The sequence below is a fragment of the Brienomyrus brachyistius genome, unplaced genomic scaffold, assembly GCF_023856365.1.
Source record: "Brienomyrus brachyistius isolate T26 unplaced genomic scaffold, BBRACH_0.4 scaffold35, whole genome shotgun sequence".
NCBI classification, from domain to species: Eukaryota; Metazoa; Chordata; class Actinopteri; order Osteoglossiformes; family Mormyridae; genus Brienomyrus; species Brienomyrus brachyistius.
The window spans coordinates 414763-484571 of record NW_026042310.1 but is presented as its reverse complement, the minus strand read 5'-3'; the positions used below and the strand labels follow the sequence as shown (position 1 = coordinate 484571).

General features: G+C 45.5%; 6 protein-coding genes and 1 pseudogene across 12 annotated transcripts; 1 reads left to right on the top strand and 6 right to left on the bottom strand.

Moving 5' to 3' along the window:
• LOC125721668 (pyruvate carboxylase, mitochondrial-like) overlaps positions 1-6720 on the bottom strand; it is a 52427-nt pseudogene extending 45707 nt beyond the window's left edge.
• A 1462-nt stretch (positions 6721-8182) lies between these two features.
• calm3b (calmodulin 3b (phosphorylase kinase, delta)) lies at positions 8183-12780 on the bottom strand. Its single transcript, XM_048997811.1, has 6 exons — positions 12624-12780; positions 11349-11379; positions 10838-10981; positions 10613-10719; positions 10250-10385; positions 8183-10036 (listed from the first exon to the last, which is right to left on the bottom strand). Exons 1-6 carry the CDS (start codon positions 12624-12626, stop codon positions 10008-10010), a joined length of 450 nt encoding a protein of 149 aa, XP_048853768.1. The 5' UTR covers positions 12627-12780; the 3' UTR covers positions 8183-10007.
• Positions 12781-14920: 2140 nt separating this feature from the next.
• On the bottom strand, positions 14921-20216 carry slc3a2b (solute carrier family 3 member 2b). Its single transcript, XM_048998019.1, has 9 exons — positions 20068-20216; positions 19073-19328; positions 18784-18974; positions 17956-18129; positions 17129-17223; positions 16687-16817; positions 16127-16463; positions 15949-16005; positions 14921-15668 (listed from the first exon to the last, which is right to left on the bottom strand). The coding sequence occupies exons 2-9, from the start codon at positions 19291-19293 to the stop codon at positions 15348-15350; spliced, it is 1527 nt and encodes a 508-aa protein (XP_048853976.1). The 5' UTR covers positions 19294-19328; positions 20068-20216; the 3' UTR covers positions 14921-15347.
• Positions 20217-28863: 8647 nt separating this feature from the next.
• On the top strand, positions 28864-35640 carry tmem179bb (transmembrane protein 179Bb). Of its 3 annotated transcripts, none has more exons than XM_048998103.1 (6): positions 28864-29030; positions 30671-30867; positions 31350-31487; positions 31812-31890; positions 32071-32229; positions 35506-35640. In XM_048998103.1, the coding sequence occupies exons 1-5, from the start codon at positions 28926-28928 to the stop codon at positions 32218-32220; spliced, it is 669 nt and encodes a 222-aa protein (XP_048854060.1). In that variant the 5' UTR covers positions 28864-28925; the 3' UTR covers positions 32221-32229; positions 35506-35640. The 3 variants fall into 3 exon arrangements, with proteins under 3 accessions (XP_048854060.1, XP_048854061.1, XP_048854059.1); XM_048998104.1 differs by having other exon boundaries at positions 35511-35578; XM_048998102.1 differs by lacking the exon at positions 35506-35640 and having other exon boundaries at positions 32071-33221.
• Positions 34391-52212, bottom strand: LOC125721895 (transmembrane protein 151B). Its single transcript, XM_048998101.1, has 3 exons — positions 51660-52212; positions 40394-43001; positions 34391-34672 (listed from the first exon to the last, which is right to left on the bottom strand). Exons 1-2 carry the CDS (start codon positions 51717-51719, stop codon positions 41394-41396), a joined length of 1668 nt encoding a protein of 555 aa, XP_048854058.1. The 5' UTR covers positions 51720-52212; the 3' UTR covers positions 34391-34672; positions 40394-41393.
• A 794-nt stretch (positions 52213-53006) lies between these two features.
• ovol1b (ovo-like zinc finger 1b) lies at positions 53007-61238 on the bottom strand. 5 transcript variants are annotated; one of them, XM_048998120.1, is made up of 5 exons: positions 61215-61238; positions 58087-58258; positions 55782-55987; positions 55313-55553; positions 53007-54791 (listed from the first exon to the last, which is right to left on the bottom strand). In XM_048998120.1, the coding sequence occupies exons 2-5, from the start codon at positions 58184-58186 to the stop codon at positions 54481-54483; spliced, it is 858 nt and encodes a 285-aa protein (XP_048854077.1). In that variant the 5' UTR covers positions 58187-58258; positions 61215-61238; the 3' UTR covers positions 53007-54480. The 5 variants fall into 5 exon arrangements, with proteins under 5 accessions (XP_048854077.1, XP_048854076.1, XP_048854075.1 ...); XM_048998119.1 differs by lacking the exon at positions 61215-61238 and adding an exon at positions 59261-59298; XM_048998118.1 differs by lacking the exon at positions 61215-61238 and adding an exon at positions 58552-59036.
• Positions 61239-63258: 2020 nt separating this feature from the next.
• LOC125721864 (cofilin-2-like) lies at positions 63259-69598 on the bottom strand. The gene is made up of 4 exons (XM_048998011.1): positions 69451-69598; positions 64738-65048; positions 64555-64631; positions 63259-64193 (listed from the first exon to the last, which is right to left on the bottom strand). Exons 1-4 carry the CDS (start codon positions 69451-69453, stop codon positions 64081-64083), a joined length of 504 nt encoding a protein of 167 aa, XP_048853968.1. The 5' UTR covers positions 69454-69598; the 3' UTR covers positions 63259-64080.
• Between the last annotated feature and the right edge of the window lie 211 nt (positions 69599-69809).

The window sequence follows — 69809 nt, the reverse complement described above, 5'->3', positions numbered from 1 at the left end:
TAAAGTGTTTAACAGAATCGTGCCAAACCAAAAAAAAAAGGGTTTGCTATGTGCCTGACATGGCATTCGACTAATCAGAAAACGTAACGGCGCTGCTTCAAGGTCACTGGGTCCCGACACCTCAGGGTAGAGCGCCGGGTCAAAGGTCACTGTTCATCATGGAGAAGGCCACGACTGACGGATCCAATAACCAGAACCTCACAGAACATTCCGAAAAGGTTTAATTACGGAGGTGGAAACTCTTGAGAGGGTGAAGAAGGTGAGAGGGTGAAGAAAGGGAGGGAAATGCAGGCGAAGGAGGGAAAATAATAGTGGGCTTGAGCAGGGGCCTAACGCGATAGGACAAAGTGGGGCCGTATCGCGTGATAAGATAAACACCGAATCTTATGACTAAGCACACATCCTATGTGCAGAGTCACAAGGTGCCACTTCACACCCGCTCGCTTGAATCGGCGCGGCGAAACTCTGCCGCCAAGGACGACGAGTGCGCCGTCAATTAAGCTGAACGGGAGGAGCTGGCGGAGGAGATGAAAAAGGCAGGCGAGAGGAAACCGTGGTAATGAAACAGAGGCAGGCAGGTGAGAGAGGAGAGGAGAGAAGATGGTGAATGGGAAGGAGTCAAAGGAGAAACCATGCGAAAGGTGTAATCAGACTGACAGACTACTAACAGCTGAAGTGTTGTTTCCCAGCAAGAAGTCGAACGGTTTCAGTGCACAGGACTGGATATTTCAGTCAAATAACGCCAGTCTAAAATTACAGGTGTGCAATCCTTGCACAAATTAGTTCTATACACTAGCCAAAATGTCTAGTATGCATGGTGGAAAGCACCTGTGAGATACACGTAGATGTGACCAGCAGAGCAACAGAAACTAGAACTAGCTGGTTTTAGTAAAAGCCAGCAAATCTTGGCGCCCTAACATGGGGACCAGTGATGGGAGACTGGTCATGGATCAGACTTTTGAGGAAGGATGATTCTTCATCCACTCTTCCAACGCAAACCAGGGGGACGTCCCACAAAGCAAGATCTCTCAGTTTGCTGGGTTAACTTAAGATGGAAGCCGTGATTGATAACTCAATAAGAGTTCAAGCAGCCGATCCACATATTTTCCAGTTCTGATCCAATTCTGATACACAACTGGTGATACTGACGTATACAGATTCTGATACAAGAGCTCTTTTTACCTCAATATTTTAATGTAATAAAAAAAAAAAAGTATAAATGTAAATCTTTAAGGTACCAGAAACACACAACACAGGCTACCGTCCCACCTGATTTGAACATCTTGTTTTAAGCATTTTTTCAGGCATTTGCAGTTCAGTCTAAATATCGTCCAAGCGGAGATACGCAAAGCGGCAAGTGCGTAAAATGCCCCACATTTTGCCTCCCACTGTCACCAGCTATCGCAACACTTTGCTCCGATCGCGGCCCCTCGTGTATCACAAGCTGCAGCGAGCGCGCAGAACCGCCCAAGCTACCGACATCCATTTGCTTTTTTCCATACGACTCTCGTTGTCTAGCACAACCTCATGCGCTTTGCTTAGTGGGATTTTCCACTAAATGCTACTCCCACCTCTCGAAAATGTGGTTTTCACAAAGACTGCAATCCGCCGTGCCACTACTATTGCTAAAAAGCGGAAAATACTTCCAGATCGTCACCTTAACTGATGTTATGCTTCTCGTACTGAGATGGAAATGCGCTGGACATCACAGCAGGCGGAAGTCACTGCACTCACACCCAACAAGAGCTAAAAAGATAGAAGCAGCCTTAGCGTTCGGCGTGAAAGCCACGATAATCTACTAATCTAAAACGCAAAAAAGCTGTCATGCGACTGATTGTACAAATTGATTTAACAAGAAACAGGCGCTCTCTTTTCACAGATTAAATAAAGTATCAAACGTGGATCGGTTACATATAGCTAATACCCGATCCTTGTATTAGGTATGGATCGGTGCTGATACCGATCCAAATATCTGAGCGCTGCGCCTCTTTCTCCAATAGGAATGTTCCGTACTTTAACTATCATGACTTATATCTTAAGTTAACCCAGCTACGTGAGAAATCCTGGTGTGTGGAACACCCCCCCAACCCCCCCCAGGTCTAGGAAGCAGACACGCAACAACTGAGGCTAAGCATTTAGCGTCGCGAGTCCGCCATAATCTAGACTCAAACATCATCCAATTACAACACTTGACCTTCAGGCACATTTCATCACCGCACACCTATTTACAATCTCAGTGGCTGGTCTGCAAGGTCAAACAAGCACGTGTGGGCCTTCCCCACCATTAGCCTTGATAATAGAGGAGCCCTGTTAGAGCCTAACAGCCAAGCAAACGGTGCCATTTACCTTTACAGCGTTGATTTAATGACATCACTAAAACAGACTGTCCCTGGATAAAACAATACCCTCGGGGGTTTCGACGGCTCAATAGCAACAATAAGTCTTCAGAGTGGCCACAGCGGACGACAAACAAGGCGGCACACGGCCAATAACTGCGGCTTGACAGATCCCGTAGCCGTGTAGAAATCCATCACTGGAGGAGTCAAGGGAAGGATTTCATCACCGGCAACACAAGCGTCAACGCGCCAAAGAGCGGGAACATAAAAGCAGACCGAGGATGAGGGAACTCACGCCTGCCGTCGCAGACAACTTCAGGAGCAGCAAACAGAAAAGAGAATCACTCACACGGGGACTTGCTTCCTTTGATGGGGGTGGCACCAACAATAAAACGTCGATAAACTCTGAAGTACACCCAAAAAAAAAAAAAAAAAAAGGCTGTGGAGGTTTAGGTATCTAAAAAGAACTCACACTGTCACACAAGGGGCTGCCCACAATCATCTCGGCGGCACGGAAATCCTAAAAGGCGTCGTACAAGATCCCTGGGATAAATGTGAGCGTGCGCAAGCAAGATTCTCATGGTCTTCATGTTGGAGTGTTTCAGGAAGGTGGACCGGTTGGACGGGAATCTTACACTTTTGCTCAAGCCATGTTGTACACCGAGGTGGACGTGTAGTGGGGTCAGTTAGGAGGGGGGGGCGAAGGCCACTGAGCATAACGCTCGGTTCGCATGTGCTTCTTGTGGACGCCGTTCCCACCCATGAACCACACCCGGGACCTGGTGACGTGCTGTCGTGCCGATCTCCTCGGTACGCGGCTCGCCACCAGCAGGGAACGGCAGCCGCAGATACGGGTGGAGACGGTTCCCGCGGCGCAAGATGGTGAAAATGCACCGTTTTCGAAACGAAGAAAAATACACTCGTGGATGCATTAAGAAAGCACAAGTCAACAAATAAATAGAATCACTTAAGATGCATAAAATATGAAACGCTTCCAGAACGGAACTCGCCCATTGACCGAGAACCATCCATTTCCGCAGCAGTTCCTCACATGGCGCAGTTCCGGATGCAACATCAGAAACCAATCAAACTGGGGAGGCATGGACCCAACGGAGAATAGGGTAGTTGTATTCCTCTAACACGGGGGGGGCGGTGTGTATGCAGGTTTCAGGGGTAACCTTTAGATCATCTGTTCAAAACCCAGCAGTGACGACTCCTCAGCCAATCAGTCCTCTAACTAGTAATCTAATTAAGGAGTTGCAGTAAAAACCTGCATACCGAGGGCCTTTTTGGGTAAGACTGGTCACCCCCGTTTTAACGTAAATCAGCCATAACTCACAGGAAAACACTCAAAGAGCACAAGCCCTTTGCTCCTTCATCTGCACTAACTGCACACGACAGCCGAATCTCCACTCGTTACCAGAACTGCCAACCAGAGGCTTTCAATACCAGCCAATCGGTTCGAGGCAAGAAATACAACAGTGTTCAATTGCTTTCCATTTTCCGGCTATTCTCAAGCGCAAAAGTTGGACTGTCACAACGAAACACAAAGGCAAAGTGTTTCTGTGATTGACTCAAGCGTTTCTCCCGTGAGTGCGAACAAAGCCACTTCCATCTGGCAACATCCACGCCAGCTTCACCATTAGGAAAAAAAAGCATCATCAATAACGGCCTCTCCAAATTATTCAAGCACACAGGACTTACCTACCAATTTACACCACATCCTTCCCGACTCCAATTATGAGTTTCAAAGGTTTAAGTCATGGGATGCGACCGCATTCATGCGGAATGTGACCGCAGAACGTTTACTGTAGAAACTCAACCTAAAGACATAAAAATTATCTGTGTATTTCATCTGCATAAAGTGTAAAAATGGAAGTTTATGGTGATCCACAGTCAAGGCCAGTTAGCTTGACTGTGAGAGATGAGGAGGGAGACTCGTTTCAGAGTCTGAGGGCAGCTAGCAGAAATCGTTGTCATGACAGCAGGGGCCTCCTGCTCACAGCGCTCGGGTGGACAAGCCCGACTGCCAAGCTCAGTGTTTGCTTTCATCATACCGAGGCTGCGTGTCGAGCCACACTCGACCGTGCAAACAGACACGTCCCCAGTAAGGAGTTTCCCACCTCTTACCTTTCACTTACTTACACAGAAATCACTGAGCTCCGTCCTCCAGTTCCCTAATGCTGACGACCATTGCGCTGCGAGTAGGGGGGGGGGGGGGGGGGTGTCACATGACAGGCACGACGGGGTGATTCACAGACACACGGCAACTCAAACAAAGATTTACCAGAACGGCCAGAGGTTACAAAGCATAATGTAAACAGTGAGCGCTGAAGGTAAGGATTTTATCTTATTCAAGCCCCTGGGCTATCAAATGGGCCATCATGCCGTCTATGGTGCCCCCTAGCCCTGTCCTGTTTGAAACAACCCTGCGCCGTACCTCCACATACCATAACCCTGATCAGGAATAGGAGATGCCATACTCGCGATTTCTTAATTCACAAGTCACCATTGGTCTACTCTCTGGACTTTAAACTATATAGTTTCAGTATACAACGCAACAGCTGCAAAAAAAAAAGTATGCAATTAATGCAAGGTTACAGCTCTGCATTCATGGCTGTCTTAGATTAACTCCCAATCTGTGAAGTTTCTAAACACCTAACAGTAATGAACAGGAGAAGCCATGAGAAAAAGCAAGTTATAAAAAGATGTAGATGGGGAGGCCTGATTTTACGCTGGGCACCAGCTACTGCATCAGCTTTCAGGGTATGAAAAGGACGTTTAATAAGATTATGGATGAGACCCAAAGCAAAAAAAAACCACTCAATGTGCCACTCTTGGGTAGATGTTCCATGTTGGATATAAACAGTATTTCGCCAGAAACATGCCATGGATTTTAAATACGTCAGGACAGGCGGCCAACCTCTTAAATGCTGACTGAAGAAATTGGATATTTTGGACTTGTGTGAAGTTAGCTGTTTACTCAAAGAAATACTTTCAGCCCTCACAACCATGCCAGAATACTGGTTCCAGTTGGGAATCTGAATGAAAACCTTGACCGACGCTATAAACGGCACATAAAACAAAGAAAAAAAATTAACTTTCCAAGAAGCAATTTCACAGAATACAGTACAGAAGTCCTACCTAATATCATGTAAAATATGTACGTTTTAATTTTCATGCCAGAATTCTATGAGCTTATTCCAAAAAAGGACTATTGACTCTAATAAGAACACTAATTCATGCATCCAAGGTCTATCAAATCAGGGTTATTGGCAGAAGATCCGACATCAAACACATTTTTCACTATGGTGCCAATTTTAAAATGTATCTCAATATCAGCGCGCATGTACTGCATGCAATACACCACTGCACGTTAGCAAATGAATTAGACGGACAGCCGCACATGGCACACGGCGCAGCAGCAGCAGCCGCTAACGAGCAGCAGAAAGCGAAGATCACCGTGTCAGCACTTTACTCAAAATTAAACATGCGGGCCAATTTCCCCATTCTTATTATATTCACATATCATTTTCAACATAGTGTCTCGCTGGGCTGCGTTACAGTTTTAAACCAAACTTTGGGATGTGAGCATATAACCTTCTAATGTCTTATCTGAATGCATATACAGCACCTATCTTAGCGCCATGTCCAAAAGGCATCTAGTTCCAAGAAAACCGCACAAAAAGCTCGCGAACCTTTCCTAATTGGTCATCCAGTGACTGAAAAGCGGAATGGGTGGATGCAATTTAAATTTTATTTTTAAAATACCTCATAGGATATTAAATATTCTGTATCAAAGGCTTTCCGAGGAAAGTTTAATTATTGAACACGGAGGATCTCTTAACTGTCATGCAGTGCCAGGTCTGCATTTCCAATAAAAATAATTGCTTGCAACGGGTAACCACAATGCGAGCTATGTGGCTGGCTGCGTGCGTGGTTAACATGCAAACTAGTCCCCGGCCTGAGAAATCTGTCCCGATGTATTTAGCCGCTAGCTAACAAACTGCCGGGCACCATAGTGCGTAGGCGATGCTGGCCAAAACAGGCTCGTTCCACTAAACACAACACTCATGTTTCTGTGAAGTTACCTTTGCCTCGTGTGCGTCGTGTTTAAACCTTTAAGAAAAAGTTTCTCACGGTGGTGTCACTGACAGAGCCGCGACGTGCCCCTATCGTGCGTGTTACACCCCTAGCCCGGGTGGTTTCAATGTCGCCAGTTTGCTAGTCCAGCTACTATCGACTGACTTCGTTTCTTCCTCTCCAACTCTACCGCTTGATATGTCGGGGGGGTGTGATGGCTGGCAGCGGAGACGTCAAAAGCCGGCAGGCCAAACTACCTACTCAAGCCCAGGTATCAATTGCCCCCAAGCACCACCGCCGGAAACTTCTAATTGGCCATGGCCGTAACGCCCCTATCTGATATTGGGCCAATGGCGAGTCACCTCGTGCCGCAAAGACCTGCCCCCCCTGAACGATTTATCTCAATTGAACTCGCAACGCAAATACTAACGCGTGGTTCCAGGACTTTAGTCATCTGTAAGCGGTCTTTCGGTGTTTATATTTATTTTGGAGGGACTGATCTTATTTGGTTCGTTAAATTATTCAGTCGAAGTGAAACCACCAAATATGCAGACAGTGTTGCTAAATTTACAGCAAATTAGGCCATTACGAAGTGAGCCAACACGTAATTAGAAATTCATAAATTAGTAATGGGTGGATGCTTTACACATATAATGAAAAAGCGAAAGAAGGCTATTTTCCTTAGACGATAGGTTGGATTGTTCCTTTCGCGCAAGCGTACACAAAAAAAACGATTTAAAAATCCGCTTGCTTCCGACAGTGATCGATTCGGCAGTTATTCAAATATTCCAGCTTTAGTAGCTGTAGCATGTTGCATTACCTTGAGTTTTTATTGCCGAATGTCAAGTGGCAGCTCCGTTGAAAAATCTTTGCACGGTTAACACGAAATATAAACGTATTAGTAGGTCATCTTGAGGCTATGTAAACTCAGGAAATACTGAAAGGTAATAGGCTTGAAATGAAAACCATTTGCTCATGGTCAGAAACTCAGAGAAGTCGATAATTGGCTACATGCTCCATCTGTTACAGTTGAGGCGACCGATCTAACCAGTCATTGGCTAAAGACCACTGACTTTTTATTGGTGAAACTTCTAGACGCCTAGGTCCCGCCTACATAATGACATAATGCTGAAATGCGAAGGCGGCCGCGGGCAATATTGATGCAAAATTGATACTTACTGGATTGCTATGATTCACAATTCAGCTGTGGTAATTTAGGTGTGTCGGGTTTAGCTGTGATCTCTTAATTGTAAGTGTTGGCAAAGTAATCTCAAATAATGTGTCGCTTCCATTAACTCAATGAGCGCCCTTCCTCTGTGAAAATTAATTACCTGAAGCTCACGGCTTTAAAGTTTCTGTAATATTAAAAAGATTGCTACGATCATCGTACTCTAATTGTACTTATTCTTCGGATGTTAGTCACATGAACTAGGAAAAGTAAAACCTGAATGTGTATGCAAAGTTATGTCCTATTTTTATAGCAAAATGTAAATACAGCTCAACACGGTGCGTAGATCTTCAAAGCGGTAAAAACTTACGTGGAAAGAACACATTTGTCATCTTCCGTTCGTACAACTACGTTTCTGATATATCGTGTTTCTACTATAGAAAGCATTATTTTGTAATCTCCAAGCATCGCGCAAATAAGCAAGTTTACTAACAGACCAGCAATATTTCTACGGAGGCAATATATCCCGTTACAAAGACCTGCGTCATAATCAGCCTTCCGTGACGCACAAGTTGAAGAACCACAGGAGAGGCAATTTAGAAACACTGATCGCAGAGTTTTATTAGCAAGAATTTTACTTCAGATCTGCAATGGAATGCATGACGTCCCATGCTTAAGAGAACATGAGCAGTACGGGGTTGGGGGGATTGGCAACTCAAAATCTCAAACAGAGAATCAAGTTAAACGTGTTTACAAAAGAGAATGAAGGCAGCATTGAAAATTTGCAATAGATTGCCATGTGACTCAGTACAGCCCCTAGAAATCAGATTATGTACATATCTTGAAATGTACTTTAAAAAAAAAAATGTAAAAAAAAAAAAAAAAAAAAAAAACCTATGACGGAGATCACAAACCCTGGAGACAAATTTCCACAAGAGTGCCTAGCTCATCAAAACAACACAAGACCTTGTGCGAGATTAAGAGTTTAAACAAAAAGAAAATATTTGCACACTGAGAAATGTAAGGATTGAGCGGTATGTTTGGCTCATCACGCAACATTCAGTGACAAAAAGACCAGGATAATTTGTTCATTACTAGCTCCTACAGCTTATGGAAAAATCGAAGAGATTGATCCACTGGAGTATGTATGTGCTTCTATTTGAAGCAGTTGAAGAGAAAAGTGAGATGTCGCTGCTACATATTTCATCACGTTTTAATTTGCATCGAGTCGTTTAATTTAAATTTTTTTAGGAGCAAGCTACATAATGAAAAAAGGGCCGACGTTGTCTATTTGTTTGCAGCTAAATCACTAAAGCTTGTAAATCCGTATCCATACATGCCTCTTAAGCATGTAGCCAAGCAATTAGAGCATAATTAGTAGCTTGGTTAGGTTGCTGAAGTTAGCCACCGGCAGTTTTGGCATTTCTCATACTATTGTATTTATAGCCTTTTAATAACAGCACAAAACATCTGCCCGAAATATCCAATGCTAATAAATCAGCCATAGATACATTCTCTACTAAACCTAGGCATCGAGTTGTCCATTTGCTAAGGCTTTAGCATCTACTCACAGATGATAACATGGGAATGGATCCAGTATCCTCCCCTCCACACATAGCTTGTACCTACTGTAGCTAGATAATCTAAACATAAGGGCTGAAAACATGCAATTGTAGTTAGATTTGAATAAACCCTTGGCATTCTTTGTAAAATGCCCCTCAGTGGACATTTCAGTCACTGTGTTCATACTTCACTGCCCTTCACCTGGTGGAGACCCCGATTTTAGTCCTAGTCTAGCCAACACGTCATTCGGAAATAAAGCCTTGCCAATTAGCTCAATGTGGCAGACACAATAAAATTTTCCTGATTTTTATTTATTTCTTTTTTACTTTAACTGGGCCGTCACCGATAGATGTCATGCTGAATTAAAACCACTGCAACAATGTACGAGACGAAAATACGTTCCTGAGAAAAAGTAACCCATGCGGGCGGCTGCTGACACAAGATGCTGGGAAGTTTGAGAATTACCCACATACTTCAGCCGGTCGTCACCTCTCACATCCCTCCCCGTGAAGTGCTGAGACACAGCAGAGCATTGTTCAGCCAGAGGTCACACAACATGGATGCAAGAGCAGTTTAACAAGGAGGGGAAAAAAATGAGAGAAAAAGCCTGAACTGAACATGCACGTTTTCCTAGTTTATGGTTTTAGTAAACAAAAGCTTGCTTGGTTCGCCACCACATTTACCATACATACATAATTGCCATTTCGTAGATTAACCAAGGCATCAAAAACAATAAATCATGGAAAAATAAGACTGTACGCAAAGAGTAAATTGTAAATGCAAAATCTGAGTGCTTGTAGAGTGTTGATAATGAAGGTACTGCCCTCCATTTGGCCCAGTGCAGTCGATCGGCGGTCTTATTTTGCAGTCATCATTTGTACAAACTCTGCAACGGCAAAAGGATTAAAGAAGTTAGCGCCTGATAATCCGCATCACACAAGTGACTTACAAAAACTGAATGTCAAACACGATTGACGAGAAACGCCCCAATAATTGCTCCTCACCAAATTTCATTTTTGCTGCCAGAATTTCAAAATGTCATCTTAGTAATAAGACCAGTTTGTAGTTAAACCATAAGCGGGGCAAGGGGTACACTGACCTTCGTAATTGACCTGCCCGTCTCCGTCGATGTCGGCCTCCCGGATCATTTCATCCACCTCCTCATCCGTCAGCTTCTCTCCCAGGTTTGTCATGACGTGACGAAGCTCTGCAGCGCTGATGTAGCCGTTGCCATCCTAGGAAAATACGCAAAAGCAAGTTTCAGTGAACATTTACCATTTACACATTTGCAGTCTACCTCTAAACCTTGACATGATTCTCCTCCTAAGCCGCGCAGTCATTCCTTAGACCAGCACATTCTTATCAACTTCCAGCACACGATAGACTTTTCTGCATGTATTCTGTTCTGGCGGCTTTGACATCGTTAGGCTTCCTAGTGACAGAATTTTAAAAAGGTTCTCACTTTGTCAAAGACCCTGAATGCCTCCCTGATCTCCTCCTCACTATCGGTGTCCTTCATCTTCCTCGCCATCATGGTCAGGAACTCCGGGAAATCGATGGTGCCATTTCCTGCATGTCAGAGACATGGCGTCACCCCTCCGATTCCTGTCCCCCACCCTCCCAGGAATCCACTGCCAGCATTTGACTCCATACCCCCCACCATATCATGAACCGGTGCATCCCTCACCGTCCGCGTCGACCTCATTGATCATGTCTTGCAGCTCAGCCTCTGTGGGGTTCTGCCCCAAGGACCGCATCACAGTGCCCAGCTCTTTGGTAGTGATGGTACCATCCCCATCCTTGTCGAACAGCGAGAAGGCCTCCTTAAACTCTGTACATAAAAACACACCAGACATATATTTTTAACAAAAAGATGCATAACATACATTTTAAATAGTGACTCACAATGATATCACTGCCAAAAACCGTAAGTCCCAGTACCAGCTAGCTGGAAACAAAACATCTGCATAAGAAATCAAAAAGCAGCAACTGATCTGAAATAACACATCTGACACAGACTAGCGCGGGCAGTAGCTAAGCACGTTCAGGCTAAGAGGACCAGGGGTGACGACAAGACAGCTTGAGGAATGGGCTTCCTACACTATTCCAACTAATGGGTCTGGCTCCAGCAGATCTGAACCACCCCCACAATAAAGACATATGTATTTTTTTTTCCCAAATGTGTTTTAAGCACTCACCAGCAATCTGCTCCTCTGTCAGCTGGTCAGCCTGAAAAAAAAACACACAGAAAACAAAGAAATGAACATCCTTGGGTAGCAGATTGTTAAACCAGCACATGCAAAGGATCGTTCCCACTACAAACATGACAGGCTTCTCAGAAACACAAGCCACTTGATAGCAACAGAGTGACTGATTTAATGCAGGGTTAGCATGGTGGAGTCCCAAAGTGTTTTGTACGATTTCGCTATGGGCCAATTAGAAATACACAAAATTGTTTTACTGGAGTGTGCACTGTGATGGTTCATTTATCTAAAATTAGGCGTTCTTGCATCACATTAGGCATATTATTAAATCAGTCTGCAAGTGTCCTAGAAAGCATTCAAAATGATGTCAATGGAAAAAACCTCTTATACATGACTCCTAAACTGTTCTCAGAAGAAAAATTTCAAATATTTCAGGTTTCTTAATTAGGCATAAGGCAGCCTTCGCAGCAGACAAGAATCACCACTCACTATCAGCATCTAAATATATTCAGCTGCGGGCTCCTGGTTAAGGCGATACCGATCAATGGCACGAATCGACGGCTGTCAAACAAGCACACCTCTGCAGGCCATCTTTAACAGCGGGCGTGGAAAATAAGAGCCATTTAAGGCACCATCGGTTATGGATCCGCGACTAAAACGAAAAGTCACACGCCTGGGGATAACAGGTCTCAACACACCTGCGCTATTATATAATAAGCGACAAGCTTAATTTTAAATAGCTACTTAGTTTTCCATAACTGCACTGGAATCCAACAACCTGGCTTCGCCGATTGGGGGCTAGGCACCAAGGTAGCCATAAATTCCATACAACGGCTGCGGTAAAAACCGCAGATCACCTGGAATTAAATTTAGCTGCCCACGCCACGAATAAAATGGGACGAGTCAGGGAACTAGTTATCGAGCTACGTGATGTAGCATGCTAGCCGTGATATTTAAAAAAAAAAAATCGCAGATATCCGACAAAGTATATATTTTAATTAATGAAACACGGATTAGATTACATATTAATGACTACACTGATAGCACTGGTACAACTATACACACACTAGACCTAAGAAAAGAAGCTTCAAAGGCCAATATCAAATAACGCAACGGCGGCTAGTGCTCGCAGCTAACCAGCTAGCAAAGGCGCTTCCAGCTATTCATCCACTCAACCCACACCCGCCGGCTATTAAACTAAAAACTTCTTTGCAGAACACAGAAGCGATGAAATAATCGGAAATACAAGGCACGGGCGAGTACACCTACCATGTTCGGTTGGTAACTAACTTTTTATTGCTGGTTTGAAAATGACGAGCTCTGCGTGAACTATTGAGCGCGCAACGCTTCCTTCCGCACCTCACGCCGTTAACCACCGTCACTGCTGCTCCTTCGCACTCCGTAGATCAAGCCGCGTGTGTTGTGCGGCCCCTGGGCCGGCCGCTGTACTTCCTAACAACTTCGCTGGTATCCATGCGCTGTCGGCTGAATGGGGAAAACCGCCACAGGCGAGTAGCGCGAGTTGGATTTGACTTGGACGGACTAACCTATCGGAAAGGGCGTTGGAATAAACATGTCTGCTCCGTCTACCAATCACAATTCCATGATTTATATGATATGTATGTATGACTTGTAAACAAACAACCCAATTTATGTATATCAGCTTGATATTGATTGTTACTTAATCCTGAAATGTTTTTACATTGCAATCCGGAACTTTATGTATGGCGGGAACGCACTGTTTCGTGCGTCAGCTGACCCGCTGAGGGTCACCGGATTGGTTGATGGCCACCCGCAATGCGTCAGGGAGTTCCCGCTTGGGAGGGACCGCTCTCGCACATTAAAGAAATACAGTAGTAAGATTTACGACTTGCAGCTGCCAGCGAACGAATGATTTGGTGCCTTGTCGTATTTTGTCGATATAAAATTACATACATGTCTACGCTTCTAGATGAACTGAACTAGTCAGGCAACATGACGTTAATGAAATATAAGGCGTGGTGTTCTGAATGTTTAATGTAGTACCGGCAGGCATCAGGCCTAATCTAAACGCCAACGGGGATCTAACAGGAAAGGGAAGAGTGTATTTCGCGCAGTGTTAAATTATACGTTCAAGAATCATGAGAATCAAATCATACTGATCCCCCACAGGTAACCAACATCCATTAACTAAGCCCATTAGCTTGGACAAGACATTTTGTTTAAAAAAATACAAATAACACTTGGAGTCTAAAAATTAGCAGTCTGATTTAGGTTTAAAGTTTAGATTAGCATGCTAACGGTCATGATTAGCATGTGGGAGATGGCCCCAGGGAAGACCCAGGACACGCTGGAGGGACTATGTCTCTCGGCTGGCCTGGGAACGCCTTGGGATTTCCTCGGAGGAGCTGGATGAAGTGGTCGGGGAGAGGGAAGTCTGGGTTTCCCTGCTGAGACCCCCCCGCGACCCGACCTCGGATCCAGCGGAAGATAATGGATGGATCGATGGATGGACGGTCATGATTAGTTTATAATCCGAATGTTAAACTTGCTCGACAACATCAAGTCCTGTAATGGCTACTTTTGTGAGGGACTGAAAGATTCAAGAGTCTTTAATTGTCACATACATAATCATACAAAGTACAACACGCATCCTGAACCGCTTTTTTAGACTGTTAAAATCCAATTATGTAAACTGGTAAACAGGCACAGACACGTGTAGTCAAAACGATATTTGCTGCATTGTTAAAACTCAGTCTGTCAAAAAATCCAGTGCAAAGTTCTGCTTGGTTAGTGTCTGTTTTTCGTTTTTTTTTTTTTTGTAATTCATCTGTCAGCACATTCCCTGTCAGCGCTGAGCCAGAAGACAGACCGCTTTTGTTGAGGAGAGACACAGTTTGACATTGTTCCGGGTTCAGCTCCAATTGATCCTTTCGCAAAAAGAAAAATCACCTTCAACCGAATTAGAAAATAACTCGTATTGTTTTCTGTGGCACTTTTGTGCGTTTTTCTTCTGCCATAAACAAGTATGATCAGAAAAAGTGTTCCTGTTATGATTTGCTTAAACTTTTATGCAAACCAGCAAGCTGATCAAACCTGCAATACTGACATCGCAACTGGATCTGAGTCGAGAAATTTTGTGCCTTCTCCAATACTGAACATTAATTTAGTTGAACAATCATTATTCAATGCCATTTTTGTTAAGTCATCACACTATAACACTTTAGTGTTGTGGCAACTATGTTAAATAAAGCCATGTGTAAAAAAAATGCTCACATACAGTTTGAGAGATTAGCATCACTCAAGATGTTGCCCTGAATGCAAAGATCTACAGGAGCTGCAATTATTTTGGTTGCTTTATGGTTTAAGGCTGGATTTCAGGTGAAGATTTTTTTTAAATTGCCATTCACTCATTTCAACTGTTGTTTCACTAAGTGAATGCTTAAACTCTGAAGAGAAAGTTTAGAAGAACCCATCTTGGTCAATGTAATATTGAAGAGACGGTCCAATTATACCCTACAGGTAATGTGTGTGTGGGTTGGAACTGACTTTTTGAATGAATTAAACAGAATTGCTTCAATGAGTCATTTCAAATTGAAACAACTTACTTTACTTTGAGTGCATATGGCATCATTTAATTTCAGTTGTCTTTCTAGTCCCCCCCCCCCCCACTTTTACATTAAAATGCACTTGTACGCAGCCAAAGTAAATGAACAGAATGTGTCCCTTTTAACAGGCTTTAAATTACTGCATATTTTCACATTTAAAAACTAAAAACAGGAGTTGAGTTAACATTTGCAATACTGACATTTTCAGCACATTTCATGCGCTATAAACATTCCTCTTACAGTAACATCTTAATGTCAACAATTCTTATGTAAAATTAAAAAAACTACCAAAAACACATGGACTCCAGAGAATACAGAAACCCAGACAAATACCCAAAATGACAGCACTATCTTTGCAGCACTTAACATTTTCTTAACACTGAGGCAGCCACATCACCCTAATCCTCTAGGAGCTATAAGGATAGCTCAACAGCACCGCCTGCTGGGGGCCCAGTTCCAGCGCCGCTAGCTGCACGGTGCTGCCCTTAGGGGGCATCGAGTCCGTGCTGAGCTGCACAGTGGCCTGGGTGGGTAGGTTAGCGCCCGTTAGCTTGAGCGTCACAGCCTCGGGTGCCCAGTTGAACACAGCCAAGTAGCGGCTGCTCTGGTCCCAGTGCCGCAGAAATGCCAGGGTGGAGTTAGAGCTGTGGATCACGCTGAAGTCGCCGTGAATCAGGGAACGCTCCTTTCCTCGCAGCTCACTCAGGTCCTTGAATAAGCTCTCATCCTGTAGCGAAAGGAGGGAAAAAAAAGGGGTCAGCGCAAGGCGGAAGTGAGACAGCAGGTGGCGCAGCGGTAAAAGGCGAGGCTGTTGTCCTGTTATACCCTACCCTAGAGATATTTAATGTTAAATATACCGACACTTCAGTAAAAGACACAACACTAAACAGAGTCAGCCGCGTAGCTGGTTTTAGGGAAATGCATCTGCAGTGGATCTGAAGCAGGATCTCAGGAAGCAGATTAAAAAACACTAGATTTCCAGTCCTAAGGTTTAACTCAGAAATTACCTGTGTAGTTTCGTTTGCGTCCTTCGAGTCCCAGTGCATCCTGGGAAACGTTGTGTCCTGTCAAAAAGGGAGGCAACATGTGTCACTCACAACTGAATCAAGCAGTTTATTGCTGATGTAGTCATTCCCCCCCCCCCCCACAAGCACTGCCCTTTTAGCCCCAACCCCTGCTTCTCACCTGGTCCTCCAAGCCAATCTCATCTCCATAGTTGAACACAGGTGTGCCAGGCAGAGCAAACAGCAGCACCTGGGTCAGCTTGACCAGGCCAGACCCGACCAGCGAGGCCAGGTGACCGTGCACCCGCCCCCCCAGGTTCCAGGCCAGCTGTGTCTGCGTCTGTGCAGAGTACAGCTCCTGAATTGCCTGCTCACAATCGACGTACGACTCGCCGCCGCCGGCCTTCGGACTGCAGCTGGACTGCAGGACGCCGGACAGGAGCAGGTCGACCTCGGAAGAGTTCAGGAGGTTGGAGACGTCCATGGCGTCTCTTCGGTCCACAACACCGATCAGAAGCCTGATGACAGGAGTATGTTACATTATGATGCAGGGAATCACTACTGCCACTAGAGGGTGCTGCTGAGCATTTTATGGCAATGGCAGGAAATTAAAAACCAGTTACGTGATTTAAATACATGCGTTACGCAAGTTCTAAATTTATCATTCATGTTCCAGACAAAATTCTATTTACAAGCATACTGAAACTCATTTAAGCACGGGACAGAGTTCATCTGCCTCACCTCCTCTTCTCGCCCATCTGCACGATAGCCCGAATGTCCTTCCAAAGGCTCGGGACCAGGCTGGACACACGGTCCACTCCTGACAGCTGAACCCCGTCTACGCCTTGGTCAAGCCAGAACACCAGGGCAGACTGAGAGTGGGGAGAGAGCAGACAGGGGGTGTTATTCTAGGTATTAACGGAACGACAACCGGACAAGATGTTACTAAATAACATTTGAGCCTGGGCAGAATTGCAAGGTCTCCGAGTTTATCAGTGTCCAATTATTCCACTGCAGCCTTGGCACCATCATACATCGACTACTGAGAAGCACAAGTGCCAATTTAGTAGGTGAATCCTCTGATGCTGCTTCAGACACCCAATGAACGCCATTTGCCCAAACTGCAGGAGGCACGCGGCACAGAATTGGTCTCCGGGACGAGGCGGCAGCCAAGGATTCTCACCTTGAGCTTCTCGGCCACGTTGGTGACGGACACGTTGGCAAACCACGCCTCCTTGCCGTGGTAGTTAGGGGTCAGGTCCAGGACGACCGAGATGCCTAGAGAAAGGTGGGCAGACCGGCTGACGGTTAGCGGGTAACTACGGGCTCGGTGAGTTTTACAAGCAGGTTCAGAGGAAACCAAGTGCCTCAAGATGCAAAACTCCGTCAGCCGCACTTTTTCCTCCCCCGTCGCCTCTAACCTCATTCGTTACTTTACATGTTTTGTATTCTTAATGCCTGCTTGATTGGTTTTTAGTCTTACCATCCATCTTATGCAGCTTTACCAACATTAATCCAGCTGATTTGGCATCAACATGGTTTTTTTTTGTATAATTCTGCTAAATGCACAAAAATCTTGCTTTCCAGTGTAACGCTCGTAAAAGTGCACTGCGTGTGAGAAATGTGCAACAAATAAAATTACTACTATTGCTGCTGTTGTTTTGTTGCGGTTGTCAATAAATAATAATAATGATTAAATTATAAATACTAATCCACTGCAATGCCAATTTAAAGACATTTCTTCGTGCTGCCTACAGGCTCATGGGAGTTTCACATACACAAAAACGTTCTAAGGACAGATCGGAAAATGATGTTCAGAGAGGACCAATCATATTGAAGAGGAGGTGGGTCCAAGCAACTACAAGAGGCAGGGCCAAGACATGTCTCTGAACCAGTCATTTTTCATTCTGCCCTCAGAACGCATGATTTTTGCGCATGTGGAACTTCCATGAGCCGCCTAAACAGAGCATCACAACAGGCAGACCAAGGGAAGGGCCAAACCCAGCTTACCTTTTTTGTGCGCAGTGTGGATCAGGCTCTTGAACTGGTCCAGAGTCCCGACCTCAGCAGCGATCTCGCCGAACTCGAGGGTCGAGACCTTGTCCGCGTTAGCCACGTGGATCGGTCCCAAAACCAGCCCCTTCACCTTCAACTTATTCAGGGCGTCCATCTTCTCCTCTACACCTGTGGCGCAGCAGAGAATCGCGACATTTTATTTTCAAAGTCGTGTACTTCGAACGGGCCAGGGACACGCTGTTATTTACAAAAAATCCATCATTTTTCAGTTTGCATGATAAGGACGCTGAACAGTGGGGCCACACGGCCGCTGTGTGAAAAGAGAAATGCACAGTGGGTCCATTTACGCACATTAGACAGGAAGAGTGGGATCTCACCAGATAAGCAGAATTATACAAAAGAAAACTCGCTGATAAAGCATGACGCCAAATCAGCTGGATTAATCCTGCACGCAGGCAGAGATGGGAAGCCAGGAAACCTGGCCCCAAAACTGGACAGGGGTAGCTGTTAAGAACTAGCTCAGATTTTGGCGGTATCAAGGTAATAACGTTGCCATGCGAGTTTGAAATCTCAGCAATAAAATTAGCTGAGCTGGGGGCAAAGTAACGCGATCATTTTTTCATTCTGCCCCCAAAGCATTTTTGTATAAGTAAAACTCCCCGGAGTCCTTAAGAAATATTTAAAAATTGGAATTGCATGGGGGGGAATTCTCAATTTTACCGTGTCAGTCAGAAAAGCAGATATTTAGTAGTTTGAACCAAAGTTGTTGATACCGCAACAACATTCCTCTATGTCCATAAATAATTATACGTAACAATTTACCCTTCAGGTTGCCGGCTTCCGTGAAGGCGGCCACATCGCCAACCTGGTACAGAGGTCCTAAATTCCACCAGTTTAAGGCCGGCAAAGGCTCACAGCGGGGCGCCTGAACGATGATGACGATTGCTCCGGCTAGCATCCCTAGCCAGCCCAGCCAGAAGAGAACTAGCAGGGCCCAGCGAGTCCTCACCCACCTGAAGCAAATGCATGCAAATATTAATAAAAATGCACTCTTGGTGTATCATCTCAAGTCTCGACAAAATAGCTCAGCTCGCCAAAGCACCGTTCTTACCCTGGAGTTCCGGCGACTTTAAGGAGCTCCTCTTTGGAAAGGCCGGTGAATTTGGCGTCGTTCTCCTCCGGGATCTTCACCTTAACGCAGCCGTTCTTCTCGGTGCCGGTCGGGGAGGCGACGATGTCGTTCGCCGCCGCTCCGTCCGTCATCGGCTGCTTCTCCGGGTCTACGTCGTTCAGCGCCACGTCCTTCATGTCCAATTCGGTGTCCTTGCTCATGGTGACGATGCCGACGTTGATTTAATGTGTTAAACCTGTGAGGGGGGGAATAGGATTGCATAAAACAATAGGTTTTAAGAAGCAAAACTGGCAGTTTGCAATCCTATTCGGTGCAATTTTTCAGAAAAGAATGAGCGGCGAGATGCAGACACAGTATGCATCGTTGCATCATCACAGTCCCATGACCGTCTGTTTCCCCATGTGCCCGCCGTTCTGTGGTGTTAACGGGGGGCAGCAGCACGATCAAACACTAAAACAAAAGAAAAATACTACACCCCGGCTAAAATGAAGGCGAAACCCGTTTAAACTCATTTTTCGGCCGCGGTTCGGCTCACGTGCCGACATTGCTGATTATATTTAGCCAATGTTTGCTCCTGTTTGCGGAGAAAAGGTCAAATTATCAGGGCGACAGAAGCGCAATCGTGCCTTGTTTTAAATAAAAAAATCGGTCAGTTAATGACCCAACATAATAAAACCTTCGAGGATTACAGATACGAAAAAAACCGGATTAGTCCAGTTTTCGGGTATTAATAGACATCTAGTTATATAAACCAGCTAAATTACCGGATAACAAACCCATTTCCGTCTGTAACATATTTCAGTAATCTAACGCAAACGAATGACATGGGTGGAAAGCGTGCATTTTAACAAGCTAATTACAAATAATAAAAATGACCACATAAAGCAAGCAAACGACCGTTACGTTTTCTGCAATGCTGTTTTCCCATTGTCTTCAAACATGAGGTTATAACTATATATTTCATTTAAAAATACCTGTAAAACGGGAACAGATACCCAGCAAAGATAGAGAAACCTCTGATAGAGAGAGAAATCTTGAGGGTTCTGCGATCATGGTCGCTTATAACCGGCGTTTCTAAAGGAGCCCGGACCGCCCCTACTTAAGGTGGAAGTAAGCGAGGTTATCTTTCGGGAATAAACGCGCCGACGTTGTCGCACTTTTGCAAACTGGCACCCTTTTTCACGGCGAATTTTCACTGCATTTGTCGTAGGTCGTACTGGGAAAAAAATTAAAATTATATGTACAAGGGTTAATAAGTTACCACCGGTCCACCTTAAGCAGTATGCAAGCCTACGCATCCCATCGATAGCGTTCCTTAATTCATGAGCTGGTGTTCAGTTACATAAACAAGCTGAGGTCTTTTCATTCGTATTTTCGCTTCTTGAAAGAAGTATACATATAAGACAATATAGTTGAATAAAAGTACTTTATGGTTCTTTTTCTCCTTGTATTAAAGGTTTTTAAACAATGAAATCCATGAACAGTGTAAATTTCAGTCACGTGACGCCAGGAGCAAACACCCCAGTGCTACACACACAGCTGTCATGGACAAAACTACTATTTTGTGCAATTGCAAAGATATTTAGTAAGATGATGAAAACGGAGCAATGTCCACGTTGTTTTAAAAATATATTGAGCTGAAGCCCAAACGTTGAAACATACCGGCACTAAGAAACACACATTCACAACCTTTGACCTACATTGGGATAACGAGTTATTTTGGTTTTGTTACCCATAACAATTTTTCTTTTACCTTTTGTCTTTTGACCATGTGACCGTGCACGTCTTTTTGTTAATTGTCCACTCTATAACAACTGAAAAGAACTTTCAATTTTACTAATTAATTAGATGCACTTTTACGGAAAAGGTCTAAGACATTGTGATTTTGTGACTTTGAATCTTAGGCGGACATCTGACATTGTTGAAAAATGTTGCAACCATCCAACTATCCATCTTCAAACCATTTATCCTGATCAGAGTCACAGGGCGGTTGAAGTTAATGTTGCGCATTTTATGTGTTAGAAAGGTTCTGCTGTGTCAGATGTTCGATCGTTTGTGTACAACAAAGATGTCATATTTGTAGATAAGCCACAAATTCACAATTCTTGATTTTTTTTAGGCTTCGTTTATAACTTATTAGGTGGTGGTTATGTGTGTGCGTGTGTGTGCGTGCGTGTGTGTGTTTATCCCTGATCTTGACTGTCCCAAACACATCATACATATTTGCATAGGTCTTTGTGCATTGATCTTTATAAAACCACCTCTTCATGCAGATCTGTTAGCATACCGAGATAGGAGCCAGTTCAGCATTGAGAGTGTCTGGCAATATTACAGTCTACTAAGCCACAAACACTATCTGTTTATGATATCCCCATAATATGATACCATATAAACATTTATGCTATCTATTAAGGCAAATTTCCTGTTGCGACATGAAAGAAAAACATCCGCCCTGTGTGTGATATACAACTGTTTTGCAGAACAGGACAGCGCCAGGACGCACATAAAATCTTGAATTTCAGAACTCCGACCGTAAAACATCTAGAAATATATCACACAGGTGTCCTGGCAGCGTGCAGGTATACTTGTAACACGAGCCGAATACGTCTGAGGGCTGAAGCAACTGTACAAAAACGGTGCAAAGCTATTACTCGCGCAAAAACACATCTCCAGTTTGCCTTGATCGCTCCAGTTCTTGGAATCAGAGTATCGAATTTCATGTAAACACATCGGAGCACATTGTGCTCTCACGTGGACCAAGGGTCTTCAGACTCACGAGCTGACGTAGTTTTTCAGCATTGCAGTTCAGTCGTTGCACCGCAAGTTTATTTATTTCTTTGAACCATACAAGTCAAGCACATCAATCACATTTCACACACCGAATCTTTAAAATTCGATACAAATGTACTGATTATTTGTACGATGTTAAGCATATAATAGCCTAGGTTGAATTCTGAACTTCAGGATGCCCTCAAGGAAAAAAACGACTGGAAGGAAAATTTGTTTTTAAAAACACATGAGACTTTTAAATAGTACAGTAAAAACAGTTCAGCCATTATTTTAATTGTCATCGCTCAAATAAGGAAAATGACGTTTTTCTATCCTCCTCCTCTCTCCTCCCCTCTATCCCCGGATAAGTACATGGGCGGAACATGTTACACGCTGTTTTTAAACTGAAACGAGAGACCGGCCCCCACTTCTTAATGAAGAAGTCAAACTGTTCGTGTTTTTTTGCTTACCAGCATGAGGAAAAAGAATGATATATGGACCATGTTTTCGTGAAACCAAGCTGTTTTTTTGGAGCTCTTTGTTTAATTATACTCCATTGTTTTAGGTCAAAAGCTGCAGAGCAGAATTAAAAAAGTAATGCCGGTCATTTTAGCTTATTACGTTTTTTTTTGTAATAATTAGGTTTAGGTTTAATTAGGATTAATTAGGTTAAGTTTATTCTGCAAGCTATAAATTCTGATGTCATTTTCAAATAGAAGTATGATGCACTTTGTAGGAATCATAAGTATATTAATTTGTTCATATGCACAATCTGGTCAAGAGTATGTGGACACCAGCTTGTCCAACATCTCGTTCCAAATCCAAGGGTATTAATATGAAGTTATTTGGCCCATTGTTGCCTTAATAGCCTTTGCTCTATTGGAAAAGATTTCCGTAAGATGAAACATTGCTGGTGGGATTTGGTGCCGTTCAGGTTGGGTGTTGATGCTGGCTGATCGGGTCCCTCTCTGTGAGCTTGTGTGACCGACCACTTCGCAGCTGAATTGCTCCCAGACCTTCTGACCTTGACAATCTCTTCACTTGCAGCTGACCAGGACAGCTCTAGCAGGACAGAAGTGCGGAGAACCGACTTGTTGTATAGATGGTGTCCAATGACGGTGCCCAGTGGAAAGTCACTAATCTCTCCTGTATGACCACCCATTTTGCTAGTAATATTTGTTGCAGGAGATTTTATGACTGTCTGCTTAATTACACACTTCCTGTAATTAATAAGGGCGTCCACATACTTATAATATAGATCAGCGTTTCCCAATCTGGTCCTCTGGGACCACCAGCTGGTCCACGTTTTCACTCCCTTCTAGCTCTCTGCCAGACAGTGCACATTTTTGCTCCCTCCCAGCTCTATGCCAGACAGTGCACATTTTTGCTCCCTCCCAGCTCTCTGCCAGACGGTCCACATTTTCCCTCCCTCCCAGCTCTTTGCTAGACCGTCCACATTTTCTCTCCCTCCCATCGTTCTACTGGACAGTCCACGTTTTCACTCCCTTCCAGCTCTCTGCCAGACAGTGCACATTTTTGCTCCCTCCCAGCTCTATGCCAGACAGTGCACATTTTTGCTCCCTCCCAACTCTCTGCCAGACAGTGCACATTTTTGCTCCCTCCCAATTCCCTGCTGTGATGTGCTTCGAAACGTACATGCACCCTGTTATCGGTGTTCCGTACACTGTCTGTCCTCTATCCTGCTTAGTTAGAAGATGGATGGGTGACCTATTCATAATCAACATTTTGAGAAATGCAAGGCGATTCCGGTCTTAAATTAAATGTGACCTATATCTCCGACATCAGGTGGAGCTACATTATGTAACCCTAAAGTTGGCTGAGTTTCAGGGTGTCTTAAAAAAATATCTTGTGTACCACAATCCAACAGCGGCTACTTTTCTGTCAGGGACTGTGGCATTTAAGTAAGACATTTTCAGATCACACATTGTTTTCCTTTTCGTTAGAAAAATAAAACAATAAAGTTGTTTTGATGAATGCTTATGACTACTAAAGCTTTGGAACTGCAAAACAATGTATTTGCTTTGTCAATAATTCGAACAATATATTATTGTAAGATTATCATCTTTGTTCTGGTAAACACAAAAATGTCGATTTTCCCGGCGGTGCAAGGCTTTTTGTTCACGTGCTCCTCGTTTCATTTACCAAAGGGTTTATTAAAATATAAGGCACAGCCCCCTCTTGTGGTGAAAACATATTTCTGACTGGCGAAACTGGTACAGATTGTGCAATTCTGTAAACATTTTATACGGAGCGCCAAAAGCGCCAAGCTCTACATTTTTACAAAGGATTTGGTGAGGCTTTTAATTAAGCTTCCTAATTTTGAAATCGGGGCACATCCTTAATTCAGGCTAACAACGGATGGACTCTCAGCTATTCAGGATCCAACGGGCCTCTCTCATTTGTAATACTCCTTATGTTCTTACATGCTTACATCAGCTAGATTTTTACCATATGCCTGAACCGCGTGTGTGTCGGGGGGGAATTATGAAATTATCAAAGATTACAACAATTAAAATTCCACCTATAGGTTCGGATCCCGTGTCGGAGACAGTATAAATATAACTTTATAACAGTATAATTTTTTGGACCATTTAAAATTTGGCTATCAAATTGTGGACATTTGAATGGCCCGCTTCAGTTCAAATACAAAACAGAATTTGGACCTGGCCTTTGGTCACTTTTCGCTGTTAAGCTCTTGCGTGTTTTGTGTTTCTCTCCCTGAACTGAAATCAATCACAGATCATTGTTTCCGTGTGAATGTGATGCAATTTGGGCTGGAATTTGATTGATTGTCGGTAACCTATTATTATGCAGAGCAGATTAGTAGAACTCTTGATTAAAATCCCCTATTGTACTCTAAAGGTTGCCTGCAAACCCGATCATTACCAGTTCTTTTCAATGAAGTCAAATTTAATTAGATTTATTGCGGCTCAATTTTACAGTTAAGTTTCATTGTCACCAAGCGCTTGGCAGAAATCAATCACAAACCAAATTGGCAGTGTTGAGAAAGCTAATGGTCTGAATTATGAGCATTCCCCTTTGGCTTCCCAGGGTGGACCGAGATCAGTTTGCAGTCCGCTTTGGACACCTTTCGCCATTTTTAAAATACTTCCAGCAGCACATGATCCGTGCAAACCACTCAAGATATAAATCAGGGGACCGTTCGCAGATGGTGCACAGAACAGCAAAATTTAGGGGAAGGAGAGAAAAGACACTCTTCTACTGAAAGTATGCATGACTGATTCAATGTAGACCTATGCCTGAAAACTAAAACGCGTATTCAGCAATATAGTTCAGCAACTTTTTGAAACTGTGCATAACTACCAAACAGATTGTTGTTGAGTGTTTATTTTGACCATATTTGAACGAGAAACTTCGATAAACTTAAAAGCGAAAAATTAAACAACACTAACGAGAAATGATCGGGATTTCTAAAAAAAAAAATCAGTCCACAAAAGCCTGAGATACGTTCATATTTCTATAAATTTGAGAAAAAATTCTCACTCCTACGAGCAGACTATGGGAAGAATGGCGTCAGTCAGAGTGAATGCTAGCCTACATTCCTGACCCAATTGAGCGCTGAATGACTGCTCCGGTGCCAGCGGGCAAATTAAAATGCCCGACATTTCTCGGTGCTGAAAGGTCCCTTTCAGAGAAGCACAGAGCCGGGGACTCATGAAGGGAGCATGCGCGTTGACTTGCGCATCATTGCTATAGCAGTACCATTCAGTGAAAGAGTGCTTCGTCTGCTCATCTATTTTTCACTATTCCCGAATAGCATTGCACCAGTCTCGATTTTTATGTTACATGGGTCACGCTAAGGAAAAAAAGCATAATTATAAAGTGTTTTTTGCAACCTCTTGTTGATTCTGGTTACTTGGTGCTTTGGACCTCACACTGAGGACAGCTGAAACTGGTCAGGTACCGGTTATTTCACAGCAGCGCTTTTGGTATCCAGCGTTGAGAAAGCTTAATGACACTTAAGGGTTTCATCCTGGTTTACTGCGTGCTTAATGGCGTTTTAAAAGTGGATGGATTACTGTTAATTGTACAGAGACTCTGAACCACAGAGCAAAGGAAGGGAAATAAACGAAAACCACAGAGATGATCACGGACAGGGAACATACATTATGGAAGATAGATTCCACTTTGGTACATTTTGCCGAACCGGGGGTCCCTTGGTAGATTTTATTGTTTGTTTGTTTGTATGTATGTATGTATGTATGCAGGGGCGCTGCTAAGGATTTTGGGCCCCATGAAAAGAATCTTGACAGGGCCCCCAACATAATTTTTACTATCAGCACCACAATTTTATTGGGGGCTTCTCTGGGCCCCCTCTCAGTCATGGGCCCCGAGAATCGTCGTCGTTTACCCCCCCTTTACAGCGCCCCTGTATGTATTTATGTATGTATTTATGTATGTATTTATTATATATAATAGAGAAGATGGTGGCGCAGGAGGTAGTGCTATCGTTTAGCAACCGGCGGGTTGCAGGTTCGAGCTCTGGTTCCTCCTGACCCCATCAAAGTGTCCTTGAGCAGGATACTGGACCCCAAATTGCTCCCGGTGTGCAGGTTGGCGCCTTGCATGGCAGCCTCCGCCACCGGTGTGTGAATGGATGAAGCATGAAATGTGAAGCGCTTTGAGTGCTCGTAGGAGTAGAAAAGCGCTGTATAAATGCAGTTCATTTATATATTGCGGTGGCTCCGCCCTCTGAGATCGGATTGGCCCCCTGGTTGTTCATTTTACTATAACCCGCGCGCCCCAAACAAATAAAAATTGATAAATAAATAGGAAAACGAACACACAAATGAATAAAAATCTCGAGTGATTAAAGATTTGACTAGCTACATTATGAATTAGCCTAAACCACAAAGAATAGCTTAGAGTGTATGTCTGACTTTACATAACCTTAAGATGGTGGTTTGGTAACAGCTCTGAAGGGAACTTACAATTCTTTCTTACCCATACAATTGTATGAATAAAATAGTCAAACGGTATAATTGTGACCGATTTATCTCGAAGTATTATAGTAATTGCTAATGCTAATGGTAGCATGCTGCAGCCTCACGCCTCCCACGTCTGCCGTGTGTGTGGAATTTGCACGTCCTCCCCCTGCCATGCGGATCGCCTACTGCAGTTTCAAAACATGCAGTTAGATTGATTTGCCATAGAGAAAATCCAAAGACACCCCCCACATACACAGTAGAAACAGGCTAGGATTCTTCATATGCTCAGCACTCTAGTTGTCAGCCGTTGTGAGCCATCGTGCCATCCATTTTCGTTATTATCGTTATTAGACATAATTGGGCTGTAACAGTGATGAGGACGGGATGAAAATGAGAAGTAATCCTGCAGAGAGTGATTCGAGTGCATTACCGCAAAGAGGAAGCTCGTTTAGGGGTGTGCCGTCAACAACCGCAATTCTGATGAGTTGGCCCCCATTACCCACCGAAGCCTGTGTTCTTATGAGAAATACAATGGAACAATCATTACATTCTGGAATCATACCGCATACCGTGTCCTCATTGCAGGCATAAATTGCTACATAAAGATGACGAATTATGCCCCTAAAATACGCTCTGACGTCAATGTCAGATAGGTAGGAGTAATTAAATGGAGAAAATGCTTCTCCCACATCAATACTAGCGTCTGATCATTACTGAAGTGGAAACATAGAAAATTGTGTTCATTTAACTAAAGTCTTGGTTTTCATATGGTCCACATCACTTGATCTTATGGTACCAAAACCAGGCTTGTATTTTAATTATAGTTAGGTTTGCATATTGTGCTGTTTTGTGTTCATAACCAAGGCAAACAAGCTGTATGTGTCACAGTAATTCATGTGCTGTAGCAATTAAGTCAAGAACCTCAAGGCTGACGCATACCAGCCAGACCCCACAAAATCCAGGATAACTCTAGTTTGATAACATCGACACAGTGTGAGACCATCCACTTAAACAATGGCAGAATGTATGCAAAATTGTGCAACGCCATAAGCTGGCCTCCCGACAAATTACGGAGCAGATTAGTCACATGATTGGCTGCTTTCTGGTGAGAAAACTGTTCAGTGGGTTATACCAACAGTCCAGTACAAGCCACGACCACCCCGTGCCCATCCAGCTTAATGTTTATTCCAGCCATAATTTGAATAACTGACTTCTGTTTTAAAGTGTTTATATAGTGACAAACAAGTAAAAAGTAATAATTTATGGAAATAAAACCATAATAGTATTAAAACTGAAATATCAGTCATTCAACGGGCAGCTGGATAGATCACAAACTTGTATGTAATCTCAGACAATGACATTTACGTTTTATTATTTCAGCAGATGCTTTCATCCAAAGTACCACACCGTTTTGAGAAAGCAGGGTCAGCCAGTCCTAGGAGCAACTGTGATATTAAAGATGAGCAAATGTTGCTCAAGGCCCCAATGGTGACATCACTCTACCGACCCTGGGATTTGAACCTACAACCTTCTGGTCACCGGCACAGCAATGCGAACTAAATGGAACTGCAGTTGACCTATACCATCCACCGAGGCTGAAGCTAACGTACTTCTGTTTTTGTTCTCTTAAAATTACAACTAATGCATTTCCTATACAGAGTAAAATGTGCTCTAAAACACGTAAATATGCGCTATAATAAGCTGACTACTTCTGTCAAAGCAATGAAAAGTGAATTTTTGTAATAAAGACGCAGAAAACTCCTTCAATAGTATATTAAACCACGCTGGAATAATCTTTAATACATTTCTTGTACAGTCGATTATGGCGTAATTTACAAAGGCAGTTGGGCAACCGAATATCTTTCTGCAGCAATTATGCCATACACCGGTCGCTTAATCTCCTCCGTTTGCGATGCGTTCCCCCTAACAATACTCATTCAATAAAACTGCGCTGCCGCGGCGCTGCTGAATGGCGACATTGTCGCGAAAAGCCAAAGCCTGCGATACTTAAGAGAGTTTCAGGGGGCCAAACTATACACACGTAAAGCGCGAGCCGTGCGGAGGTCAGACGCCCGAAAGGACGGAGCGGAGCGATGCTGGAGATGGCGATGCCGTGGCTGCTGGCCCTGGAAATCGTGCTTTACTCTGGCTGCTTTATCTGCGGAATTATCTCTGCTGCTTCCCTCACGATGACTCAGGTAAAGCAAACGAAGAAAAACGCGCGCACTCGGTTATGTTTCATGTGTATTTTAAACAGCCGCATGCAAAATTGCACTAATAAGCTTCTTTTTGTTACATGGCACCTTGATAAAGTCACTGTAATATACTGGAGATACATAAATTACAGTAATGATAGAAAAAAACTAAGATCATAAGTATTTTGCCAATTGAAAAGGCAAGACGTTATAAGTCACGTAGGCCTACTTTAAAAACAGTTATATTACTTGATCTTGACTTTAAATGTACTGACGGGATGGGGTGTGCGTTCTCTTCCAGTGAAATATCAGACATTTAAATCAATAAATTAAGCGACAAACCTGGACCCCCTTGAAATCTTTAAGTTTCTCCACAGTGGAGCGCATTATTCGCCCTGTGCCACGTGACTGCCTGGCTCATCGTTCCCAATTAAGTTAGGCGGCTCATTAGAGTCAGATGAGCCTCACACGGAGAACAGAGCAGTGCGACTGTCATTGCAGAGATGCATTTAGCCATCGCCACAGCAAAAAACAGCAATACACATTATGCTAACATCATCTCCACGAGAGCGAAATTAGAATGAATTCCCATCTGTCCTGACGATTATCCAAAACAGGCCGACTGCGCTGGAATGGATTATTATTACTACTGTAAAATGTTATCATTATTAGTGAAGCATTGAAAAAAAACACACATCTAGTGATGATTAGCGAAGTTGATGAGGCACATAGCATACGTCGCTTTGGATATGATTGTAATCCGAGATAAAAGAATGCATTCTCTCATGCTTGAAGAGTATGCACACTTGGGCCGGATTGCTTGAAATGTTCTTTAACAGTAAAAGCAGTATGGCACCAGTGAGTGAGTGTAGGGCAGCCCAAACGCGAGGACGCGTTGTACATGGGGGGGGATCAGTTTAAAATTACTTTTAATAATACTGCTAAGATATTGTCAAAAGTCAAAACAGCAACCGACAAACTGACATATCAGAACCATGGCAGCACAACCAATATGAAGTTTGTTTCTGTGCTGTACATCTTATTTTAATTTGCACAAGTAAGACCACATGCATATAGCATAATACAAAGTTAGCGGTTGCTAATAATAATAATAATAATAATAATAATCAGGAAGTCATTGACTTTAGTTAAATCTGTGTATCACGTGTAAATTGTTTTCTATTACCGCTCATTCCCAAATTAACGTTTTTAGCAAGTCAAGTATTTTGCTTGTTTCGTTTACGGTTCAGTATTAAACTAGCTACTTTTAATATCAACATGGAATTAATTTGGCTTTTTAGTTATTTATGTTTACGGTGAATACAATTACGAATTTATTCTGGGAAACTTGTCTTCCCTTGTGACAGGCCAGGTGCAGTGGCGGGGGGCGGGGCTTGAGGTAATCTCGGGGTGGGCTAAATCCGTCCCTCCCACACCATTGCGCCGGACCTGGTGGAGAGCGGTGATTCCCAGTCTTTTGATGTTCGACGCTCGAATGTGAGGGGTTGTAAGAAACTGAAAATATGCAGTTTGATTTTTTGACAATCATCAGTCCTTTAGCAAAACCCGCAGCGTTCCCCGGCCCCGTGGGAACCCCTAGTGGCCGGGTGTAGTAATGACATTCCGAGAGCGCTGTGTTGCAGGGTCAGTTCGCCGGGCAGTGCGTCCTCTACGGCAGCGTCTACTACAACAAGTCCACGCAGTCCATCGGCATCGAAAGCGCCAGCTCACCCTCCCTTTGCTACTTCGTTTCGGCCATCTCCATCTGCGTGTCAGTCTACTGCCTGTCCCTCATCCTCTACTGGATCTACAGCAGCTGTGTCGACGGAGAGTTCAAGCGGTTAGTGGTGGATTCATTGCAAAACGGGGCCTGGGGGGGGGCAGGAGAATGATAGAATGGAGGGCGGAGTTTGAGCCTAGCACCTAAAACTGTAGTTTATTAGACATTGAAATTCTGACACATAAATGGCACAGAGTGATGGGTGAGACGTGACAAAATATACAGATCGACCAATCAAAACAAATAGGAATTATGTAAATAGTATACAGGGTGTTAATAGGGTGTTATGGGATGCATGGGAAAGTCTGTGGTTCGGCGAGTGAGGACGTGATCGGAAGGTCGTCGGTTCAAATCCCAGGGTCGTCAGAATGATTTCACCATTGGGCCCCTGAGCAAGGCCCTTAACCCGCAATATATCCAGGGACTGGCTGACCCTGCTCTCTCAAATGTATGTCACTTTGGATCGAAGCGCCTGCTAATTTGTAATGCTGTCAGTGTTACTATTTGATGCCCTCCCTGCGTTTTTTGCTCATGGCCACTAGGGGCAGCGTCTGGATGAGTGTGTCCCTCGGTGCCTGCGGAGTCATCTCCTTCTTCCTGCTGCTGTCCGGCTGCATCCTGAGGATCGGGAGGGACCACCTGTGCCAGTCTCTCCTGCACAGCGTCCCAGCAGTGAACAGGTGAGGCGAGCGACCGTAGGGCATTAGGTCCTGACCCACGCATGTCGGAACCCACGATGCTATACCACATCACTCCCATTAAAGCCGTTCCCGGTCGCTCTTAGTTGATTTTAATATATTTCACCTATTTATCTATTTTTCATCCTCTCTTTCACTATCGTCACCTTTCGTAATCTTCATGCCGCTGGAAATACCAGAGACAGGAGCGTTGAAACTTACAGAACTGGTTTTAGGCCCTGATAACCATCCAACCCTCCTACGGCAGCCCTAGTGTTCAGAGAATGGCACCATGTGACCAACCCACCATGTCGCTTTGTTTTCCAGTTGCGAAATGGCACAGAATAAGACATGGACCAGCCCTGTCAATGGACAGCAGTTCTTCCAGGGCTTTGAGAGCGCCGAGGTCAGTATCACCAACGCATCGCTGGTCACAAAAATCCACATTGACTGAATTCACCCCGGTGAACATTACTACAACAAAGCACTAGTAGATCTGTTTACATCTCCCTCGTCCTCCATCTCTACATCCTTTCACTCAGCACCATCAAGCCCTCATTACTGCTCTCACCTCCGTCTCCCACAGAAATCCGTTTGGGTCAACTTCTTCTTCTGGATGCTGGTCGTGGTCGTGGTGTCCGTGCAGAGGCGCAGTACCTCAGAGAACAGGCAGGGCGGCGCCGATTGGAACCCTGCCGAAGCCGAGCCCTTCTTCCACAGGTCCAGCAGAACCTAGTCGACCACAGTGAGCCTCACCTGCCCCCGCCTTGAGCTGCGTGTTTGTTTCTCGTTCCTGGGGAAGCTGTTTTTTTTTCCACTGTGTTTTTAAATCTACTGCCCCAAACCCAGTGGGTACCTGTCCAGACTTGGGAATAAACCGGACCACTGGCTGTACTGTGTCTGCTTCTGGCTGTAGTTTGTCTTGTAGATGGTGTGGAAGGAAGACGCAGGAAGCCCTCTCCTCTTCTGTTTCAGGCTGAAGGCCATACTGTTCACAGAATATAGCCAGAGAACCTGGTATTACTTTAGAATCAATATATTAATAGGAATTCCATTAGTAGTGAGTCTCGAACCCTAATGGTGCTTTTACCCACGGCACTTAAAGCTGAATGGAAATATTTGAAATGTGAAAAATATTGCAAAATCAAGGAAATGTCTGAACCCCAAACACACGTGCATCTTTAAAACAAATTATTTATAATATTTTTTTTATGTAAAATTTATATAATATTATTTAAAATTTATGAGCATTATGTCCAGTATGTGCATACAGTCTCATTAAGTATTCTGCCAGAAATGAATTACAATATACAACGAATATTAACAAAAAGGGGGCGGCATGGTGATGCCTCACACCTCTGGGATGCGGGTTCGAGTCTCCGTCTGGGTCACATGTGTGTGGAGTTTGCATGTTCTCCCCATGTCGTCGTGGGGTTTCCTCCGGGTACTCCGGGTTCCCCCCACAGTCCAAAGACATGCTGAGGCTAATTGGACTTGCTAAATTGCCCATAGGTGTGCATGTGTGTGTGTGAATGGTGTGTGAGTGTGCCCTGCGATGGGCTGGCCCCCCATCCTGGGTTGTTCCCTGCCTCATGCCCATTGCTCCCGGGATAGGCTCCGGACCCCCCGTGACCTACTGTAGGATAAGCGGTTTGGAAAATGGATGGATGGATTAAGAAAAAGATGTTAATAAAGACACAAGGCAAAATAACTACACAAAGTAATTCATGTGTAAATGTAATGTCTACATAAAATAAAAAAGCAATTCTTTTTTTATTATTGTTTTTATTTTGAATAAACTAAAATCTGTTTCTGTGGTATCTTGGTCTTGGGGTTTAGAGACTTGCAGCTAGGGGGCAGCAGAGAGTTACTGATGAATTTGGGATATATGCGCACTTACAAAATCGACATCAGAAAATGGCCTGCATATTTACATATTGGCTATTTAGTTCTCATCACGGTCTGTGATGAGCCGTATTCAGTAAGAACAATACTTCAGTCCTCTGTCTGTTTTTCTCTGTTTATGTAAAACCTTTGTGTGCTTTTTTTCTCTATTATTTATATAATAGCCCTTTGTCTTACATGGCTCATTATTCGTTTAAAGGTTGTCTAAGACTCTTGGGTGACACAATGAATTCAGTTATTTCTCAACACACAAAGTAAATCCTACAGCCTACATGATGGTCAAAACCTGAATCGTGCCAGTAGCCAGTAGCCACTGAAAGCCGCAGATGGTCAGCGATGTTGGCTTAGTTCCAGTGAGGGTGGGAGAAAATCCGCTGGCCGTAGCAACTCAGGACTGTCGGACGTCTTAGAATTTCACATTTCAAAACCTGAGTCTCAGGCAATGGAGTCGCTACATCTTTGTCAACTCGTAAAATGATAGTTAACTGGCAACTGATCTATAATGTCGATAATCACAGTGATTAATCACAGCATGTAAACGCCATCAAGATGACTGACATTTATAGAAAGAAAGCTTCTTGCTTTGACCTTTTTTGAGAAATTATTTTTACAACCTGATAATCTGGCGACGAATGGAAAGGTGATTTATTTCCCAATAAAACTACACATTATTCAGTAAATAGAAATTTTATTTTACGTTTGAGCCAATCTGATCCAGTAAATATATCTTTAGTTAATTTTACCTGATACCCCCTTCCTCTCCCTCCCGACCCTCTTACCCATCTGTCCCCACTACTTGCCTGTTACCCCCTCTGTCCCCTGCCATCTTCTTGCCTATTATCCCCCTCCCTTCCCTTTGCTACCCCCCACCCCCCAACGCCTCGGATCCTGCCTGTTACCCCATCTCTCCCCCCGCCCCCCAGAGCTTGCCTGTTACCCTCTCCCCCTCTCAGAGCATGCCTGTCATATCCTCCCCACTCCTCTCCACCCCCACCCCCTCATAGCTGCTTGCTGAGCTTGCGTGCCTGCCTCTCCCGGGCTTCGAACGCTGCCTTGGTGTCCAGCAGCTCCTCCAGCCTCCCGCGCAGCTCAGCCATGTCCACCAGGGCGGCGCCGCACTGCTCCTGCAGCACCTGGCTCTCGTGCCGCAGCTGGGCGGCCACGGCAGACAGCTGCGCGCTCTGCTCCCAGCATCGCATCTGCACCTGCGCTGCCTCTGCAAGCAGGACCTCCGCGCCGAGCACCAGTGCATCCGGCTGCTCCGTCGCCATGGCGCCCGCAAGCTGCCGGGAGGGCGGAGCTGTGAGTAAAGCTGTAGGTAGGGGGGGCCTGCTGAGGCATGGGGTCAGTGGGGTAGGGTGTATTAAGTGTTGGACCAAAGTTATAATATAGCAGAGCAGGGTAGAACAGAGACAGGAAGATAGAGAATCCTACTATCAGCCCAAGAGGTGTCATAGTAGAAACCAGATTCAGTTGTTGACACACAACTGCACAACAACGAAATGTGTCCTCTGCATTTATCCCATACGTGACATAGCAGGGGGCAGCTAATTCAGCGGCTGGGGAGCAGTGACTGGGGGCGGTTCCATGCTCAGGGCACCTCGCCGGTCAGGGATTTGAAACAGCAATCTTTTAATGACAAGTGGACTTCCCCAACCATTAAGCCACCACAGTTCAAAGGCCATGTGCTCGAATGCCACTGTTGTACCTTTGAGGAGTGGACTTTGGTTCAGTGACAACATTTAAATGTTTAAATAAATACATAACTGTTAGGGTAATGCAAAACATAATGTAGCAAGCAGTGGGACGTGGAGGAGAGACGAGATGAAGAGTAAATATATAAATTATCCCATCCATCTGTCTATCCTCCTGTCCATCCATCCATCTTCAAACCATTTATCCTGGTCACGGTCGGGGGGGGGCTGGAGCATTTCCCAGGCAGAGCAGAGGTAGGGCAGTGTGTATTAATATGATATTATAAAAGATGACGACACCCCCCCCAAAACATGCAGTCTGTTCATTTGGTCTGAGGTCAGTAATAAACGAGTGAAACAAAACTTCTCAGTATCTCGACTCAGCATGATCCAGAATGATTTCTCTCATTCTTTCCCATCAGGTCAGAGTCCAACCCCAGGCGGCTGTGAGAACATGAGCGGGGCACTCTGGGGCTCGTCCTTAATCACGCGCCCTGCTGCCCACGGGCAACACGCCTGCCACTACCAGCCCGGCTCATCCGGTGGACCCGAGACGCCCACAAGCTGCTTACTGAAGCTTAACCCTCTCCACCGCCAAGGGCTGCCACATCCAGCCCACCGACGTACAAACAGAGACTACACACAAACAGCAGGTGCTGAAAGCTACGGACTATTACGTAGCATATAACAATACGCTATAAGGCTACGCGATGCTAGCAGATGATATTAAATACCTGGGCATTTCTAACAATAAAGCTTCCTCAACTTACCAGAACCTGATATTAAAATGTCAATGAGCTTAAGAATTAACACTCAATACCCTCTCCTCTTTATATCCCGTACGTATTTTTTCTGTCCTATCGCTTTACTTTCTGTGGTCTTCTCAAAGTTGCAGGGGGTTTCTCATTCATCAAAGGAAGCACGGGTACGGTTTTATGCCGCTCGTTCTCCTTCCCCTTCTCTCGCTTCTTCTCTTTCCCTCCTTCAGGAAACGTAACCTTAAACCAGGCCATCCGCTAAACCCGGATTACAGAGTCGGATGCGAGAGAGAGAGAGAGAAAAGGCGGCGATGGAAAACGGGGACGATCTACAATCCCTCGTTCAGCGAGCAGGTGGAGGAACAGAGGAATAAAGACAGGAGAAAAGTACAAAAAAGGTCAAACGGTCCCCACATTGCAGTCATGATCTATCGCGGCCAATAGGAAAGCAGCAGCAGCACACATCAAATCCACACAAAATAATTTATTTCCTTCATTAATTTACAATCGCACTATGACCCCGGATAATTCTGTTTAATACATATGTTGAGGTGTTATTACCAGTCTTGTTACTACTACTAATATTAATGGTGTCAACCTGATATAATGATATTCATTAGAATAACTAATTCGTTATAAGATTTTAAAATATTCAACTCATTTGCTTGAAAATAATGAGCGTTTTTTTTGTATGGCAAGAGAACCTTCATAAATTGATTCTACAATAACAGTGGTGGTTGTTACAGTCGCCCTCCTGTTAATCCCTTATATGCCGAAGTGCGTCCATGTGGCAGAGTCACGTGACGACGTGTCACGTCACCGACTGTCAAACGTGGCTTCCGACCAGCTCCCAGATGGGCCGCACGCTGCCATCTCCCGACACGGCTGTTAAACGCTAATCCGGGCGGAGTTTAAATCGCGAAAGCCGCGCGGAGCTCGCTGTATGTCCCGGTCCATCTACAAGGGCAGTGCCGCCCGGTAACCATGGCGGAGCTATTGGAGGGGAACCTACAAATTAAAATAAGCTCGACAGAAAGGTTACCCTTACACATCGATTATACAGGCAGCTTGCAGTGTTCGCACCCTTCAGCAAGGTCACGGGTAATTCTCACCGTGACGGTCCTGATTCCTTTGTTCCTCTACGTTGTTTATGGCCCAGTTTGTAATGGACATTAGCTCTATACCCACAAGGCCACTTTAATCAAATGCTCGTAATGTATTGCATGCTAACACACACTCACCCAGATCAGCGGCTCACAGTGAAAGTTACCGCCCCTGTAACGTTTCAGTCAAACAGCCTTATTCCGGTAATAATTGAAACTTCGTAGATCCCCATGGGGAAAATTCCTTTCACACCTCTGTAGGTGAACTAGAGCTAGCAACGAACGGTAGCCGCCTGTCGCAGCACCCAGGCAGCTGGGGATTGAGGACCTGCAGACATGCCAAGGCCAGATGCGAACCAACACCCTACTGATCACAGGCACAGAGGCTTAACCCACTGAGCCACATGCTGCCCACACTTTCATTACTATATAAGTTAACCAGGCGAACTCGGAGTCTCATTACGTAGATCCTGAAAAGCCACTTGGACTCAGTTCAGTCAAGGCAGGACTAATTTGAAGTAGCTGTCTGTATAGCCACTTGTTAGCTCCCGACCAAGCAGGGTTCACTGACCATTTGAATGAATATTATAAAAGTCCTATTAATAGCTATTAGCTAATAGCTATCTATATTTACTATTGATATCACTGTGGTGTTTATTATTTCAGTGAGTTGATTATTAATTGTCCTTAAATAAAGCTGAATAAGGCATCCAGGTGGTACCATCACAGAGTGAATAATGCTTGTGGGAGTTTTACTTACGCATAAAATAAATGTTCTGAGGGCAGAAGGAAAAATGACTGGTTCAAAGAGATAACCAATGAGGTTGTAGAGGAGGTGGGTCCAAGCAACTAGAGGAGGCGGAACCAACCAATTAGATCAGACTGGTTTTCTCTCTGAACCAGTCATTTTCCCTATAGCCTCACACCAGTAGTGTTGGGGTTCTAATAAGGTAAGAGAAACTTTATTGAACCCAGGGGGAATTTTTAAACCTTCTGATTTCCTCACGCAGTCCAATGAGAGTTAGACTAACTAGCATTGCTAAATGCTAACCGCTTGTACCCGTGTCCTAAGGATCCAGGATGAGTCCCCCACCTGCCTGACATACAGGCCGACAAGGTGGATGAATGGATGAATAAGGCATTCAGTTCAAATAGATATTAACTGTGTGATTCAATTAACAAAAGGTCAGTAGAGGGTGATTAAGAGTCCAGCAGTGAGATGGAAGAAATGGGTGCGAATACGGATGTGGGCGGGATTACTGTACCCTGTCAATCACTGTTAATGGGAACCTATCGAGAGTATGGATGTGGGAGGGATTACTGTACCCTGTCAATCACTGTTAATGGGAACCTATCGAGAGTATGGATATGGATGTGGGAGGGATTACTGTACCCTGTCAATCACTGTTAATGGGAACCTATCGAGAGTATGGATATGGATGTGGGAGGGATTACTGTACCCTGTCAATCACTGTTAATGGGAACCGCTGACAGAAAATGCTATCATTAACCCACTTTACTATTGGATTATGATTCATATAATTAATAATTCACACACCTGGCATCCCATCCAGGTACCCTAGCTTTGTTCCCCCTGCAATCGCCACCCCCACCCCACACAACCCAGACCTAAATCAGCGATGTATCCTGAAGTCATATACTTCACGTAATCGCCACCTGGGGGAGCCAAAGAGCTTTACAGAACTGCCGACGGTATTTTAACGTCGCTGACCTGTTACAGTTACTCATCTCGCCTTCGTTAGTGACTGTGCAGAGAATTAATGACATAATATCTATCTCATATAACATGTGGTGTTTTATGAATTTAATATACTTACAAAAACTTCCATTTCACATCACAGCTCAGACTTTTTGCGAGATGAGATGTACAGAGACCCAATTCCACCACCTGGAAAGTGCTTATCATTCTCAGGGTGACAGGGGAGTCTGTCCCAGTCAGCGCAGGGCACCTGGCTGGGGAATAGGCTGTACCAGTGTTTTTCAGCCATGTCTTGGGAGGACCCCCCCGGCGGTCCATGTCTTTGTTCCCTCCCCTTTACCAAGTATTATAAGTTCTTGATTGGTTGAGAGTCAGGAGGCAGATGAGATGTGGGCTGTCTGGTGATTCTGGGTTCAGAAACGCTGTCCTAGACCGGACACATATACGCGCTGCAGATCACCTAGGGGCGTGTCTGTGGACTGCATGATGAAACACAAACAAGAGGGATGAAGCATTCAAACACCTCATACACAGGGCAGAGACGGGACTCGAACCCTGAACTCTGGAGGCCTGAGGCAACAAGCTAAACCCCACCCCCACCCCCATACCCAACCTAAAAAAGAGAATTTATAGTCCAACAGTAAGTACATTCCCAAAAATAAACTCACCCTCCCTTGCAAAAACATCCAGTGACGGATTCTGTCTCTGTAACAGTATTGATCCTGAGCTAAAAAGCCACCCCCCCCACACACACACACTGGCCTCCCCCCATTCCTTCGTCTTCTAACAGATTTACAGTGACTTTCAGACGTCCCAAAAGACACCCTTCCGATAAACACAGCGGACCCATTCTGGGAACGATCAAGACACCGCGTCGTGAAACGGGCCACGAGACCACAGAACATCCGCTCGCAGTCGACGGCGCCGCACCCCATTAACAGAGCCGCGGCCGACCCGACGGGCCTTCGGAGGAGGAGACTTTTACACACGGTGACTCTGAACCCGAAGAGAGGCCACGGAAGAACATGTGAAGGCAGATGACAGCATCCGTGTTACCTTAAGTGGTCCTGCTCTATTGGGATGACGGTGGCCTCCAGTGATGTGATCGTGGTACCAGGACCCCCAGCGGAGCCTAAGGTTCTGAACGCAGCTTGTGGTACGGCTCACAGATGTGCTGCCCCCACTCTCACTCCTCCTGCGTGCTTATTTGTGCTTCCGATGTCTGCCTTTCTGCATTTGCATGTGCTTGCGTACGGTTTGTAGGCTAAATCGCCAAACTTAGGGAGGACAGTAAGCTTCCAACTTCTGCTTCTTATCCGTACCAAAATTTTGACGTGTGTGCGTGCGAATTCACAAACATGTCTTAGCGTGTTAAGGTCTTAACCGAACAACCGGCCGGTGCGCTTTCAGGACGAGGGCCAGACCTGAAAACCACCTGGTGTCTCCTAGGAACCCCATGGCACTCCGGAGGGAAAACCTGAAGCTCGCCTTCCTAGCAGGCCGAGCGACTGGTGACCGTGTGGCACAGGCATGCATGGGACGGGGGGGGTTGTGTGCGTGGGGGGGGGGGGCAGGTTCGATGCCACGCGCTTCACCACATTCATGGGTATCACAACATTGTACAGCCCTGGCGAGCCGATGACATTTATAGCTGAACAGCATAGCAAAGGAATGTACAAAAGAACGCTATTAAAAAAAAAAGATTGGAAAAAAGCAGTGACAAGCTTACACACAGGCAGCGGGTAGAATGTCCCTCTCTCCCTCCATCACCATTCCAGATCTTCCTATCCCTCTGAGAGTCTGCTCTGTTTATCATTTCAGTTTAAATGCAGGGGGAAAAGAATCATAACATCAGACCCCATAACTCTAAAAGTCGTCCCCTGTGCACGTGGTGATCATCCCGAGGGTGATGATGGGGTGGGGTGGGGGGGGGGGGTGACTGTCCACCAGCAATTCACTGTAGGCACATACTACACTTGCTCCACAGAGAGTCCGTACATTTCATTTTATGTGTGCTATATGACAGATGCTTGTGCTGTATCCAGGAGACATTGAAGTCCTCATTGCCTCGTTCTGGGCGAACCATAATCGCCACTCGTGACAAATCGTAGTTTCTGACTTTTCTGCTTCTGCCCGCAAACCTAAAAAGTCATCTAGTGTGACCTAAAGGGCCATAACTGTTATGAAGGTGACGCCGATTTGAGGCCATATTGTCCGGAGATGAATGGGGTGGAAACCATTCATTTTGGCGTAGATTAAACGCAAAAGCCCAAAGGTCACTACCAGGGAAGCGCCTGAAGACCAGCAGACAGTAGGCCGAAGCAGTCCTGCATTAGCAGTCCTCATGTTTACACCTCAAGCGTCACCAGACGACAGTCTCCACCTGCAGAACTAGCTGGTGTCAGGCCTGTCATCTTCTGCTCTGGTGTGAGGTTTACATTCACAGGCAGCTTTATGGAGCTGCTCTGCATTCACCATTAGCTCACCCTTTAGTGCAAAGCCCCTCCTGTTCATCCATCTTCAGAAGACAGCCTGTCACGGTTATTACTTGTCCCCCAAGCTCTGAAAGCTCGCTCGAGTCTGCCTCCTCCCCTGACACTCGCCTGCCGTCTCTCTCCTCTCAGGCTCCATATGTTTCTCCTCTCTGTGTCTGTCTCCCTGACCCGCCCGCGCCCTCCCCTGTCCCTCTCTCCGGGTACGGACGCCCGTTCCTGTCGGTGGCAGCTCCATCACAGCGCTCCTTCGCCATGGCAACTCTCCTCCCCGTGGACAATCAGCAAGGGGAAGAACAGAGCATCACGGTAGTCGGGGGGTCTGTCTCCTTGCCGATTTGTGTCCGTCTCCCCCTCCACATCCTGCTCGGACGCCCTCTCTTCCTCCTCCTCCTCATCGCCGTACCCCCCTCTCCCCAGCACACCCTGGCTCTCCTCATCCCGTCGGGCCCCAAATCCCAGGAACCCCCCGCCCCCTTCCTCCCCCCTGGCTCCTAGGCCTCCCAAGCTCCTGGAGTGGAACAGGCAGGCATGGCGTGACGTCTGCAGGCGGCCCAGGGAGAATCCGCTGCGGCTTGGTGCCAGCCTCGTGGCCCCGCGGCCCCCTGGGCGCCCCGCCGTCGCAATGGCGACACTACCCCTCACCCTCGAGGGCAGCGAAGCGCTACTGGGGGATCTCCTGCAGCGGGGGCAGTTCTGGAGGAAGTAGCCACCACTGTGGGGCCCCAACCTGGCCAGGGAGCTCCCCCTAGTTGGCAAAGCAGGGTTCGCGTTGGGGTCCGGGTCCATGAGCAAGGCCTCAGAGTAGCTGGGCACCATCTGCTGGTTGCAGCGGATGTGCCACTCCAGCTCGGTCATGTCTACGGTGTTGACCCGTGAGATCATGCGGTAATTGGGGCCCCCGCTCTCCCCACCGGCCCGGAAGCCTCCATCCTCAGGTGTGTTGTCATTGGCATCCTCGCCCTCCCCGAACAGCTTTTCCACATGGTAGTGCACGTACGCTGTCCGGTACTCAGAGACCACGCGCAGGGGCCAGGAGAGCAAGAGGATGGACGCCAACCAGAAGATGTGGCGCCGCGAGTACCAGGGCTGGCGAGATGGGTCGGGGAAGGCCAGCATGTGCTCGCGGAAGTCCACGTTCTTCAGATGCATGCCCTCGCGGGCCTCCATGTAGTCGTCCAGACCCTCGTTGTCTCCAAAGAAGCGGGCACGCTGGGTGAGGTAGGCGGTCTCGGCACGGGCACTGGCAAAGCTGAAGCACTTGGTGAAGCGGAGCCGAGTCGCCGGGTGGTCCAGCAGGCCCAGCAGCTCCTTGGAGACGTCCTTGACGCCGTGCCGGGTGTAGTCGAACTCGGAGCTGGCGGCGTGCGTGTTGACGCGCTCGTGGTAGACCTGCGTGGTGGTGTAGGCGTCGCCGTTGCGGTAGCGTGTTACCTGCCGCGTGCGCCGCACGTAGTGGTAGCTGATGGCCTTCCACCAGATGCAGGGCGTGGCCCGCTGGAGGCGCTGCACGCGCTCGTAGACGTCGCTGATCTCCACCTTGGCAAGGGTGGAGGTCTTGGAGTAGCAGTACCAACACTCCACCAGGTAGACGGCGTAGAGCATCACCAGAAAAGCCAGGGGGATGTAGACGTAGCCGTTGGAGCAGGGGCTGTCGTGGTAGAGGCGGGCGCGGCTGCCGTAGTAGAAGGCGGAGCCGTGGTCGTCGGCCATGACGGTGACGCGGTAGAAGGAGCACCAGCCCAGCGTGCCGAAGCAGCCGTACATGAGCAGAGTGAGCAGCAGACACTTCCAGTGGGACTCTCGACACAGGGAGCCGCTCAGGGACTGCTTCAGGGGGCGCTGCTGTAGGGGAGGGGCAGGGGTTGGTGGGTTTGGGGGTGGGGTTACATGAGTGGGCGGGGTTTGGGGTGGGGTTAGTTATGGGGAGGGGCAAAACGAGAGAGGACGAGGAAGGGGATAGGAAGGAAGATTAGGGTGAGCAGGGTTTGCAGGAAGATGGATAGATGTGGGCATGGAGGGTATAGGTAGGAGGATAGAAAGATGAGACGAGGCAAGAGAGGGGCAGAGCAGGTAAGAAGGAAAATAGAGGGGGGTTAGGCAAAGGATAGGGTGAGTCATTATGTAGGAGGAAGAGGGACCAGGGAAAAAAGACAGGAGAACAAGGAGCAGAAAGAGAGGGAGAGAGAAAGGGAAGGTGTTAATCCAGTGTGACTTAGCTGCATTTTATGCAAATGAAAAACTTTTGCATGCAGCCAATGTTCTAAACTGTGAAAGATAACAGGAAGGGAAAAAATGAAGTTGTGAAAAGCAGACTCCTCCCCAGCGGGCGGTCTCCCGGGGAGGGAAGACTCTTTCCATCTCCAGTGTAACCCAAACCATGGCAATCAGTGAAATGCAGGACAACACAAGGGCAACGCCCACAGAAAATGCACCCCCCCCCCCCCCAACCAAGCGTGAGGCGTAGATAGGCATCTCTTAGCTCTCTGCTGCCCCCGTCCCTTGCAGTGAAATCCAGTGGTGCTTGCGGCAACTCCAGGACGTTCAGAACAGCTGACCCTCCCATGTAAAGTTGCCGTTTCATTCCGGTCATGTCCAGGAACAGCGTCAGTTCAAATCCCTTGGACGGCAGTGTGATGTAACCATCGGGTCCTTAACCCCCTATAGCTCAGTGGACTGTCTGACCCGGCTTTCTCAACTGTACATCACTTTGGATAAAAGGCATCTGATAAATAAACAAACAAAGTGCCCCATTCCCTTGGTTGTGACAGAGGCAGTATTCAAATACTCCATAATGGAAGGATTTGGGAGGCTAATTCTGCCTGCATGTGTTCGGACTGAATGCCGACTTGCTATTTGCATGCATGTTTATAAAGACGGGCAATTACTGGAAGCAGCTCAGCTACAGGGCTATTAAAGGGAAAGTGAATCAATGAAATTAAGTGGATTATTGGTAGAGAGAGAGCAAGATGGAAGGAGGGCGAACGAAGCAAGATAACACAGAACCCAAATCTGACATTATATATTATAAACTGAGTGACCTGTAGGCAGTTTAATTGGTTGATACCTTACAAGGCAATTTAGACAATAGAGCTCAATTTCAAAATAAGAGATAAAAATCCAGAAGGCGAAAGTAAAAGCAGCCATGGACTCGGACACATGGACTCGGACACATCCAGCTATCAGCTTAATGTGCGTTTCAGGACGAGCGACCAACACAGAACCGCTCGCTGGGTCTCTCTATCGCCGCCCTATGGGACGGTTTCACACCTCAGACCGTCACTAAACAGGGGTGTGAGGTATAAGGATCCAGGTAGTGACACCGGCTGTGCTATTCAGAGGGTGGCTGAAAGTCGCAGCTCAGCCCCGCCCCCACACACCCCCAAGCAAAACAGATCTGGATACATTACCGCCGATCAATTATTAATCGAGACGACATTAAGAGTCTGGCTTAATGACAGCCTCACAGCGAGATGGGCATTCGTACGCCAGAGACACTCGAAAAAATGCACCCCCCCCCCCCCAAAAAAAAATAAATAAAAAACAGCGGCCAGATGCACCACTTTTCTCAAAATCCTTCACACGATTCAGACCAGCCGCTGAATTGGAAGGTACCAGCCAGGTCATGGACCCAGAACCTTCCTGCTGTTATAAGGTTGTGCTTACGCCTGGACTAGCCCATCACAGGGGTGTTTGCTAGGCCAGTTTTAGGGATGCTTTAAGCCTGCCCAAATAAATCCACCCTAATTAGCTCAAATGGTACGTTCTCATTCATAACTGGGGGGGGGGGTAAGGCTCAGCCCCCCTTTTCATAACTCTTTAGTGACGCTCCTGGCCAACAACACACACACAGGTAGAATTTCCCAAAGCATGCTGGGAGATCCCTGGCTTTTACCCGACTGTGAAAAGTGCCGAACCCATAGTCATAATATTTATGGATTTTGCCAAACCGCGGCAGAAACGTGAACGGCCCCCATCTGAATTGGGAGAGCAGGTCTGGGGTTTACAGCTTCCAGGCCGTGGCGTCTGGGCGCGAGCGAGGCTGAGGTTTGGCCACGGCGGGCAGCAGACGGACACGCCGCCGGGTGCCACAGGAGCCCCACGGACAGATAAATTATTTAGCTGCTTTTAGGACGGATCCTTGGCTCCGTCGATCCTGCGTGGCGGAATCCCCCCGACAGCAGAGATAAGCCCGATATGTGAGGGAGAGGAAATGCGAGAAGTGCATTAGTGCGAACGTGTGTGTGCGCGTGTGTGTGCGCGCACCCATATCCGACCAAGTGGGCTTGTCCTTCCTAAAAGAGAGCGGATATGAGCCGACTTCAGAGGTGCGGTCAGAAGAAATGAACCGATACAGTCTGGGAGAGGACTGTCAACTCCTGATGAGGATGACGAAGGGGAGGGATGACACGCCATAGCAGAGGGGTTCCTAAAATAGGTGTCACCACCCCTGAAGGGGGTACAAAGACACTGGGAGGGGGGGTCGCGAGATTCGGCAGCGTTATTTTTAGAGGTCGTGGGGTGAAAAGATTAGTACCCCCATGCAGGAGCAGATACAAGGGTCAGGATGGAAGTGTCCGACCTAGAGGGGGGGTACCACCTTCCTGGGGGGGCCTCTGTCCCACATCTCCACCATCAAGGACAGGCTCGAGTTTCCTGAAGGTTGGAAGTCAACACTCTCCTTTAATTCCCCGAATTGGAGAGACTGTATCCGCGGGCGACAGAAATATCTTCGTTTAAAAAATAAACAAAAAACACACACATATATGCATATTATGTATACAGAAACACAAACACACACACACACACTGTGTATATATGTGTGTGTTATGTGTGTTGGGGAACGTCTGTGTGAGTTCTTAGCTATTGCATCCATGTTTGGCATTACTGCTGATCACCACGGCAACCGTGATATTCCATATTCACATTATGACAACAGGCGGAGTGCAGAGAGCTTTTGGTGGTGGGGGGGGGAGGGGGGGTTAAAGAGGTTATTACTTTAAGTCAACCTATTTCGGCTGTCCTGGAAAAGACCTCCAAAAATATGGCTTCTGCAGAAGCAAGGTGACGAGCGAAGGCCACATAGCTGCAAGGGCAAAGGAGCGTGCGGGAGAGAGCGATTAGCGGCGGACGCCCGCTAAGTGGCCAGTCAGCAATCTCCCCCAATCTCAGGCTCTCCCCCCATGAAGGGGAAGCTGAGAACGACTACCTCGGTTCATGCCAAGACCACTCACGCCGACGCGCTTGTAATTTTACCAGCGCCCGGCATGCTTCACAACAAGACACTTTTAGCCGAAAGCGACGTTTTGAGCCACCCGGATAGATGACCGGGCCAATTCAGGTCGAGTGTTTTGGCGGATGATACAACAGGAGGCGCCCCGGTGGGATGCGAGTGCCCTCTCTCTACCGTCCTCAAATCACCAGCCTGACCTGCGGACGGCAGATCTGGGAGGCGGACAGGAGCCCGGGCCACAGGGACCCGCCGGCTTGCTCTTTCGCAAAACTGAAACATGCGTCATGCCAGAGGTGCAGCGGGCCTCAGGAAGAGGTCGCAGGAAAGGCGCTCGACGAGGCGTGACGGGAATCGCAGCATCCGCGCACCATTAGCAGCAAAGCCCGGTATCATACGTTCCAAACCTCATTCTACCATCTCTCTCTCTCTCTCCTTCTGTCTCCCTGGCTATTGATCAAGCTGTAACAGAAGCTGTTAAGTTAGCTTAGCGACCCTGGGTAACAGACAGGGAGCAGTGCTTGGGGTTTGCTGAATTTCCAACGTTGTGCATCCACGATACGACATGAGAGTCGTGCGATCCAGAGGACACCTACGTGCATTCTTTTAGCTACTTGGAAATGATGCCTGCCTGTATAATGTCTTTATTTATGAGGAGTAATACTTGTCTGCAGTTTTAAAGAGACGGACGAGGCCAAAGGCAGCAATCTTCTACTCGGGAGCATGCAGCTACTTCAGGGCAAAGATGGCCGACTTTCAACTCCCATCGCCGCGCCACTGGATGCCACACTCCGTTACGAAACGGGAGATGCGCCTTCCCAGAAGGTGCGAGAAGGAGCCGGGGAGGAGAGTAGGGGTGCGCATGGGCGGAAGACGAGAGAGTGAGAAAGCAGAGCTCGAGGCTCCGGAGGAGAGGATGAAAGAGAGGGAAGGAGAGAGGGAGAGATGAGTCAAGGAAGTGTCTCCAGGGAGAAGAATTGGAATGAAAAAAAAAAAAGCTTTCTCTACTTTGTTTGCCACTGTATCAAATCCCCTCCCTGCTCTCATTCCTTCATCCATCTCAGAGAAATCTATTTTAAGGAATAGTGTGGCATGACTTCAGAACGATCCTGAAAGACTGGGTCAAAATGAGAAAATACAGTGGCATGCATAAATGTAACACACCCTGGCTAATTGGTTAGCATACTACATGATGCAGCTATGCATCACATGGACGACTCATTTAAACCTCTCTTTAACTTTATATGCATCTTGGATATTAATTATCTGCTCCCATGCTGACGGTGCCTGGTGGCGTCGCACAGCGAGGATGAACATTATTTTTCCTGTGATTCATCACCTTTTCAAACCGTTTACGCCCAAGCCGTCTCGCGATTTGTTAGTCGAACTGCCAGATCGATCAGAAAGCACGCTCATCTGTTCAGCCGGGCGTGTCTGACTGGTCGACCGCCTTTGTTGATAGGGTGCTTGCAAGAAGACTCAAAACCAACCAATCACAGCACACTTACAAAAAGCAGCACAGAGATGCAGTACATGGAATTCAGAGCAATCACCGCATCTCCTTGACAGAACGCAGTCACAGCTTTCGGATTTTATTTGTTGATAAAAAAAAAAAAAAACATTTGCTGTCAAGTCAAAGCCAACACCCTGTGACTGTACAGAAAACACTCAGCATTATTCCAGAAGTTCCTATCACCAGTCCTTCAGTCATGCTGCCGAATGTACCATTCTAGTTTGAACTCTTTATCTGACGAGTCTCATTCTATGGCCAAAATGAGAACAATCCGGTCATTTTTGTGCTTTGAGTAGAGTCAAGAACACACTTATCTGCTTTCCTTGCAGTTCACGATGCCAATTACAGCCAGAACCAAAAGTTCAAAAGCATCCATACTCCTGTCCTGTTCCTTCGTTGACCAGTCTTGACGCCCTTAAATAATAATGACAGAAAACACCATTTTCCTCATCTTTGTTCTTAGACACGTCAGTATTTTCAAAGAATGTTCTTCTAAGTCCCTGGAGGCTTGTCAGCGCTGCCGAGTGCCATTCAGCAGCATCTTCTATGACAGCTGGATCCTTTGTTGTCAACGGTTGTTCCAAGACAAAAGCCGTCTACAAGCCAAAGTGTCTCCACCGTCTACACCAGAGTTAGCCAGTCCTACGCCGCTCAGAATTAGCCATCATCTTTTCATTCTTCCTCAACTTCCCTAATAATAGAGGAGGTGAGTCAAAGCAACTGGATGAGGTGGGACCAAAACATCCGACTGGTTGGTCCGGCCTCCCTCCGGTTGCTTGGACCCACTTGCTCGTCCACCATTCCCGGATCCAGCCCGTGACATGGAAAATTCCATTTCCGTGTCGGCCTCTCATCCGCATCAAACGATCTTCATCATCGTCTTACTAGCATGTGGTATATTCATGGAGATTCATGTTCGGCTTTCAACCTTCAGTTTTGTATGTTTCGATGACTACAAATTGTAATTATATTTATTATACATAGAATTATATAGAATTCAGCTTGATTCTATTCATTGTACATCTCTGTCCATTCAGTTACATTGCCCTTTTGCGCATTCTATTGAATAGTATTTTTCTGTCTTTTATCCATCTCCCATACACTTCTCCATGTCGTGTTTAAGAGTCATTCATATTTAAAATTTGATTTATCACCATTTTCCTTGCCCTGTGACTGACAGGATCGCAATTTCATCCCAGCTCATGACCCGTGGATGACACGGCTGAAGACGACAATAAAGGACCTTGGACTCGAAGCTCTGTCAGTGTGGAGCTTAATTGGATGGAGAAACAACATGAAAAATAGTGCTACCTTTCCCATTTAGCAGGCCGCTTTGTTTTACTGTACTTTACTGTACTTTACTGTATGACCTGTGCCAGAAAGGTAGGTCACCACTGGTGGCACTTCTGAGTGTGACTTTGGCCGTTCCCATGACTACCCAGCTCTCCTAGAAATCTTATGGCTTTCAGCACATATACATCCTATAATAAGTTTACTCTGTCCAGTCTCTATGGCTTCCCCCGGACTCTCAGCACATGCATCAGCCGCCCGCTTCCCCACATCCTTCTGTTCTGTGCCACAGATTCACGCGTCCCGCTTCTCCAGCTCGTCTCTGCTTGTATTTCCTGTTATTAACATAACGGGCCAGGCTCAATTCCCCCCCCCCCCCCCCCACTGCTGGGCTCCAGGCCAAAGACAAATGCAGCCACACCAGCAGCATTAAACCTCTCAGTGAGGCACGCCTGAGATACGCGGGCAGGGTCCGGAGGCTTCCGTCGGCTCGATGAATGTTTCACAAGAAAAAAAAAAAAAAAAAAAAAAAAAAAAAAAAAAAAACGATTCTGTTCTGGAAATATTAACCTGACCTGAGGGAGAAGTGCTAGTGTTTTCCGTCATGTGGAGATACTGTCCAGTTTTGTTCCTATTTAAAGGCTGACAATTGATACCAAGACCATTGTGTCACGCCCCCTCTGTCATTAGTTTATAGAACAAAAAAAAATAAATTCAGATTGTGTATGTGTGACGACAAAAGCAATTAATGTGGGTTCTCAACCAAGTTTTCCTGTCTACAAATCCTGGCAGAGTTTTTGAACTATATTTACTCCCGGCCCTGTATTTACATAATTGGATCAATAGGACTAAAGCTGTATAATGCACAATACAGTGCAGTGTGCTTCATACACCCTGTTGTAGTTCTTCAGACAGGTTCTAAACCAATCAGATTGTAGAGGGGGTTGGACAAAGCAACTAGATGAGGAAGGACTAACATCTAATTGGTTGGTCGAGCTTCTTCTAGTTGCTTGTTGTAATTGTCAGTTAGGTTCAAAAGGATCTGGGTTCCTATAATTCGTATTGATTAGGTTCTTATGCTAATTTACAAAAGGTTCCGATGTACATCAATCACAGGTGTGTTGGGGGAGAGGACTTGTGTGCTGTTTATCACTAAAACAAGATGAAAATGGCAACAAGCCACCTAAAAATGTGCATTTGTTAATTTTGTCTAGTTATTATGAAAAAACAATATCTGTTTGGGCTCTTTGCTTTATAGTTTACTAGATATTTCTGGGTCGCACCAAAAAAACGTACTAACTGTAAGCCTAAATGTAAATACAGTTATCACGCAACGTTATATTAGGTATATGTTGTCTAATATTTATATTTGCAGAATCTTTATTGTAATTCGACTCTTGGCATATTATTGTTATTGTTGTTATTCAGACCGATATAATTTGCGTTGTTTTTTACTCGATTAGTAGTTTTGGACCATAAAATTTTCGTGCTAGCCAGACATAAACATTCAGCCATGTCCCAGTGGGAAGAAGGATGATAGGAAATACATAAACATGGATTATTTTTTTTTATGGTTTGAAAAAGCGTTGGGTGATGGGGTACCATCGTCGACTGCAATGCAGGAGCAGTTGATAAGAGGGGGAAAACACCGGGAGCGTGACGGTACAATAAGGGGACAGGGAACAGTCAGCAAAGCGCCGGCGGAGCTGATTAAAGAACAGCCGTCACTTGGTGTCGTGATTCTGATGCAATAGCGACGCACCAAGGCGATAAGTGCACCCCTGAGATATTATTATGGGTGCCCACAGACGACAGAGCAAGCTGGTCTGACTGTGCGAATTAACCTCGTATGGGGAAAAACCTGACCCCGATTCTTCGTCCTCATAGAGCCCGGTGTTCCCAGTTTGATGAGAAGCGCACTCCCGTCTTCTCACGTACCCCACGACCGCTACCACTCGAAATAATTTTTAGACGAGAAAAAGTATAGACGAGTGATGACATGAACAGGTGCATTAACTCCGCGTGAAAGAAATAATATTTATATTGTTACACATGCAATGTCAATGATTTGATAAACGATAGTCGCGTACGTCTGGAGACGTGCACGCAATAAATAGAAAAATCGCAGCGGTTCAAAACTCTTCATGTCATTCCCCATCATTCATTCCCCCTTCACCTAATTTCTATGCAGCACATTTTCTGTGACGACATGAAGGAACCTCGTAACGTAATCGATATTATAATACTAGATACCAAGTAAATATTCCGATTACGATAGCACAGTGTATTTCAAATACATTTTTAACAGTCCGCAGCAATAGTAATAATAAAAAAAAACAGACGTAACGATTAAAATTCCAGGGACAAACATAAACAGATTCCCCTCCCCCATTACACACAGAGAAACACACACAAACCCAAATAAACAGCTATATCTACAAACCAACAAAAATACACTTATTTGCCTTACCTCTTCCCTCCCGCCACCATTCAGAATGGGCGCCTCTCCGGTCACCGTCACCCCCTGCATCCTGTCTCCTACCCCCCTATCCGGATCTCGCCCGTCAGCACCGGAGACCGGTCCAGGACGCGCACAACCCGGCGGGCCAGCTTCGGGACCTCCTTGTGGGGTATGTCACCCCATCCACCGCTTGCTCTATTCCGATTCTCCGACAGCAGCGAAGGCGACTTTCGCGCATTATCCTCCGTAAATAATATCCCACCTTCTTGCTTCGCCCTTTCCGCGATCCTCTCCCGCAGCCGGCTTATTTATTACGGTTATTACTTTCACCTGTAGTTGCTTTTCTCGGATGGTGGTGACCCACTGAATGGTCCAGGGAAGGTAATGCGTGCGTCTGCCGTTCTGACCGACGGGATCCGGGGGAGGGACGGAGTGAAGATGGAGTGAGCGCAATAGATGGCGAATTAAGACGCTCCCTGGCGTCTCTCCCTCACAATGACATCACATTGACTGTTAAATTAGAAAATTATCGGCAGGCGACTTTCCCTGCGCGCACGCGGACTTTACGCAAATCCTTGTCTCCCGAGTGATCTCGGCTCGAAAATATTTAATCAGTATCCGGGCCAGCAATCAATAATACCTTTCGTTTTAATTAACCTAATTAATTCGGGTAAAATTGCTTTACGCGCGCGCGAAACGCGACAGAGTAATAAATGTTCAACGGAAGATGACACACATCTCAGGGTAAACCGGGAACAAACAAATACACACCAAAATTACTTCAGGGACCCCAAACCTAGGGAGGAAACACGGAGAGAATGTACAAAATCCGTAATAGCGGTGCCGATGCGGGCATCGAGCTCACATTATCTCACAGCACAATGGACCTATAGACGCCGAACTTCATAATGATACCTCCTGATATTTCTACAGAGGTGACTCTGCACATTACCTTATGCTGCATATGCATGGCTGATTACAGAACGGCGTCGTGAGGTTTCTGTTACATCTCATCCTGTATCTCGTTATTAGTAGCTATTATTTACTAAATGCCTTTAAAAAGCTGCGTGGCTATTTTAATAAGTATTTTTTAAATAAAGTTTGGTACCAGCGTAAAAAGACACATGCATTGTAACAGAACACTTAATGCCAAAATTGGAAAAAATATGAACTATTAGGCTAACTAGTAGTAACTTTATACAAAATATTAAAATTATATTTTAAAATATTTATCATTTCATATACAATGTGAATACGAGTAGATGTATGTCCACCAGTGACGGTACCAGAACAATTTTAATAAAATTCAAATAAATTCATGATTAAGCCCAACCAGTGCAAATAAAAACACAGACATTAGTATCCTAAATTTATTTTCCGTAGAAACGGAATTGATCGCCGTATTTTCAGTATGTTGAAATCACAAATATTACGATAATAAAAAGTTTTATACAACATCGACGTCTTACATGCGGAGAAAGTGCTGGGATGAACCCGAAAAAGACAAACCGCGCGAGGTACCGAGACTGAATATTAACAAATCGTCAGATATTTAAAGAAAATGTCGCCTATTTCCACTTAGTGTTGCATCAAAAACCTCCCGTTGGGTTAAAATAGAAAATAAGATATCGAGGCCATAACGCCTTTTACGAAAGAAGTTATATTCATCTAAAAAAAAAATAATCGTATAGTACTAAACATTGAGATACGGAAAAAAACATGTATACAGTATTTGTCTAAAGTACACACAAAGTCATTTTAGGTTAAGGCTATCAGCGAAACAGCAGGAGCGATGCAGTAACGGACTGAGGTATATTCAAAAGCTAACGGAGCTTAATTGCCATGTTTCCTTCAAAGATTAAAAAAAAGGCTCAAAACAGTTACACCAGCATAATCAAAATGAATTTCTCGGCCCCTGGTATATTTAATGCAATCAGCAAGATTGAAAAAGCCATTTCAGTTACACACACCCAGAAGCTGCATGAACCCCCCGAAACTCACGGATGGTGGTTGTCACTTCAGAGTAAAAACTCAATTCATTCAAAGCAGCTCGACTTTGCTCACAGTTTGACTCTTTATAGAGCAGGATATATATATATTTTTACAGAACGGGTCAATTACGAAAGCCGAGGAAATAACGGGAATTGAACACAATGCACAATACAGGCTTCCCGAAGAGTGTGACACTCTGTCTGATCGCAGCTTAATCCAGTTCAAGACTTTATTAATGAACATTAAAATAGCCAGAATCCTTGCCGTCGCCGTTAATGGGTTTTATTAATCAGTTGGGACACGTGCTTGTTTTGAGACACGTGACCTTGGATTTCAGCCGTCCAGCGATTCCCTCCTTGTCCTTAGCAAGTGATATGCTGGTCTAACATTTCTGCTGCATCTCATCCCTCGCTTCAGACAGATCCAGACTACAGGGTAACGGAATCATATAGGTGTTCATATGGTGACCAAATATTGGTCAGGGGCCAGTTAACAGGATGCACCAGTGCAGGCAGAGCAGAGCAGGCCCCGTGCTCCCACGGGAAGCTGCATTTGTGCTGCAATAACAACTCAGCAGAACCAAACTGTAATAGAGTATGGAGGGCACTTTGAGGGATTTTACGACTTGCAGACATTTCTGAGCTTCCAGATCTTTCTTAGCATATCTACAGTCCTTTCCGTTTCCAGCCTAACGAGTCTCGCATCGAGTTCACATCGTCACAGGCATTTCTCGGCACATCGCCAAACACTCCTCTTCCCTGGGTTTCTTCAGTAACAGCCTCACATGTTACCACATTGTCCCTTTTTCTTCATCTAACCCTTTCTTTCCTTCTGGACCTTAGCATGGCCATTTAGGGAGATCAGGGAGCCAAGAAAGACCGCTCTCCTCCTCGTCTTCCCTACCAGAAACTGCCGGGGCAGCTGGTTTCGCCAGTAGGGCGGCGCTAGAGTGCGTGGTTTCCAGATGGCGCCGCAGTGCCTCCCGCGCGTTGGCGGTATGGCCGCATTCCTCGCAGACGTACAGCTTGCTACGGCGCTCCTTGTAAGCGTACGGCTGCGCCAACCCGTGGATCTTCTTCATGTGGGACTCCAGCGAGCAGCGTTGGGTGAAGCCTTTCTCACATTGGCTGCATTTGTAGGGCCTCACGCCTGGGGAGAGAGGAGGGTAGCTCAGTGGGGCAGGGGTACGGGGGTTAGGAGAGCATCGACAGGAGGTGACGGAGAAGATCTAGCCTGCTAAGCAAGGGAGCAAGACGTCCCTTAAGAATAAAATAAAATATTATTATTAACAATAATAAATAAAATTTAACATCGTGTAGTAAAATTATGGGTTTGACACCCCCCCCCCCCTTCCCATAATTTGTTTCAGGTTCCTCGTTGGTGAAACCTATCTTGGAACCCGCCCCCATGAAATTTATTTCAGGTTACAGGCCTGCAGTGTAGGTTAAACTTGATAAAGAAAGGTATAGGTAACAGGTACTTAAAATGTCAGTTCTATGTTGACATCTAGTTTACGTTCGGCATCACCCAGGATTGGCGCGACTCTGCAAAGATGAAGAGAGGTGTGTGCGGAATCAGTGTACGAGCAGATGTTGGAGAAGAATACCTTTGTGTTGGGGAATGTGGGTGTGAAAGATGCGTGTTCTGGAACGTGACGGTAAGACGCTCACCGGTGTGCGTGCGGATGTGCCTCTTTAGGTCAAAGGTGTCGTTGAAACCCTTGCCGCAATAACTGCACAGGTGCCTCTTGATGTCGCTGTGGCATTTGAGGTGCCGCTTCAGCATGCGCTGCTGCTGGAAGCCCTTCTGACACACCTGACAGACGAGCGCAGGCATCCCGGCTGGAGATGGAGCCAAGGTGGCTGGGGAGGGAGACGGCATCTCTGTGACGGGCAGCTTGCCCGTGGTTACCTGCTCAAAGGTAGCAAGGAGGCCGAGTCAGAAAAAAAGAGTGTTTTTCTTGGTAGCCCTTTCATGTTAAAGGGAGTGATTCACACTCACGTATGTCACTTGATCTTCCTTCACACACACACACACACACACACACTATGCTGCATTTCTTTCCACACAACTTCCGCTGCATCCACCAGCCCCTAGGGGGTGCCATTTCTGCCACGCTAATATTTCGCAGTCTCTCACCTTGATCTTGGTACGGAGGAAGACTTCTTGGCTGCCACTGCCGTCCTCGTGCTCTGGAGCTCGCTGACCGAGGGCACTGCACAAGGGCAACTCGGCTGCCTGCAGGCACGGGTCGCATTCGCGTATCTGCGTGTTCTTGCCGTGGCTCTTGTGCCACGTTGACTCTGCCAGACTGGCCTCAGATTGCTCGATGCCATGGGGCAGACCTTGAGATGAAAGGCAAAGGAGGAAGAGAAACGGTTCAATGCACCATTACTGGTCTCCTGAAATTCCGCCACCCAGAAAGACCAATAATCTCTGTACAGAATTATTATTATTGAAGCAATGACACCAGATTATCTTACTGGCTGCTCAATAGAGTCAAACTGGAATATTTATCACAAAGCCATTTCTCAAAATATATCTATTCATTCCCCATTTTAAATGCAGCCGACATCTACCTGGTTTAAACAGAATCAACATTAACAGAGTGCATCACGGTCTCCCTCTTGTGGCGTCTGTCTGATCGTTGCAAGCTGACGTCACAAGCGCAAGTACAATGTGGTGAAAAGTTCCTAGACTTTGACATAATTTTCACATGACTGGGGCGCAGTAAAGGAACCTATAGACCCGTTTGCCACCATCAGAAGTTTGAGCAAGCAAACCAAATGAACACTGAACACAGAAAGACGAACTACTTATGGCATCAGAAAGCGTTCATGTGTACTTATCCAGGTGTGCCCACCTCTTGAATGTTAAAATATGCACAAATATTTGTTCAAAATAATCCAACGTTATCCATTCACCGCAGTCCGCTGTTCTGCTAATCTAAAGCCTGTGGCAATGATTGTTTGTACCGTTTGACTAATGAATATTTTAAGAGGATGCTTAAAATAAGATCGCAAGTGCCGAAACGGAGTTATTGCTAAGGTTCCAAAAGCAATTCCCTAGCACGCTATTTATTCTCGTGCAGCGAAACAATAACCACCTTTGTTAAATACCAGATTAAATTACAGACAAGTTTGCAAATAAGGTTAACGGTGTAACGTAAGGGACTCGTATTGTTTACTATCTCCAAGACTACAAATACTTTCACAATGTGCTCTCAAACCTGCTTTCAATCTGCCATAACTGAAATCATCTGCTGACCTCATCACAACGCGGTTTGATTGTTAATGGTCGTTTTACTTAGGCCTGTAAGCTACAAAGACAACGTCTTAATTATAGTGTTTATTTAAAAGGGGTGTGTGCGTCAACGCAATAGAAGACTGGAATTTAAATATGTAGGCCTATGCAAAACATTTCTGGCGTCGCGAAAGGGACTATTAGTTTTCCTTGTTCGTTTCCATCCGGGGTTGCAGAGATAATCATGCGATGGGTAAATGGTTAACACTGTTCACACACAGGACCTGATTCGGAAGAAAACGTTTTACATCCACAAACATAAATAAAGGATAATGGACATAACTCTGGTTCTAAGGAAAGAACTGTATTCTAATTACGCAATACTTAAGTGAAGCTAAATATATATATTATTATTATTATACTTAAGGAATGCGCTGCAGAATCACTGACACCGAAGACTAGGGCATGATAAGTGTGCGGTGTAATTGGGTCAGAGCTCACCGCTAGCGATCCGTTATTTCCTTCGGCACAGTAAATATTAACCCGTCAAGTAACCAGCGGAGACTTTAATCACAGAATGAATCAAACCTGCAGGACGCGTCTCATACTTCAGCTGTGAGGATTACCACGCGCAAAAAGCCTAACTAGCTCTCAAAATTAAAACAAAAAGAGAGCGCAGGTGGCATTTTCCCCAAAAGGTCAACAGGTCTGAAGAAGCCGTTATCAAAGCCAAGAACCATTATTAAATTCTCTAAATACTCACGTCATGTTACAGCTAACCTTGTTAAAAATCACACCATTTATTACATTTCCAAACTTTCTCAGAACTAAAGATGGACAGATAAGGAAACGTTTTTTCAACATTAGCCGTAAATAAGATACCCGAGTATTTTCTTACGTTTTAAACAACTAACTACGGGCTCAAACCGCTTCGGGATGTCTGTAGCGTTAACCTTTCCTAGTGTCAACACATAGCGATTTGCAGCCTTTGTATTCACCGTTATCTGATTTATCTAGTTTTTTTTTCCTTTTACCAAGAATTTATATCAAAATAAAAGACACGAGTCTTTCAATTAGCTACAGAGTAAAAACATTATTCCTTCTCTCATTTTCGCAATTTTTTTATGTGACTTTTGCGGCAAATCTCCGGCGATGCGACTACCGCACTTTTTGATCTGACCCAGTTCTTTGTATATCTCACCCGGTACGTAGATCTCTCCCCGTTCGTGGTCCGGGAGCTGGCTCCAGTTCCGCTTTCCAGGTGAAACGCTCACCTTCTTCACCATAAAGGCCCGGGGCATCCTTCCACCTCCCTCTCCGCTAACCTAACTTCTCCTCTCTCCCACTTCAGCCAACTTTCCAAAACACGAAAACTGCAATCGGCCAAATTAAAAAAAAAACACGCAGCAATTACTTTCAGCTTTTATAGGTGAGGCGCGCAACCCCTTTGTACAATAAAACGGCACAGGTTAGGTTACTTTCGTTCATACACTCCTCCCCCCTTTTTCATTCATCAGCGAAGTTCTAAGGTTTTCCTCTCCTCTTTCTCTGATCCTTCTCTCCCTCTCTCTCTTTCTACCATTTACTCGGTTAAACAAACTTGTCTCGGCTGGGAAGTTAAACCCGCGTTTCCTGTGCGCCCGGACATTTGTGGTCTTTGGTTTACCTGAAACGCAGAAATCCCGTTAGTTAGATCGCCATTCTAACAGGTATTAAAGCCCAGCAAGACGAAGGCACCTTCGAGCAGGAAAGAGGGTAACATGGCGCATGCGTCTGGAAATAACGGTGACAACCTGACCAAGGCGGCTGCTCCTGCAGCCCTACCTGTCCAACCGGTTTTTTCCCCCCCCTCTGGGTGGTTTACTGGAAACGAGAACGACGTTTAGAGACCAACATAGTCGGTCGTCAGAGGGAACGACTTGAGTTGGCAAGTAAAAGCTTTGGGGTCTCCACCGTCCGCTGATGCTTAATTCTGGGAAGCCTTAATGTCTAGGAGCTTTTAAATCTTACTGGTTACTGTAACGGTTTATATGGCCACTAAATTTAACAAGAAGGGAATCATTTAAATGGGAATACTTTTCATTTAAATAGGAATATTTTCATGTTGAAGTTTTAAATAGGCCTAGTATACTTTATCGCTGCATAATTGGTCGAATTTTGCAATTATCCAAAATAAATATATCTTTAAAACGTTGTGCAAACTTTGATATTTTTTTGCAACGTAGCTGACTTTACTGGCGCAATTAAGAGTAGAAAATAAATGCATCCAATGTTGAAAACGTGAAAGATGCATGAATAATGTTTTTCAATCTTACATGAATAATGTTTTACTTCTTATTGTGATTTCAGATAAAGTGATTACCGCCCATGCTTACCATTTACTGTTTTGTCACATTCAGAAATTTCATCACAGCTGTACATAACTTTGACTAAGGTCCTTACAACATCCATACATTTTTTCCCCTCGCAATCACGTTTTTTTTTGTTGTAATTGTCTGGTCACTTTCCCATATCATTCCTGCTTCATGCCAAATATCTACCCTCCTGAATTATTTATCCTCGTGTCATATCAGCATCTTTAATATGGCCGAACCATATCGTTGCGTTTTGTTGTTGTCTCTTATCTGCGCCGTTGTGACTCCTGAATGGTTGGATATTGTTTCAGGCGTTTCAGTTTCTAGGCGTGTGTATGCGAGCAGGGCGTGGGTTTGTTTGGGGGTAATTAATGAGACAAGGCGCATTGTGATGGTGGGTGGTGTTTGGGGGGGGGGGTGTAAACACCAAACACCAGGGGGTCAAAAGACTTACGAAGGAATCTGCAAAGTGCAGGGAAAAAAATGACAGAATTTTAAGTGTACTGGTGGACTTATGAATGAGACTACAGTGTATAAATGTAGATATAATAATATCTTCAATAGCTGTGATAATATCATCCAAAACGAGGCACACGCTAAACCTACTCCTTACATGACAAACAACAACTGCAGTAATGAGGATTTCGGGAAGAGGACAATACCAAAGAGGCTAAATGTAAACATTCAGATGTACTGCTTAAAAACGCGTTGTTTTTATTAGCCATTGCTTCTCAGGATTTATAACTATTGAATACATTTCTTATACCCAAGATCACAGGAATTTGACTTCTTGCCATGTTTTAACATCCCCTTACTATTTTTTTGTCTTTCTTCCATTTCCTCTCATATAATATTTCACACATATTTACATCACTTTGTGTTTTTAATTCCCGTCTAAAACCTGTATTTGTGTCTTCACCTGGAAATAAACAAACATTCTCACGAAGTGGTTTGTGAATCACCATTTTATTCACCACTGTGCAGGGTCCGTCTTTTCTACACTCTCAGAAAAAAAGGGTAAATGTACCCTTGTACCTTTTAAGGTACAGAATTGGACTCTGAAGAACATCCAAAGGTACAAACGGCATTAATATACCATCAATGTTCCCCATTGTCCTTTTATGTATCTTCAAAATGTTCCCTACAGCTAAGGGTACAATTATCAGACCCTTGAGGATACAGCCCCAGTTACAAGCAAAGGTACACATTTTTTAAACCATTTTTTCTTTATGTATGTTCTGCATGTGCCCCCGACTTTCATCCAGGAAGAGTGACTTTGATGGTGCACGAGCTTTGCCCTGAACTATACCAATATCTGCGGAGACTCACCGCGCCGGATATACAGACTGGGCGACCACTATTAGCTTATGTCAAGCAGCATTTATATATGTTTGAAGACGCTGGGAGACAGGGTAACACTTTACTTGAGGGGGCACAAGTAACTTAATAACTCAGTTACTACTGAAGTACAAATCAATAGTAACGGTATGAAATACATGAACCATCATGGTTGATAAATGATGAACGAGCGTGGGATCAGTACGTAACTAACACTTAGTTTCTGGTTAATCAATACATTAAGTTACCTCTCTCGCTATCTCTGTTATGTTACATGGAGGAATCGAAAATGAAGTTTGCCTTCAGGTAAGATAACATTAAGAGTATTATACACGTCCATTCTTTATATCCACTTGAAATGTTTTAAGAGTTATCAGAGAGCATGAACATGCATTAATGCATGTCAGCCTATTTATGATTGACTTGTAACATCAGCACACCTAGCCTACGGTTTTTGATTGACGCACTTCTGTACAGCAGACGTCATGCAGACTCCCGCTTATGGTCAGTGGTATGATCTGAGGCGCGAACCTGCATCGTATCTGTAATTTTTACGCAGAGACGACATAACGAGAAAAGCCGGTTTAAATTTCACTTTTTATAGTTGCAGCATTTACGGCTGTTTTTTGTCTCTTACCAGCCACAGTCTTTTAGCCAGAGACAGGATTAGCTTGGCAAGCTAAACACCCGAATTCCTGCCACGGGGTAACATCACCATCACAGAGAACTGACGTGGCTTTTAGGAAGTATGCTGTGAGTAATTTGAAACTACCATGTATGTCGGCGCCTGAATGATTTAATTTGCGTTACAGAAAAAAGTAGTTCATCTCAGAATTTTCCTTGGATTGGCTAACAATTTATGATTCCTCATAGCATCAGCTTAAATAACTCACCTTGAACTTAGTATCTTTAGGTGAATTCACGCGTCATGTGCATAATGAATTTGACTGGACTTGAAGGTACATTCCAGTCTTTTGACGCACCTGTGATCCCGCGGAATGGGAGATGTGGCGCCCTCTACCGGACAGTGGTCGGACATAACCACCTGCTTGCTGCTATTCCCACCCATTCATAGCATGAATTGGAGGCGTGTCAGGGCATGCGGGTATCACAAAAAAAGGAACAAAGACGGTGTTAGGTTCTATGGAAAGAAAGACCGGAATAAATTACATCAGCCAGTGATAGCTGGGGTACGGATACAGTGCTTTTTCTGCCTCATCATCGTTCCTGTTTGCCACGTAGAGGTTTTTGAGAAAGCAGTTCTAGTGATTTATTTGCGTAACATTTTTTTCTTATGGCCAAAGTGACTTACAAAGCTTGCAGTTTCATACAGTAACGAGCAATTTTTGCTTATGTGCCTTATTCAAGGGCATGCCTTGTGTTTACCTACTGTGCTTATCACAATTAGTCCTTAAAAAGCATGAATATGCGAATATGCTATTACTCCAGCTTAAGATTAAAATGTAAATGATTTAAATTGGGAGGGGGGTATTGGGAATGAGAAAAAAATAGGGCGGTGGAAGATTGAAACTCATGTATGCGGGGAAGACATCGATGCGTACAATAACTCATTGTATCTCAAAAATACTACGTCATGATTGCATCATCTCGTACAATATATTTACTGAACACACATGAGAAAACTGCGGAACGAAAAAAAACCCACATTTAATTATATCAGACACACTCAGTACTACTAATGAGCCTAGGGCAAATATTTATAGTAGTTGCAAAATAGGAGACGTAGGACTCTCATAGGTAGGTCTGCATCCCTTTTATGCCATACTCACTGCGGTTGTTCCTCCTTCTGCAAAGGGGGAAAAGAGCATGGCGCCACCCAGTGGACAAAAGTAGCACAGAACCTTTAACGGTGATTAATCAAACCTTTCATTTCGTATCAGTGTTAGAGCTCAGATCGGAATTAGGATCAGAACAGAATCAGCGTTTGCACATTGAGAAGAGTTCTTTGGAATAAAACGGATACGCGGCTCAGCTACTTATATTCTTTAATCATACCAACTCTACATCATACATTATGAGCAAAAAGAGTTGCCTTTTAAGGCCAATTAAAAACATTCCCACGACGTATGACGAACTAACCGTTTTTAACAGCACACCTATGCGTTATTCCAGTTGCACTTCTTCCCCCGTCCTTCATTTTCCTTTTGTCGGAGAACCATCCAATAAGACGCAAATCAAGTCAAATCGCGAGGTAACCAGCTCCATTTTGAAGCTATTCCATCACTCATGCTGTTGCACATTAATTTGACACTTCAAACATTTCCAGTACTCCTAGGGTCATTTAAACGGTCTGAGTCATCTTTCCTTGAAAGAGTGAATACCACCACTATCCACCAGGGGCCGCCAAAAACCACGTAGAAAAAACTGCAAACCTTCCAACATTTACACTCCGATCACAGTAGTGATATAACTTTTTTGGGCACTAGGTGGGGGTGATGGCGGCTGGAGGAAAACGCAGGCGACAGCTGCACAACACGGAGAACAAACACGTCGACTCAAAATACGCAGTAGCAACTCAAACGCTGACAAAGTGAGGTCACTACGGCACTTCCGAAAGACACATAAAAATGTTGGCAGTAGTCAGTCAGGAGAGAATGTGTAAGCAAGTCACAAGCCGGGTCACAATCACAGACAGCGTGGCAAAAAGAAGAGGACGAAAGTTAGTTTAGTGCTTTTTTTATTAGAGATAAGGAGATGAAACAAAATCTTCCATCCACTCCTCTCTGACCTCAGCCTCGGGCTGTTTCATCTCTGCACCCCCATCGCTAATCGTCGTCACTACCTGTAGCAGATTTCAGTCGTCGTCAGCTGATACCCATATTCGTCTTCATCAAAGGAATGCATTTGCCGCCCACCCACCCACCCCAACACACAATTTGTTTGGTTTGGATCACACGATATTCAAGTAATATTTAACTGGAATTATGTTTAAATCACAAAAGTTAAACTAATGGAAAAAAAAACAAAAACAAAAAAACAATGGAAGAGCGACACAGCCTCCCACCAAAAACAAAAATTTTATGCAAATGGTCCTTGAATTATACCTAATCTCAGCTAAACGATTATGTAAAAACTAGAAGTTTGGCAAAATAAAAAGGTAGATTAAGAAGAAACAGCGTTCAAGAATGAGCCCGTTACCCCCATTCCCTCTTCACCTTCATTTTGTAGCAGATCCTAAGCCCATCGAACTACGTCACCCACAAGCCCTCAGAACTGCAATTTCTGTTTACCATCCTTCATTAAATCGCTTTTGTATTTTGTCGTCCTCCATTATGTATCTGAATTGAAATGACAGCCTCAAATTTCGGAAATTGAAATACTTAAGCCCCGCACACATCCCCCACCCACTTCACCCCTGCCCACCTCCTGCTCGTTTTCCCAGTCCCCGTTTTATCCCAAACTGGAATGAACAGCCAAACCCTATGTGATATAGTAGTGTTTCCCCACCCCCTACAGGCCTCACTTGAAGCCTGGGACTAGATTTATACAGGGCTTCCTTCAAGAGTGACCACTGACTGGCCGCCCAGCTTCTCTGCCAGGGTGCGTCGGTCTTTGATGTCATCCAAACCGTTGACTTGCCACTCATGTTTTATACCTAAAAAAGGGAAAGAAAAAAAAAATCAGTTTCCGTGACTCTGAAAGAACAGTGGTTGTAGTACCTTAGATTTTCCGTAATGAGGTAGAACCCTTTTGTATTGCGTTTACTGGTTAAAAGATGACTCGCACAGTAATTCTGAAAGAACGGTCCTCAAGGACTCCTAGGATTGCGCATGGTAGCTTTTCAGCGCTCAATACATGACCAGCCATATGTGTACAAACTGAAAGACGGCAGCGAAGGCTACGCGCACGGCTCGTGGCGGACGCCACGCCGCTCTTCCCCGTGACCGCCACGTTCACACAAGCTATCCCCCAGGGTCCTAGTGTACCCTACTCTAGCCTGGCGTCGCAGCGCTCACCTGTGAACTTCTTTTTGATGGCATCCTTAGAGCTGGCATAGATCATCTTGCTTTTGAGTGGAGCGTTCTCAGGAGCCCTGGGGAAAGATTTGGCGGTGGAGGGGTTCAATCCAGAACACGGCGCACACAGACACTACTTCTACCACATACCTCAGCTCCTAAGCCCAACCACGCCCTCCTCACCAGAAGATAAAGACCAGGTCCTCCTTCTTTGTCTCTTTAGTCTCGTACGTAGCGTCATAGAGGGCATAGCGGCAGTCGTCCGGCGGTAGCATCTTGACGAAGTGCAGGTAGGGGTCCTGGATGGTCTCCCCCACCTCGCCCATCAGAATCTCGCGGCCCTCCTCCAGGATGATGTTCCTCTTGTCGTCACTCAAGCAGAACAGCACCGCCTTCTTCCGCTTCCTCTTCTCCTCCTCACCCGCCTGCGCTTTGCGCACCTTCATGTCATTGAAGACTGTGATCACGTCGTCGGTGACTGTTACTCCGGAGGCCTGAGACGGGAGGAACGCAGAAGGTTATGAAAGGGTCTACTTATTAAAAATCGACTAAGAGCAAGGACTAGACTCCCCCCCCCCCCCCAATCACGGCTCCGACAAACTTTAGAACATCAGCGAATGTCGCATCGATGTCTCATAATATTCATGCACATTTACTATCTGGAGACCAACGAGCTCGACTACATGAACGAGTGGAATGGAAATTCCTGCCGACTTCCCAGAATTCCAAGGGCTCAGTTTCTACAGTTGGACAAGCATGCTGATGTGGACGGGAGAAAGCAAAAATCAAAACTGGGGATGTCAAAAATATCCCCACACACAAAACACTGCACTCAGAAGATACTGATATCAACAGCCTTACTGATACCTCCAAATGTAATGCTAAGCTTTTGATTCCACAAGACAATGATTAAATAACAGGGGGGAAAAAAATGCATTACTGTAGCAAAAATGTTCTTAAGGAAGTAAGAGGCAGTGTTCATTCTGAATTAGCATTTTTCCACAGGGAGGCTGCTGTAAAGCTATAGCAAATTAGACTCACCACACCACAACAAATAATTCACTAGATATGAACTTCAGAAATAAACACAATGATCACCTATATTTAAACCCTATTTTACACCCTCCCCCCTTACCTCACTTGCCGGAGTCAGGCTTGTACACGCTGACAACTAGTTATGGTGATCTCTCAACGGCACATTTCAGTGCCAGTTTAACGTAAATGGAGCTCAATCGCTACAGCCGAGCCAAAACGAGGTATATCTGTTTATGATGCCTGTGCCAACGTAACCATCTCGACCTTTGGGCATTTCCAGAACACACCCAACACCCGCTGCGTGTTAAGCTAGGAAGACATCCGCCTCTCCTCTCGAGTTTAATACCGTAAAGTTTAAGCCAAAACACCATCCCAGCCTCCAACTGCCTGATGTGTAAAGCGGACTGACAGGAGGACGTGAAAGGGAAGCTGTGCCCCCCCCCTCCCAAAAGGTGTTTTCTACAGAGGAAGGGTGAGGTCAGACAGGAAGGGAGTGGGAGGAATGCAGACAAATTTAAGAGCTTGGTGGTGTGGATGGTTTTTCAGCCACACAGCTTGCACTTGGAGAAATCTGTGGAAGATCAAGAATGACAAAAAAAAAAAAAAAAAAAAAAAAAGTGTCAAATCAATTCAATGCCAAAATCGTCGAAAATTAGATGCACCCTCAACACCAAACAGGCGCCATGCATGTTGATCAGGATAAGACCGACATCACAGCAAGGCCAAGCCGAGATAAGGATTTCCTTCCACCGGAACTTCTGGAATTGTTCAACTACCGAGGAGTGTGGTACAGCGGACACACCAGCTGGAACATTACTTGGCAACCCCCCCCCCCCCCCCCCAAACAAACATGTCCACGGGGGAGGGACACCGAGAACCAGCATCATCAGTCTGGCCATCTTCTGATCCCCTCGCGCATAAACACAGGAAACCATACATGTCCGGCACATCGGTCGATCTGTGCGACAGGCCTGGCCACCAGGCGGCCCAAAGGCTAAAGCATCAGCATGAACTTCATTGCTGTGCTTCTATGCTAGACACCCAAAATACAGAAAAGCGGGAGTCAGGGCAAGGCAATTAAAATACAGCCACGACAAACGCAGGTGGGCTTCAGCCCCCAAAACGTTAAAGTTAAGGCCAAATAAAACAATCAGTCGGGGCTGTGGAAATTGCGAATCCAATTCATCACCAGGAAACCTGCATTGCCAAGAAAAGAACCACAAAGACAGAGGAGCCGCAAACCACGGTCACTGGATTAGGTAACGTTCTTGCGACGTCCCTTCCCAGAGAGATTCGTCACAATTGTGTCTACGGTGCACGTTCCTGCCTTTTAAAACAGAATTCTATGGGAAGCGTAATGGAAAGGGCTGCCGTTTCGTGTAGGAGGATGTGTAGCATCATCTCGGGATGCAAACTGTCAGACGCAGGGCCCAAAGATTTGGGTTCCAGGTGGCAACCTTTTAAATCTACGCTACTAAATTAGGCATGAGTGGGTTCGACACAGGCAGCGCAGGCCTATAACCTAAAAATCACTAAGAGTGACACTGCAATAAATACTCAGCATTGTAGCGCTGTCATGTGACCTGCAAATTAGTCAGCAGAGCAGCCAATAAGTGATCCGTCAAACAGGACACTACTTGGCACGGGGTCGATCTCTGGTGGGTAAAATCCCATATCTACAAGGCGCTTTGCAGTTACACTGCAATAAACAGCGGCCACTTACAAATACTGAAGAACGTGGGAAAACTGAAATCACCAGTATTGCCCGTACCACAGACAGACACTTAACCATAAAAAAGTTGCTAGTCACCAACAATTTGTTACACCCAGGGAGAAGCTAATGAGATCTTATCAGTTTCTAGTTTAGATTTTAAATCACGTTATAAGAGTTTATGATATGCGGAAAGGGGTGAAACGTCCAAGTAATGTTGCCGATAAGGGCTGTACTTTAATCGCACAGTGAGGGACGCAGGTCGTAACGGGGCAGCGTGGCTGCAACTGCAAAAGGCGGAACACGCCCAAACTGGACGAGAACGCTGGAATGGACACATAATATAAGCCGGGGGTGGCTAACTGGACCGGCTCAAAAATTAACGCTGGGAACAAAATGGTGGATTGAGCCTAATTTATATTCGCAAGCGAGGGCCACTGCTACGCAAAGCGGCCGCATGTGCGGGAACGGAGCAACCACACCCTGGGAGCTGCCTTCCACCCAAAGCAGCCCCGTGACAAGCCGATCTCCCCTCCAAACGCCTGCAGAGGCTTGCCAGGCGATGGCCGACTTACTCAGCTTAACCATACTACCACGCAGACACCCCGATCGACTGTCGGACGTGCATTTTATTTTAATGGAAAATTGGATTTATTTCATTTAAAGAAGCAGTGAGTTCCGGGCAGATCCTTAAAAAAACCCGGCAAAGCAGGGATTGTTCCCCGCAAGCCACGTTTTCTGTGCGCTTGGGTGCAACGTCTTCCCCCCCCCCCCCTTTCCAAGATAAGGTGTGGAACAAAGAAAGAGGGAGGAGTGCGGCGGAATAACATGGCCACCGGCGAAAGTGCGTAACGCGGCCGCCGCAGAGCCGAAATCACGCCGCCGTCGCCGCACGCCTGTCGCCCCGCACTTTACCCCCGTTGCGGGGAAGCCGCGGCCGGCTGCCCAGCCATCGGAGGCACCCGACCTAATTCTGGATACCGGGCGGCGATCTTTTCCCGAGAGCGACCCAAAGCGCCATTTTAGACCGCATAAATAATGCCTCGCTGAATGCACCCCCCTCCCTCCCGTACATGGCTGGTATTTTGCAGTACGTGCGCCCATCTCGGCATGAACTGGTATTTAGGATACAAGGAAAAACGTGAGGGGGAATAACTGCTAAATATCTTACGGTAAAAGACTAAGCACCTTCGCCGTGTCACGTAGCCGGCTATTTATCAAACGAAAATGCGGCAGTAAAGGTGTCCCCCCCCCCCAGTCTGCAAATTATCAGGGTTAATTTTTAAGTGTGGGCGAGTGAGAAAAAAAATCCCCTAATAAAACCTTGCTTCATCTAGGGTGGGGCTCAAATACCCATTACAAAGGTGTCTGGTCGTGCATTGAGGTGGAAAAATACAAAAATAAAAAAAAAAGATTAAAGATGCAACTAGAACCGCTCGCCCAAGGCCACGACAGCAGCTCGCAGCCGTGATGCGGCACCTACGGACTGTCTGCCATCCGATCCATTATATGGCGTTTATAGGATTTTTTCACTCCCCCTTCACCCTGTCAACCTACACAGACGACAAAGGGGATCCGATCCAGCAGGAGCACTTTAAAATTACGACGCCGACTCGTATTCCCTTACTACAGCCGATCGCCATGGAGCAGATGGCGTGCGTACGGTGACTGGAGGACGTCTACCCGGCAGGAGAAAGCCCCGGAGACACAGAGGCGATCATCGGTTCGCTAGACGGAGGACAGGCCCGGACTCACAAAAAGGATGATGGAGGAAATGGCGCCAGTGCCCCCCCCTCAGATTTTTTCCTCTCCTACCAATATCCCGGCATTACCATTAGTTATAGAACCAGACCCCAAAAAAACCCCAAATGTGCATCCGTCGCTTCAGATTATAACCTCCTACAAATGCTGTTGGTTTCCGCTAGAATTTCATTATTTTAATTGCGAAAATGCAGTATGCGAGTCCCGTGGTGACGATTTCATTCGAAATTAACACACAAGGAACCATTACAGCAAGTAAACGAGACGAAATAAGCCAAAACGGACGCAATACGACCACTCCTGACAATTCGCAATAAACGAATGTGGATTTTTTTCGACCCCTTAAAGGCAGAGAAATTAGATATTTGCGCAAAAAAATACAGACATACCATGGTTGTCTCTGTGTCGGCGTCTTAATCGGAATTGAATGGAAGGCGATGCGGTCCCGTTCTCGCACAGACAACTGACACAGAGACGGACGCGCGCCTGTGCAATGACGGCACACCGGGCAGCCACTGAAAAGGGGCATGGGCATGCAGGGGGCATTATGGGAAATGGAGTTTTTGGTCACTGTCAAGGTGCAAAATGTTAGCAATTAACAGAGACAATTAACTACAAGTGCCTAATTATACGATGTAGCTACATTTTGAAGCGCATATACTTCCGGATTTACAGCTTGCTAAAAGCAATGCATTGCTGTATTGTGAATTTGTCTTTTAAATTTGTAGCTGGACGCCAAGAATAGTCT

Excerpts from the sequence above, each read along its gene's own strand:
- calm3b (XM_048997811.1), bottom strand. Across the intron at positions 10,982-11,348 it reads GACAGAGGAGCAGATTGCTG|AGTTTAAGGAGGCCTTCTCG; the intron begins GTGAGTGCTTAA and ends TTTTATGTACAG. Across the intron at positions 10,386-10,612 it reads CATTCAGGGTCTTTGACAAA|GATGGCAACGGCTACATCAG; the intron begins GTGAGAACCTTT and ends GTATTTTCCTAG.
- slc3a2b (XM_048998019.1), bottom strand. The coding sequence starts at position 19,293 with ATGAGCAAGGACACCGAATTGGACATGAAGGACGTGGCGCTGAACGAC. Across the intron at positions 16,006-16,126 it reads AGATTGGCTTGGAGGACCAG|GACACAACGTTTCCCAGGAT; the intron begins GTGAGAAGCAGG and ends CCTTTTTGACAG. Across the intron at positions 15,669-15,948 it reads ACGCAAACGAAACTACACAG|GATGAGAGCTTATTCAAGGA; the intron begins GTAATTTCTGAG and ends CTTTCGCTACAG.
- tmem179bb (XM_048998103.1), top strand. The coding sequence starts at position 28,926 with ATGCTGGAGATGGCGATGCCGTGGCTGCTGGCCCTGGAAATCGTGCTT. Across the intron at positions 30,868-31,349 it reads GTCGACGGAGAGTTCAAGCG|GGGCAGCGTCTGGATGAGTG; the intron begins GTTAGTGGTGGA and ends CATGGCCACTAG. Across the intron at positions 31,488-31,811 it reads AGCGTCCCAGCAGTGAACAG|TTGCGAAATGGCACAGAATA; the intron begins GTGAGGCGAGCG and ends TTTGTTTTCCAG.
- LOC125721895 (XM_048998101.1), bottom strand. The coding sequence starts at position 51,719 with ATGCAGGGGGTGACGGTGACCGGAGAGGCGCCCATTCTGAATGGTGGC. Across the intron at positions 43,002-51,659 it reads ATGGTGGCGGGAGGGAAGAG|CAGCGCCCCCTGAAGCAGTC; the intron begins GTAAGGCAAATA and ends CCTCCCCTACAG.
- ovol1b (XM_048998120.1), bottom strand. The coding sequence starts at position 58,186 with ATGCCCCGGGCCTTTATGGTGAAGAAGGTGAGCGTTTCACCTGGAAAG. Across the intron at positions 55,988-58,086 it reads GGGAGAGATCTACGTACCGG|GTCTGCCCCATGGCATCGAG; the intron begins GTGAGATATACA and ends TTTCATCTCAAG. Across the intron at positions 55,554-55,781 it reads TCCTCCGTACCAAGATCAAG|GTAACCACGGGCAAGCTGCC; the intron begins GTGAGAGACTGC and ends ACCTTTGAGCAG.
- LOC125721864 (XM_048998011.1), bottom strand. Across the intron at positions 64,632-64,737 it reads GACCTGGTCTTTATCTTCTG|GGCTCCTGAGAACGCTCCAC; the intron begins GTGAGGAGGGCG and ends ATCTTTCCCCAG. Across the intron at positions 64,194-64,554 it reads CATCAAAAAGAAGTTCACAG|GTATAAAACATGAGTGGCAA; the intron begins GTGAGCGCTGCG and ends TCCCTTTTTTAG.